Below are 70,141 nucleotides of genomic sequence, written 5' to 3' on the forward strand. Positions count from 1 at the left end.
GCAGGTGTGTGTTTATTAAAGGGCAGTTGGTTATCAGAAGCCCCACGCCGGAGGACAGATGACCATGATGCGGATCAGCCCACGGAGGCACATGGCCCTTGCTGGACCCTGAGGGGGGTTTCTAAGCCCCCAGCTGATGCTGAGGGAGGAGGAGGAGCTGATTCCCTCCCCTATTGCTGAACTCCTGGTTGGAGGCACTTGGGGCAGCTGGGTGACCTGCACGGCCTCCCTGTGTGACCCCAGGCCACAGCCTTCCCTTCTCATTTACCTGGAGGGGACAGTCAGCCTTGGCCTAATGATGTAGCTACCAGTGCAGCCCAAGGACACTTCAGAGGAGAGAGTCTGCTTTGGAGGCAGCTGTCTCCACAGTCTATTCAATCCCATCAGGGCCAGAGCAGGTCCCCCAGCATGCCTGTAGGCATGATGGTGACAAAACCCAAGTGACTCCCATCTGCAGATTATCTGGAAGCAGCAGGACAACCAGGTAACCCTAAATGGTCACCGACTCATCATAACATCTACACACTCTCTTCTCCATTCCCTAGCAGGGACTTCTAGCTCATTTAACAGATAAGGAAACTGAGGTCCAAGGTCCCACAGCTAGGTAATGACTTGGCCAGGCCTAGCAACCAAGGCCATGTCTCTGGCTACTCCCTGGACTCTAAGACTGACCCCTCTTGTTCTCAGCTGCTCGGTTTCTGCCTGGGCGGCGGTCAGAAGCCAGGAGGGGTGAGGGTCGTGCTGGAGGGGAGAGGGGGGCAGACCCACTTCCTGCCTGGTTCTGACTGCTACATGCCAGACCCTGAATCTGTCTGCTCTGCATAGATGTCTCTTCGGAATCGGAAGTTCATTATATGTTAAGAAAATAAAGGAAAATGACTTAAAAGGTTATCTAGGCTTCCTGTAGTTTTTCCTCTTTGGCTACTGTGTTCCTATGAAGGATCTTGGGGTCGAAGAGGAGATTGGTGCCCACACTGCAGACCCAGTCTGAGGGGGAGCTGTTGCCTGCCCTCCTGCCCCGACGATCCCTGGTCTCAGTGGGCGGACACAGCCTCACCCCAGAACTCCACCTGAGTAACACAGGGTCCTGCCCCCAATAGGGGCCATTATTGGTGATGGAGTGTGAAAGACATAGGGGAAAGCAGGACTGAAGTGTGACAGCCCCATCAACCCCTCTGCCCTCCTCAGAGCATGGCTCAGGGAGCACCAGGGGCTGCCCGGGTGTCCGTCCCTCTGTCCCTCCACTCCCATTTCCGGCCCCACCCACATCTGTGTTGGGTAGTGGGACCCAAGGTTTTGCCAGGAGCTCACGCATCGGAACTGAGTGAAGTGCTGGGCACGGGTGATGCTTAGCTGGCTGGGAAGGTGACTAGCTAAGGGGGGAAGAGCAACTTAGCCCCTTGAGGCCTTGTGGGCCGCTCCTCTCCTGGAGGTAGGTACCACACCTGGTGAGGATGTGTATTTTCCTGTGGAGGCGCCTGTGGCTTTAGTCAGATTCCTAGCATGTCTGCCCAGGGCCGAAGAGAAGAGAGGTCAGAGTGGGCTGGTGGGGTGACAGCCATGAAAAGACCACTCTGTCTGCTCCCATCTGACAGATGCTTTTCCATCTGTCCTCATGTAGTCCGGAGGCTGGGGTGGGCTGAACAGGGCTCTGTCCAGCCCTCCTAACTCACAAAGCGCCTTCCCACTCAGGGCCTCTCTCAGAGTTGGGGGCACAGCAGGTGCGGTTGTCCTTATTTGACAGAAAGGGAGATGGACACGCACACTTATGGGACAAGTCTGTGTCAGGCTGAGACTTGGACACAGGCCCCAGACACCCCCCTCCCTGCCCACCACACACACACTTAGGGCTGCTTTCTCAAAGTGGAGACAACGATACTAGGAAACTGAGTGTCCGGTGAGCAGGCTTGTACCTTCCATAGAGGCCTAGAATCTGGGAGGCTCTGAGAACCACCAACCTTCTAGAAATCTCATCAGGCCACAGGTGCAGCTATCATCCCAGGTGTGGGCTGATCAGGGAGGGGTGTCTGGGAAGGACCTGGTGTCCCATCATTGCTCCTGGGAGACACATGCGTCCTGCCTCCCTCTGGTGGAGGCCTGGCTGATGGTAATGCAAGGGCACCTAGGGCAGGGCCAGGGGCTGGGTCACCCCAATGAAGGCTGAGTCAGTGCTGTTGGAACAGGCTTTCTTCTTCCAGTGTCCCCTGGGTCCCTGTGAGGGGCAGCTGTGCTGTGTCAGCCCATGCAAACCTCCCAGGCTGAGGACAGGCTGGTGTGAGTAGAGAATGATGGCTACGCTATGGGGAGAGTATACGGGCCAGCCCACTGCCACCCAGCCCACCTGTGAGGGTGTGCCAAGGCTATCTCTCACAGCCCTTCTTGGCTTATCGCCTTATCTTGACCCATCCTAAGCTGTGAAGCCCTCTCAGTCCCCACTATGAGCCCTGGCCACCCTGACCTCAATCCCAGCTCTTCCTTCGCCACCCCTGGCCATCTAGGACAGAGCCTTTCTTACAGACTATTTAGTTATAACTTCTAGAATCCTAGTGCCAAGAGGCAGGACTGAAAGAAGAGGTCAGATCAGGGAACTGCTATTTCTTGAGCACTTACTTTGTGTGAGAAACTTCCCCGGGTTGTCACATACAGTCCTTCTAATCTTTACAACACCCTTGGAAGGGAGAGATGACTGTCCCCATTTACAGAGGACACTGAGGCCCCTGAAGACAAAATGATTGGCCCAAGGCCACACAGCAGGCTGGTGGCAGAATTGGGATTTGAACCTGCTCTGCCTGGCTTCAAGGATTGGGCTCCTCCCACGATGTGGTGCTAGCCTGTTTTGTCATGACCTCCACGAAGTTTAGCTCTGGGCCAGCCAGGCAGCCTGTCCTCCTCTGCCTGTGGGGTGTTGAGAGGCAGGAACAAGAAGGAGAATGGCAGGCTGAAGGGACTCCAGCTCCAGGAGGAATGCATCCCATTCTGGGGCCAGCTGGACTTGGTGTCTGCTTCAGACACATGGGCACCACCGGACCCAGGGCAGCTCCCCTGGCATTGGCCCCACCCCAGCCTCCCCAGAGCTCTCTAGGGCTGACTGGCCCTCTCTCTGGAGGAAAGTGTCTGATAAACCTGCTTAGCCCGAGGTTGCCCCCTCCCATCAGAGTATATGGGAAGGGGAAGGGCAATGCTGCACCCTGAGGGAAAATGATGCACGATGAAGGAGCCTCAGATGCCCTTTCAGGCCTGGGGACAAAAATTTCAGGGTGAGGCTTCCCCAGACATCCTCTCATCTTCTGGCCCATGGCTTCAGTGCTTCAGGCACCCCTACTCCCAAGGGTCAGCCCCACTCTGCTCTGCTCGTGTTTTGTCCAGCCCAGCACAGAGAAGAGGTTTTGGGGGGAAATACTGGAACTGGAGCGAGGCTGGTAGAGCCACCAGAGCCCTTCTGTTTTTTTCATCAAACTTTAACGGAGAGAGTAAATTTCCTGGAAGATTCCATGACTCAGGCTTTGTCCCCTGGCTGCAGAGCATTCAGATGACTACACACATGAAGTGCTCTGGTGGGGAGCATCTATCACACCCCTTCAGCTGGGTGCCTGCTGGGTCTCCCCCATGGTCCAATGGAGACTTGGAGGTGGCTCAGCGGGCCTGGAAGGCTGTGCCCTCTGCACTCGGCCCAGGAGGAAGCAGGATCTAATCTAGTAGCCATTGAATCCTAGAATATTTGTCCCTTCATTAGACTCACAAGAGCAAAACATTGTGGTTCCACAATTGCCCCACTGATTCTGAGACCAAGGATCCCTGGCCCGGATTGCATGATTTTCCAAAGCCCTTTGGAGGGAAGACTTTCCCTCCTCTTTCCAAAGAGGTCTGTGATGAATGCTCAGATCAACCTGAGGTTGCCTTTACACCATATATATATATATATATATATATATATATGACTGGGTCAATCTGTTCTGGGTTTCTAAATATCTAGGAATCTGGGATCCTTGTAGACCCATAGTTCCCTTTTGTTAGTTCCCTTTCTCCTCCAGGATCAAAGGGATTCCTCTTCCCAGACCCTGGAGGGGTGCTGAGCAGTCCAAGGGAGAAGAACTGATCTTTGATGCTACCCTGGTTTGGGGTCAGTAGCAAGTGGCTGGACATACGTGCCACAAAGCCTCAATGGGGCTGGTGGCCTGTAACTCTGGCTTTGATCCCAGTGTCAGTATCCATCTCAAAAGCTCACATGGGCTCAAAGAGGGCCCAAATGAAAGCGTGTGGATGTCTCAAGGCAGCCATTTGCCACTGGGCCCCAAGGACCATGGTGCCTTTTGGGGAATTGGTAGATGCAGGGAGGGTTCTCTCTCTTTGGGGGTTCCCAGGCTGGTCCTCAGCATCCTGCAAACCAAAGCCAGGAACTGGTCTGGAAAAGCACTGGAGGAACAGAGGCCCCCGTCCTTGATGTGGCCCAGCCATGTGCTGACCCATTAGGATTTTTCCATCACTCCTGGAGGTCACACCTTCACCAGTCAGGAGCCTCTCAAGGAGGGGGGGATAGTGATTAATGTTTTATGGACGAGCTGCTGGGCATGACACCTTGTTTTCTTTAGGTTTAGAATACAATGAAGACGATGAATGGAATTTGCTGTGAGCTGGGGGCCAGGGTGGGGCGATTCTTAGGGGACCCACAGGCAGTGATGTTTACCGTCCTTCCCTCAGTGCTGAAAAGCAGGCAATTCTGGAGGTAGGAAAGGCTGGAGATGATGCAGGTGAGGCTTTTGCCTGCGGGGCCATCATCCCCAGCCCTCAAGTGACAGCTTGCTCCCATCAACACCTTGGGTTCCAGTGTTCGGAGAGCCACTGGTGAAATGTCCCCAGAAATGCTAATGAGCTCGTTCTGCTCAGGTGACTCTACTTCATTCCACTAAAATCACATTCTCTGCATATAGAATTCTGCTCATTTTTCTGTTCTTTCCAGTGTATTGATGGGGAACGAGGTGAGGACACAACTGATCTTCAGCTGTATGGGTCAGTAGTGCCTCGGCACTTCTTAAATATGAAAATACTTTCATCTGTTCTGAGCTCCTCAAGTACCCCTCCCCACGGCTGCCCTCCTTGACTACTCTGGTCCTTCTCTTGTCTCTAGTCTCCCGTGGACCTCTCCATTACCCAGCACTTAAAAGGTTAAGTCTGTCATCAGCAGAAGGCCTCAAGGATCTTATTCTGCACTGAAGACCCGGGGGAGTGCGGGAGGATTGTCACACGCAGTTGTCATCTACTTTGCATATTACCTCCAGTTGGGAGAGAAACCTTGCAGTTCTTACACATATAGGTCCAAGGTCTAAGTTAGAAAGTGTATCTGTGTGTGTGTGTGTGTGTGTGTGTGTGTGAGTATGTGTGTGAGAGAGAGAGAGAGAGGACTCAGTCCTGTAATGCTACTATATTTGGAGTCGTCCTCTGATCTGCCCCGAGAACCTTCGCAGCAATTCTCACTCACGGGAGAGGCACGGCTCGGCTTTGTGTAAGTACACAGCACTCCGCCAGGCCTTGCAGCCTAGCCCACGATCCATCTCACAACGTAGCCAAGCGCTGGAGGAATGTCTTCTGCCCACAGTCATGTTGTTGCTAAGAGATGTCATGGCCAGCTGCTGTACTTGGTTTGCCTAGAGCCAGCCTGCCCCCATGCAGAATATGAGCTCGAAAAGCCTGGCCTGGCTTGTGTTCATAAAGGGGGAACCAGCATGCATTTTTCTATAAGTTACTGAGTAAGCAAATAGATCTATAATTTGGAAGGAGAAAAGTTTTGTCTTTGGGGAAAAAAATTAAAGGGATGGAGGGAGGAAGGGAGGGGAGAGAGAGACTCTCAAAGAATTCAATAAAAAAGTCCAACTCCCCCAAAAACAAACCCAAAGAATTCAAAAAGATGCAAAAGTTCTCAAGGATGGGAGCTCTACCATTCAGAGCAATCTTGAACATTCTAAAAACGGCCAATATGTCCCTGGTACCTCATTTAACACAAGCTTTATTTTTAAACTTACCTTATGTTTTTCATATAATGCAATATAAATAGTTATAAGTGACTTATGTCTTTAAGAAACTCAAACAGAAAACCCCAACACACTAAACCTATAATACCAAGAAACTTAATTTTAATCACCTAAGATTAAAGTGCCAGCTGAGGAGGATGGTGTCAGGCAAGGTGTTAACAATTTTGAGTATCACTTTGGTGTGCGTGTGCGTGGTGGGGGGATGGTGAGGCAAAGCCCATAAAGTAGGAATCAGTAAGGTCTGAGTTGCCTGAGGAACTTGCCGCAGGGTCTTCTGGATTGTGCAGGCTACAACTCACAACTTTTTGTTCCTTGTTTGAACTCCAAGGAAACCTCCCTTAAATGGAGCTTGAGTGTTTGAACAATACGAGGGCAGTTTGTGCAGGTCAGCAGAGTGGCCCGGGCACCTGCTGGATTCCGGGCAGTGGCTGCCGCACGGCCTGCCGGGAGGGTGGTGGAGGCCAGGCCCCCTTCCTCTCCCTCCCCAAATCAGGGAGGTTGCTTGGATAGACGACACAGGAGGTACTGTGGTGGGTTTTTCTTTGTTTTTGTTTTTTTTGTTTTTGTTCAGTGAGAATTTTTTTCTCAGTGAGAAATGCATAAGAAATGAGACATTTGATAAAAACCCTAGCCCCCTCTATTTGCACGTATTGTTCTCTCCCAGCTGGGCATTCCTGCGGAAGCCAGGCACTGGGAGGGGAGGTCCATGCTGAAGAAGGTGCGGGGCGGGTGGAGCTGGGTTCGTGGCTCGCGGGCTCAGGTCACTGACCCCGGCTGGCTTGGGAGGCAGCTTCTCCCGCGGTCATATGTCACACGGCATCGCACGGCTCCTTAGTCTCAGCTGGCCACCTGGGATAAGCACTCGTGGCTTCCCGCCGCGGTCGGTGCGTTCGCCCTCACTTCTGGGTCTCAGCAAAGACATGAACATGCAGGCGTTTCCTGGTCCCCTGATACCTGGATCTTTGTTTCCTACCTTCCTTTCCTCCTCTCTCCTGGTGGCTTCTTGCAGACCTGAGGAGGTGCCTCTGCTCCACACCCCTCGAGAAGATTCCTGGGCTCTAGGGAGAGAACGGCTCTGTTCAACTGTTCGTGAAGTTCCGGGAGTCACTGATGCGCCTGGATCGTGACGGATGGGCCAGTAGCATCTTCCATCCGAGACGAACTCCAAGAATTTCCGCTGCTGGCAGTGACCTCCTGGGCTGGGAGGAGGTGCTGCATCTGCCTCCAGGAATGTGGGGCCTCGAGACTCCAAGCCTCGGAATGCCTCCGTGGGGGTCCGAAGCTTTAGTTCTAGAAAATTCCGAGGGCTCCCAGCTCCCTGTCCATTTCCTTCCTTCTCCCTAAGTCACCTCAGGCTGCCCTTGAGATGTTCTGGAAATGGAAAATGAAAAATCCTAGAGAGTTAGATTTGAAACAGAATTCAGCGGCCACGGGGATTTCAACAGCTGGAGCCACCCACGTGCCTGGCCAAGGCCTTGAGTGAATGGCTTAGGTAGGTCACCTGAGCTCGGGTGAGTCACCTGCTCCCTGTGGTCCTCACAGAGAACCCCAGCTCTTGGAGTTGTTGACTGGTTTTCACAGGTGATGAGGTTAAGTTTGGAAACCATATCACCCTCTGGGAAACTCATCAGAGTAATTATAGTAGAGGCTCTGACAAGTCCTGCAATTAAAAATTCACTTATCTAAGCCAGTGTTCACCAAACTTATTGGTTCACAGAGCTCTCTTTTGGCAGTAATTGGTATTATTGTCTTGGGGGACTGGTTTTCTATAGAACACATGGTAACTGTTAGCCCGGGCATTATTTCTGAGGGCCCCGCAGCTTTCAAATTTTCCTATTTAAATCCTCCTGATGGCTTAGTTTATCAAAACCTCTCCTGAGGGCAGGTGTGAGGGACGAAGGAGGAGAGAGAAGTTCTGAGTTCAGAGCCAGGGTGCTGCGGGCGTGGGGAGGAAGAAGAGGCAGGCAAGAGTGTGCGCATGTCTGTGTACACGGTGGGGGTGGGGAGGAGGTGAGAGATAGAGATGGCCAGTTATCAAGAGAGACAGAAAGGTCACAACGGTTAAGAGTCACAAAAAGAGCAAGGGAGGGAGAGGAGTGGGGACTGGGGGTGGGCTGCGTACTGTCTGGGTGATGGCTGGGGAGGACCTTCCTTCCCAGAGTGACTCTTCCTCTGGCCCATCACTGATTAATCCCCACCTGCCTTGTCCTGCCTCCCTGGGGAGCTTGTATGGGAGCCAGGGGCAAATGCCTGGGTATAGCCAGAGAAGGCCTCCAGGAAAGGAGCCTCCATAAATTATTGACTGGCCTTCCATTGTGCTGGAACCAGCTGGTGCTTGTTGTCAGGCCAAGCTCCTGGAGCTGTGGGCAAAGGTGGCACGGGCTGGGGGTGAGCCCAAGCTGAGCCAAATCTCATCCAGAGCCTCTAGAAACCGGCCAATCTAGGGCCGTCAGGGTGGGCTTGGGCACACTGGGGCAGGGCAGCAGTACCTCAGATGAGTTCCTTTCCCACTCTGTGCCTCAGTTTCCCCACCCATACCATGGGGATTGCATTTGAGAGTCCTGAAAAGCCCTCCCAGGTCTAGGCTTTTGCTCAAAAACTTTTAAAGCCTTGCACCTGGAAACCTCTCCCCACGTGTTGGCTTTGGGGTTGTATTCATACCCCAGCTCTTATCTCGGCTACCTTGCCCTAATGTGCTTGCTTAACTCTACTGTGGGGACACCCCTAGGGACAGAGGCCTTGCACCTGTCCTCGGAAGCTCCAGGACGCTTGGGGAGACTCATCCCCTGCGGCTGGCCAGGATTGGGTCTGTCTGCTTCTGGGAGCTGCTGAATGTGGGGAACCTCCTGCACCTGCTCCCCATCTGCCTGTGTCCCTGCGGTGCCATGGGACTCCGGGCTCCCCTCCCTCCACGCGTTCCCATAGCACAGCACGGGGAGGACGGCCCTCGGTGGGGGGTCACTGCAGGAGCTCACTGAGGCCACCATTCCCAGCCATCCATGCCCTGCTTACACTTGCCAAGATGCAGTCCCAGCCCCCTGCCTGGGGGAAGGGGGAGGCCTGTGGCAGCTCTCACAGGCCTGGCCCTCATTCCACGCACCCTGGGGCTTATCTAGGTGGAAACACCAGGTGTGATGGTGCTAGGAAGCCAGAGAATGGCCAGGGGTGATAGGGAATTGACCCAATCCCCCACACCTACATTATACTATACTATACTATACTATAGGCATCCCCATTAAAGAGCTGGGAAAACTGAGGCCAGAGAGAGGGAGCCTTCCCCAAGTCCCCTGGGGGTGCCTTCTTAGCTGGGGCTAGAGCTCTCCTGCTACTCCGAGCCTGCTCTGGCCCTCATCTCTGGTTGCCTTTTACTGGGGCCATTTCTTATTTTGGCCTTTTCCTGTCCCTGTGGGGCAGTCCTAACCCATCTCTGCGAAGGCCTGTGCAGCCCCCAGAGTTGACCTGAGCAGAGTAGGTGCCTAAGGCATGGCTGCCAGGCTCCCTGCGCTGATCCCAGCCCCCTCAGCTTGCCCGCCTCTGTACCTCCACTGGTTACGGGGGGGAGGAAAACATTCCCTGAACAAAGGAGAGGAGTGGAATGGGGTATCCAGGGAATGAGACCTTGCAGGCCGGACCCCAAGGGGGCAGCCAGGGGCACTGTTCCCCCAGGCAGCAAGCAGAGGGACCACAGGGCGGGCAGAGGATTGGGGAGAATGGGCTGGAGGGTCTGCTGGAGAGGAGGCTGGCCTTGGGTGCTGAGCAGACTCCCCGGCCTGGGGCTCTCGGTGCCAGAGAATTTCAGGATGGATCTGGGCTTTGGAGATTGGGATCCTGGGCTGGAGTCAGAAGGGAGGCTGGAGCCCTCAGAGTGATCAGTGAAGAGGCAAAGGGAACCCCATTTGTAATGTCCTGCTGTGTGTTTGGCACTGTATGGGGACTTTACATATACTGCTTTGTTTGATACGCATAAATGAGCGGAGAGGTAGGGGTTCACTTGTTCATTCACCTGAGAAATATTTCCTGTGTTCCTACCAGGTGCCAAGCACTATTCTGGGTACCGACTGTTGAACAAAACAGACAACGCTTACATTTTATGAATGAAGAAACTAAATCAGAGAAGTTATGCAGTCAGTTCAAAGTTGCATAGCTAGCAAGGGCAGAGCCAGGATTCAGGGCCATGCTCCAGGCCCAAGTTCTTTCCCTTTCTCCGTACTGTCTGGGTGGAAAGGCAGGGTGGTGAAGTAGTGCCTTGCTGTGTGAGTGCGGGCAAGTGCCCTCCCCATTCTGGGCTTAAATGTCCTCAGTGATGTTGAGGGCTTTGGCCAAGCAGTCTGAAATTGTTCCTGGGGGGCAACAATGGAAATTAAATTTTTAAATGGGGGACAGCTACCAATTTTTGGACAAGTTATAGACATCAAGCCCTGAAACGTCCATGGGGGCCCCCGAAATTTCCTGAACAGAGGGAGGGGCCCAACTGAGCATCTCTGAACTCTGCTTGCCCTGGGCTCCTCCCAGTTCCCCAGGACCTCTGGTCCTCGGGTTATCAGGGGAAGCAGCTGAAGCCTTGGACAAACAGGGGCAGGCAGGGACACAGGGACATATGGTTTATAAATAAGGGGTCTGGGTGGGGCCAAGCTGGTTGGGGTGGGGAGGGTGAGGATCGAGTTGCAGAGAGGCCAGTAGAAGGTCTTGGGGGACATCTGGGCCCTCCTTGCCTTCCCCACCCTCTCTTCCCGCAGGGGCAGGCCCGCTCAGATCCTAGCTGAGCATCAGCACCCCCGTACCAGCCCACGGCTCAGCAACTCTGAAGGAGGCCCGACGAGCAGGGGACCAGAGCGGCTTCCTCTGTGTGTCTTCCAGGCTCGGCCCTGCTGCGAGCAGGTCACATTCATTTGCACACCAGGTCACCGGGAACCCAGCGGCAGCCTCCCTTCCTACCTCTCCCGGGACACTTTAAACTTTTAATTACAGAAAAAATAACATAGTTACACAATAATATATGCAGCTTGGTGGAGTAGTTTAGACCCTGGGCTTTGAAATCCGACGGTCTGGGTTAGAATCCCGGGTCTCGTATCTCCAACAAATCACTGGGGCCTGTTTCCTCACTGTGAAAAGGAGACACACCCCATAGAGCTGTTGTGAGCGTTAGCTGAGCTCACGTACGTGATACGCTTTATTAAAGGGTCTGCACATAGTAAGCTCTAGGGAAATAGTAATTATTACAGAGGTAATTTCATAATATAATAGACACCGATGAGCCCATCATTCACCCCAAGAACTAGAATGGCATATACGCCTTATTAATCTATTATTTAAAGCTTCTCTTTTTGAGCTTTAGTACAATGGTAGGTAGCATATCGTAGAGAATTTTCTGGGGTGTTCCCTTGTCTTAGCTTCTGAGGCTCGTCCCTGCTGCTGCATGTGGCAGGAGTTCATCAACTGTGGGGAATGTGCCACCATCGGTTCTCCCAGCCACCCTTGCCTCCTCCTGACCGCCGGCCACACTGCAGCCAGGCCGACCTCTGTGCGGCTCGGAGCCCAAGCGCCAGCCTCCGACCCCCATCCCTCACCCCTCCTCAGCCCCCAGCCCTGGCATCCCGGCTTTGTCCCCGCCAGCTCCAGAACTGCAGTTCACACGCTCTGCCCCTTCTCCCGTTGCTTTGGGAGGAGGGAGTGGCCGGCCAGGGAGCACCCCAGTTTGCTTCTGAGTGGCTGTGCCTCCCTGAGTAGGTCTCCTGCCCTCTTGGGGCCTCAGTCTCCCCACCTGGGGGGAGATCCTTCCTCTGCCTGGAGGTGGTGCTTTGCCTGGTCCAGGAAGTCCGGGGAGTGGGTGCAAGGCCCGGTAGTGTGTGTGTGTGTGTGTGTGCTCCGTCACCGGGGAGAGTGCTGGATGGACACCCTTCCCCAGGATGCTCTCACAGAGATAGGGGGCCCTGCTCCCAGCACCTTCATGTGCACCATGACCTCTTCAACCCCCAAATAAGCCACCAAAAATTTGAATCAGAATCTTATGGTGAGTTATAGTATGCAACTCGGGGCACGGACAGCACCTGGGGCTGGAAACCGGGGGACCTAAACCCCAGTCCCAGCTCAGAGAACATCTTCCCAGGCAACCTGGGGCACCTCAGTTTCCCCTTCTGCAAAACAAGGACAATGATCCATGCTGGGTGCGTGCCAGGGACAGCTGGGTCTATATCCCTACCAGGCAGGTCCTCCCATCAAGCCTGGCTAGAGAGAGCCTGTCTGAGGAGAAGGAGGGCAAAGTCTGTGGTGAAGTTTAAAATTTACAAAGAAATGAGTTATCCATGCACAAATCAAAGCACCTTCTTTAGTTGGAGGAAAACAAAGTGTCACATTGTTCTCATGATGCCTGGCTGAAGGCCAGAGCTCCTCCCACACCCCTGCCGGTCCACACCTCGCCCTGCCCCACTCCACCCTGCCCCCATTTAGTAGGTGCTCCTGTGGGGCCATAATTTCTGTTCGGCAGAAAAATCACTTTGGGATTGTGAGACTGACCTAAAAGCCTTATAACAGAAACTGATTTACCATTCAGAGCCCAAAGAATCTAAGCATCATTGTTAGTGGTCCCCCAAGAATTCTCAACCCTGGTTTTCTTCCTGACATGACTAGAGATTGAGCCCTGACCCATCCCCCAAACTCCGCTCTGACCTTGATCCCCGATCTGAGCCTCACCCTTGGTCTAACCCAGACCCCAAACAGATCACAGGCTGAGCTCTGACCCCGGCCCCATGCAGAGCTGGGTCACGGGCCTGTGTGAGAGCAGCTGATGGCCCCAGGCAGCCAGAGTCCCTGCAGAGCTCCAGTTAGGTGAAGTCCCTTCTCAGAGGGCTGAGGATGGGGGCTTCTGTCTATAGGGATCCACTCTGAGGCCCCAGGACCCCAGCTCCTGTGCTCGATTGTTTCTGTCCCTGAGGGAAGGGCAGAGTCAGGGAACAGGAAAAGGGGCTAAAACTCAGACAGGAATAGGGCTTGCTCTGGCCTTGCTCTGATACCGTCCACCCCAGCCCACCCCAGAAAGGAGATCAGGGCCAACTATCCAAAAATAGCTGGTCCCTGAGGCCCATCCACCAGCGACAAGACCCCAGCCTCAGCTATGGACATGTCCAGAGCCACCCTGAGACTTTCCAGCCTGGAACAGAAGAGGCCCTGGTTGCTCAGCATCACCACCAGAGGGCACCAGACGGGAGCGATGGAGAAGCCTCTGCGGCTGTCTGGGCCTTGTGCTGTGGTGTGGGTCAGAGGGGCTCTCCAAGAAGACTGCGTCCGCCCCTGCCCTCAAGGAGCCCACCTGCTTGTGGGCCAGACAGACCCACTAAGTGACAGAAAAAAAAAACCCTAAACACTAGCTACTGTGACCTTCTAAATTTATAGTTTTGATTGTATAAGTAGTGTCCCCCCCCAATTTTCGTAAATACTAGGATATTGGAGTTAATGCAAATGTTCCCTTTGATCACTCCCCACATTCCATCCCTATGAACTTATGAACATTTGGGTTCAAGTCTTTGTGTGAACATATGTTTTTGTTTCTCTTGGATAAATAATAGAAGTAAGATTATTGGGTCATATAAGTGTATGTTTAACTTTATATGCAACTGCCAAATTCTTTTCTAGAGAGGCTGTACCATTTTACATTCCTGCCTGCGATGTTTGGGAGCCCCAGGTGCTCCATATCCTTGCCCAAACTCATACTGTCAGTTTCCTTACTTGTTATTCTAGTGGGTGTGTAGTGGAGCCCGCGGTGAAATGTGCATTTCTATAACGGCTAATGTTGTTGAGCATCTTTAAAGATGCTTGCTTGTCATTCACGTGACTGTTCAAATCCTAACCATTCTTTGAAAATCAGGTTGTTTTCTATTAAGTGGTGAGAATTCTTTGTACACCCTAGGTGCGAGTTCTTTATAAGATATATATTTTAGAAATATTTTCTCTCCTTTAGTGCCTTGCCTTTGCATTTTCTTTCTTTTTTTTATTTAAGATTTTATTTATTTGAGAGAGCGAGAGAGAGCACAAGCAGGGGGAAGGGACAGAGGGAGAGGGAGAAGCAGACTTCCCGCTGAGCAGGGAGCCGGATGTGGGGCTCAATCCCAGGACCCTGGGATCATGACTGAGCTGAAGGCAGACGCTTAACTGACTGAGCCACCCAGGTGCCCTACCTTTGTATTTTCTTGATTTAACTATGTCTCTTTTTAACTTTATATTAAAAAAATAATTTTAGGCATACAGGATAATTGCAAAGGTAGTGCAGAGAGTTCCTCTAATTTTAACATATAACCGTGGTGCAATTATTGATAATAAGAAATTAACATTAATACAATACAATCACTAAACTACAGACTTTATTCAGATTCTACTGATGTCCTTTTTCTGTTCCAGGATCCAATACAGGATGACACTTGGCCCTGTCATTGGACAGAGCTAGAAAATGTATAAACATATACTCACCCATGTATGTGCATATGTACACGTATGTATGTATCTACCCATCTACATACCTACCTTTGTTCCTATCTCTGTATATCTATCTCTTCAAGGAAAACATGATTTTATCCTAATACCTGTGACTCCAGGTCTGTGGAGCACTATGTATTCATTCTGGCATTTTTTTCTTTACTTGTTTATAACTTCTCTGGCTTTCATTAACTACAGTATCTTTATTTAGATTTTATTATCTACAATATATTTGCTTATTTGTTCCACCCTACTATGCATGCAATATATTTTCAGGATTGTTAGCTCATACCTTTGTGAAAAACAAATTTACCAAATACAAGTACAGAATTTGTGTACAGTTCTTTTTATCTTTATTTTTATCCAGGCAAAACACTTAGGTCAACCCTGTTCTTTCCCACTCCCTAGAGTGTGGTTATGTCGTATATTTGTAATATTTGTATATGTCATATATTTGTAATACAGTCAGATTCATTTGTCACAGTCTGCATGACATCTTGAACACCCCCGATATCCTGGTTGATTTTTTAAGTAGGCTCCATTTCTACATGGGGCTCGAACTCACGATGCTGAGATCAAGAGTCAGATGCTTAACCAACTAAACCACCCAGGTGCCCCCATCCTGGTTGATTTAAAAAAAATATTTGCATATAGTAAAATTTACTCCTTGGGATGTACAGTTCTATGGGTTCTGAGATGCCTGGAATCATATATCCCACATTATTACACTGGACAGTTCCTTGATCCCTCCCCCCAGATTCCCTCCTGCTGTCCTTCTGTAATCAGACTCTTCTCTAACCCCTAACCCTTGAGAATTACAGATCTGCTTTCTGGCTTTATAGTTTCTCTTCCCTAGTATGTCATGTAAATGGAATAATAGAGTGTGTAGCCTTTTAGGTTTGGTTTCTTTCTTTTACCCATTAAAGTAGATTTGAGATTCATCCATATTGTTGCATGAACCAATAGGCTGTCCCATTTTATTGATGAGTAATGTCCTATTGTGTGAATATACTATAGTTTGTTTACCAACATCTGTTGAAGGACATCTGGGTCTTTTCCAGTTTTGGGTGATTATGAACAAAGTGCTATCCACATTTGTGTTCAGGTGGGCAGAAGTGTTCAATTCACTTGGTTAAATACCTAGAGTAGGATTGATGCTAAGTATATACTTAACTTTAAAAGAAACTGCTAAGCTGTTTTTCAAAGTGATTGTACTATTTTACATTCTCACTGGCAACATGCAAAAGTTCCAGTTGTTCTGTATCTTTGTCTACACTTAGTTTTGTCAGTTTTTAAATTTTAACAATCCTAATATATGTGTAGTTTGTGGTTTTCATTGTTTACCTTTTAACCTATCTGGGCTTTATATTTAAAATGAGTTTCTTTTCTTTTTCTTTTCTAGATTTTATTTATTTATTTATTTGTTAGAGAGCAAGAGAGAGAGAGAGAAAGCGAGAGAGCATAACCAGGGGGAGCGGCAGGCAGAGGGAGAAGCAGGCTCCCCACTGAGAAGGGAACCCAATGTGGGACTTGATCCCAGGACTCTGGGATCATGACCTGAGCTGAAGGCAGATGCTTAACCGACTGAGCCACCCAGGTGTCCCTAAAATGAGTTTTTTGGGGTGCCTGGATGGCTCAGTTGGTTGAACGTCCAACTCTTGATTTCAGGATCCTGAGTTCAGGCTTCGCATTGGGTTTCATGCTGGGCATGGAGCCTACTTAAAAATAAAATACAATGAGTTTCTTGCAGGTAGTATGTAGCTGGGTCTTCATTTTTCTTTCAATCTGATGATCTCTTTAATCGGGGTGATCAGTCCATTTACATTTAATTTACTTATTCATGTTGTTGTATTTACCTCTACAGTTCTGTTATGTTCTCTTTATTTGTCCTATCTGCTCTTTGTTTCAGTTTTCTTCCTTTCCTTTTCTTCTTTTTTTTTTGATTAAGCAGTTTTCATATGATCGATTTTATCTCTGATATTGGCTGATGAACCATCTCTTCATTTTATTGTTTGATGTGGGAGCTCAAGGATTTCCAATATATGTCTTTAATTTACTACAATTTACCCTCAAACTATATTACACTGCCTCACAGCAGAGAAACTGTACAAACATACACTTCTGTTTTCTTCTATTTTCATTTTTGCTCTTGTTTTCATACTTTTTACTTCTCTATATGCCATAGATCTCACAATATATTACTATTGCTTTTGCTTTAACTAATCAACTTTTTTCATTTTAAAACTTGTGGTAAAATATGCATAACTAAATGGTGTACAAATCAGTGGCTTACGCACTGAAGTATTAGGTATTCACAATGTTGTGCAACCAGCATTATTATTTATTTCCAGAATTTTTCATCATCCCAAACAGAAACTCTGCGCCCTTTTTTTTTTTTAAAGATTTTATTTATTTATTTGAGAGAGAGAATGAGATAGAGATAGAGAGCCTGAGAGGGGGGAGGGTCAGAGGGAGAAGCAGACTCCCTGCTGAGCAGGGAGCTCGATGCGGGACTCGATCCCTGGACTCCAGGATCATGACCTGAGCCGAAGGCAGTCGCTTAACCAACTGAGGCACCCAGGTGCCCCAACTCTGTGCCCTTTAAGTAACAACTCCCCATTCCTCCATTGTCCCAAACCCTGATAATGTCTACTTTCTGTGTCTACGCATTTGACTACTCTAGATCTCTCATCTAACTGGAACTATGTGGTCTTTGTCTTCTTGTGTCTGGCTTCTTTCACTTAGCAGAATATGTTCAAAGATCCTCCACGTTGGAGCATATATCACAACTTCATTCCTTCATATGGCTGAGTAATATTCCATTGTAGGTATGTGCCACATTGTGCTTATCTATTCACCTGTTGATGGACACTTGGGTTGTTTCCACCTTTGGCTATGGTGAATAATGCTCCTATGAACCTTGGTCTACAAGTATTGTTGAAGTCCCTGCTTTCAGTTCTTCTGTATACATGCCTAGGAGTAGAATTGTTTAACCCCCCCCTTTTTTTTTTAAGATATTTTTTATTTATCTATTTGACAGAGAGATAGCACAAGTAGGCAGAGTGGCAGGCAGAGGGAGAGGGAGAAGCAGGCTCTCCGCTGAGCAGGGAGCCCGATGCGGGGCTCGATCCCAGGACCCTGGGATCATGACCTGAGCTGAAGGCAGCTGCTTAACCAACTGAGCCACCCAGGTGCCCCTAACCCCCCCCCCCTTTTATAAATTGTTTAACCTTTTGAGAAACTGCCGAACTGTCTCCCACAGCAGATGGACCATTTTGCGTTCCCACCAGTAGTGCATGAAGGCTCCACATCCTCATCAACAGGTGTTATTTTCTGTTATTTAAAATAATAGCCATCCTGGTGGGTGTGAAGTTATAAGTCACCGTGGTTTGGATTTGTATTTCCTGAATGATTAATGATGCTGAGCTTCTTTTTATGTGTCTACCATCTTTGAACATGTCTATTCAAATCCCTTGCCCATTTTCGAAATGGGTTGTTTATTTTTTTTGTTGTTGAGTTGTAAGAGCTTTTATATTTTTTGAATATTAATTCTTTATCAGATATTGGACTTGGAGATAATTTTTCCCATTCTGTGAGGTTTTTTTCATTCTTTTGATGGTGCCCTTTGCTGCACAAAAGTGTTTACTTTTAGTGACATCCAATTTATCTACTTTTCTTTTATTCCCGGTGCTTTTAGTGTCGTATTTAAGAAATCATTGTGAAATCCAGGGTAATGAAGATTTTCCCTTCTCTCTTCCACTAAGAGTTTTATACTCTTCACTCTTGAATTTAGGTCTTTATCTATTTGAGTTAATTTTTGCATATGGTGTGGATAAGGGTCCAACTTCATGTTTTGCATGTGGATATCTAGTTTTCCCAGCAGCATTTGTAGAAAAGATTGTCCTTTCCCCATTGAACGGTCTTGGCAACATTGCCAAAATTAATAGACCATACATGGGAGGGGTTATTCCTGGGCTTTCTCTTCTAACCAATTTTTTTTTTTTTTTAAAGATTTTATTTATTTATTTGAGACAGAGAGAATGAGAGAGAGAGCACATGAGAAGGGGGAGGGTCAGAGGGAGAAGCAGGCTCCTTGCAGAGCAGGGAGCCCGATGCGGGACTCGATCCAGGGACTCCAGGATCATGACCTGAGCCGAAGGCAGTCGCTTAACCAACTGAGCCACCCAGGCGCCCCCTGGGCTTTCTCTTCTATTCCATTGGTTTATCTGTGTATATTTTTGCCAGCACCACACTGTTTTGATTACTGTAGCTTTGCAGTAAGTTTTGAAGTTAGGAAGTCTGAGGTCTCTAATATCCCCCCCACACAAATATTGTTTTGACTTTTCAGGATCCCCTGAAATTCCATATGAATTTTAATATAGATTTTTCAATTTCTGAAAAAAATGCCATTGGTATTTTTATAAGGATTTCATTGACTCTGTGTATTACTTTGGACAGTATTGTCATCTTAACAAATTAAGTCTTCCAATCCATGAACTGAGACATATTTTCCTTCTTTAGATCTTTAATTTCTTTCAGTCATGTTTGGTAGGTTTTTTTTTTTTTAAGTCACCTCCTTGGTTAAATTTATTCCAAAACATTTTATTCTTTTTGATGCTATTGTAAATGGATGGAATGGTTTTCTTAATTTTCTTTTCAGATTGTTTAATTTTTAGTGTATAAAAAGAACAACAGATAGATTTTTGCATGTCAGTTTTGTATCCTGCAATTTTGTTGAGTCTGTTTATTAACCTTAATAGTGTGTGTGTGTGTGTGTGTGTGTGTGTATTCTTTAGCGTTTTCTACAAATAAGATCATCTGTGAACAGATAATTTTATTTTTTCCTTTCCAGTTTGGGTGCCTTTTATTTCTTTTCTTGCCTCATTATTCTGGCTAGAACTTCTAGTACTACATTGAATTGAAGTGGCGAAAGCAGACATCTGTCTTGTTCCTCATCTTAGGGAGAAAGCTCTCCATCTTCATCACTGAGCATGGTGTTCACTGTGGGTTTTTCATTTATGGTCTTTATCATGTTCAGGAAGTGCCCTACTACTCTTAGCATGTTAAGTATTTCTGTCTTGAAAGGGTGTTCAAATCTGTCACATGCTTTTTCTGCATCAATTGAGATGATCATGTGTGCTTATTTTCTTCACCTATTAAAACCCACAATTTTGTATATTTTGTTTGGATTTCCTGTCGTTAAGCCATGAAGAGGGTAAATCAGTCTCTGCTACTGGTACAGAGCGGATTGGAACCAGAAAAGCTATTGAACAACCTACAGTGCACAGGATGGCCCCTGCCACTGTATAAAGAATCATCTGGTTTTAAAGGTCAATGGAACTAAGGTTGAGAAACCCTGATCCAAGGATTCTCCAGGCCCATGGTCTTCCTGAATAGACCAAGGTCGCTGAACGCCCCTCTCAACTACCTCTATATCTATTCAAGTTCAAATTCTGCCTCCACCACTGGCCAGCTGTGTGACCTTGGGTGTTAGGTAAATTTTTTGAGCCTTAGGTTTTCCGCTTGCCAGGGTAAGTTGACAAGAAAAGGCATATAAATTACCTCACAGAGAGCCCAGCTCACAGTGGACAATCACGAATGGTAGCATGTAATAAGGAGGGACTATCAGCGGGACTCTCTTGGCTGGAAGCAGAAGTTCCTCAAATACATTAAAAAAAAAAAAAATCTCTCTATGTTAATACAAATAGATTTAGTTCATCCTTTCAATAGTATTTTAATAGTATTTAATGTTACACTCTATAGTATTCTACTGTATCATATCACATTTTATTTAGCTATTTCATGATCATTGGACTTTTGTGTGGGTTTCTGGTTTTTTACTACATAATACTTTTCTCTGGGGCAAATATTCAGAAATGGAGCTTCTGGCTTTGGGAGTATGTTCATGTATATACATTGAAGAGCTCATATCAAATTGCTTTTCAAAGTGGGTGTACCAATGTTCACTCCCATCTGCAAAGTAGAAAAGTACCATTTCCCCACATTATTTTCCAAGTGTCATATTTTTAGATATCAAAATTTTAGGCAATGTGATAGGTGAAAAAGGGTAGCTCATTATTATTTTCATTCTCTTGAGCATTAGTGATATTAAGCACCCCCTGATCTGTTTATTGGCCCTACATTTTAGTTATTTTCTAACTTCCTGGTTATATCTTTGCTCACTTTTCTTTTAGGTTGTTTTTCTCTCTATTGTTGATTTGTAGGTATTTAAAAAAAAACAGTTTTGATATTTTAAAAAAACATTAATGATATTATTTGTCATTATTGGTCACAAATCTTTCTTTAGGTCTGTAGCTTGCTTGTAGTTTTATCTGTGGTGTCCTTTCTTGAACATATTTTTTTAAAAATGTGGATGTGGTCAAACTTATTCATCTTTTCTTCATGACTTTTATTTTTTATATAAAGAAGTTTCCATTCTTCTGAGGTGATAAAAACAAATTCCCCTTCTGAAAAAAAACTTACTTTCTTTTTTTTTTGTAGTGAGGGCTTTAAACCTTGTAGAACCTATATTGCATAAATGTGAGCTAGAGAGCTAACCTTATTTTTTTCCATACAAAAATTGATTGTTCTAACCTTATTTGCTGATAGTCCCTCCTTATTACATGCTACCATTCGTGATTGTCCACTGTGAGCTAGGCTCTCTGTGAGGTAATTTATATGCCTTTTCTTGTCAACTTACCCTGGCAAGCGGAAAACCTAAGGCTCAAAAAATTTACCTAACACCCAAGGTCACACAGCTGGCCAGTGGTGGAGGCAGAATTTGAACTTGAATAGATATAGAGGTAGTTGAGAGGGGCGTTCAGCGGCCTTGGTCTATTCAGGAAGACCATGGGCCTGGAGAATCCTTGGATCAGGGTTTCTCAACCTTAGTTCCATTGACCTTTAAAACCAGATGATTCTTTATGCAGTGGCAGGGGCCATCCTGTGCACTGTAGGTTGTTCAATAGCTTTTCTGGTTTCAATCCAGTAGCACCTTGTCGCTGCTCCTTGCCGCCCTTGACCTCTGACTGAGATACTGAAAACTGTCTCTAGGCATCGCCAAATAGTCCCTGGAGGATGAAATTGCTCCCTGTGAAGAGCCACTAATTTAGATAATAATTATTCGTAAGTGTCAATATCAATTATTAACCATCATTCATGCTAATGACATTGACACTAATTACCAACAGTGATTAATTGTAGTATGTATCCTTGTGCTGTTGCTTATTTGTAGCTGATGGATGGAAGGTTCTAGCTTTCCCTTTAAATTACACCTTCTCAGTGTTCCGCTCTCCCACCTGTGACTCCTCACTTGGGCTGCCCCTCCGGGAGCTCTGCTTCATCCTGAAGACGAGCTGGGCTGTGTGTGCCACCTGTCTGCGCTGTTTTTATGGGCAAAGCACAGGAAAACCTTTGGGCGAGGGAAGGGGGTCTGGGGCTTCGGGTGGTTCATGTTTTCTTTTCAAAATATTTTTCTTCAACACTGTTGGTGATGAATACAAATGGAAAAACAAAGCCCTGCTGATGTAAAATGATTCCTCACTCCACGAGGCGGGGGTGAGGAGCCTTCATCATTCATGATTCGGGTCAGGCTGTAAATATGCCTGTTGTCACCAGCATCCAGCTGGGCAAGCTCTGGGGATGCGGACCTGCGCACAAACGTCAGGACCGAGCAGGGACAAGTGGCATCCAGGGCCCTGGAAGATACCACGTGCTTCCAAATCCCTAAAGGCTGTGAGAGATCCAGTGGGACTTAGAACACTGTCTTTAGCTGGGCCAATTGGGATTCCGTATTTTAAAGTCTAAAACTATAATAAAAATGACCAAGTATCAGATGTTCAAAATCATTTGAGCAGCTATGGTAAGTCCTCTAGTTTTTGCTATTGGTAACAGTTGTCTTGCTTTATTCAGGGCAGTCTAGCTCCGTGAATCCCCTTGCAAACCTCCCTTTCAGGCTCATTTCCCTCTATTACCATGAAGACTTCTGGAGACTCTGACAAGCTCCTATGTCAAGTCCAGGGCCTTGATGTCTGCAGACCCCACCTTGCCTTCCAGGCTGCCGTCCCTGCGGGGAAAGAAGCGAGGTCCTGCTGATAGGACGCCTTCTTGGCCAGCCCATGCAGGGGCTTCATGATCTCGCTTCTTTTTCTCAGGTCATCCCTACTCTGCAACCCCCACTGACACCCCCCAGCCCCGCTGCGTCCCCATAGCCCTGAGCCCACCCTGCAGCCCTGTGGATGAGGCTCAGGTCACCACCCAAACTGGTGGGCCCAGGTCTTCTTCTCTGAGTCTCCTTCATGGCGGGGGGAGGGGGAGGGCTCTCTCCACTGTGGGCCAGCAGAAGGCTGGGTTCAGAGAAGGAAATGGTAAAGAATAATGACCTGCCAGGGCAAGAAGTGTCCTGTGACTGTCACCTCTCTGGGCCCTTGCTGTCAGGACAGGCACGCAGGCAGATTTAGACACAGTGGAAGGGGGCGGGGTGCTCAGCCCCTCCCTGCTGGGGACATGGAGGCCCACTTCAGGGCCGGGGCTGAGTTGGGCACGGTGTCCTGCAATCCTGTGAATATTTAGCTGGTTCTGTCCCCTTTGCTGGCTCCTGCCTATGTAAACAGCCACCAGAGTTGGGGAGGCAGAAGCCGGTGGCAGCGGCGGGGACAGGAGACCGTGGGGAGGGAGGAGGGCCGAGGCTCACAGCGAGGATAGGACGGAAGGACGCTGACTGAGGGAGCCACCTCTGAGCCCCACCATGGACAGCAGGGCGTGGGGTGCCCTCATCCTCTGCTTGCTGAGCCCGTTGCCAGTTGTGAGTAGCAGACACAGACCGTCCTACCTCCCCTGCTGGGCTCCAGATCTGGGAGCCACAGGGCTAGATGGGGGGTCTAGCTGGAGCCTGGTGGGGTCCCCACTGCTCTTCCCCAGCACAGGAGTTTCTTCCTATTAAGCAGGTTACTGGCCATGGCTCAGAGACCCCCTGCCCCCTCTCCCCGCTTTCCGTCCTCCCCTCCCCTTCCTCCCTCCCCTTCCCCTTGCAGCTGCTTGGCTCTGGGTGGCTCTGACTAGGAAAACCTGGCTAAGCTGAGCTACCTCCCCGTTGCTTCCCTCCAGGCCCTGTCTGGGCCCTCCGGGGGAGGCTGTTAGGGCCTCTCCGGCTCTGCTCGTGTCTCCCAAGTCTTCCCTGAGCTACAGGTCCCTAATTCTTCCACAAAGTCTCCAGACCCCTCCCCATCCCCAGCATCCCAGGAGCCACATTTGGTTGCGGCCCCTTAAGAGGGTGTGGCCGGGGACCCGGTAGGTCTGCGCGGTAAGTGGAGAACAGCTGCTCCCTTCCCGCATTTGGGGGACTGTTCCTCTCTTGATAGCCCGGGGCTGGAGGGGCTCTGGCAAACTGATGTGCTGGAGAGTGGGGTGTCGGTCGGGGCCCTCCCTGAATGTGCTGCGATTTCCCAGCATATTCCAGGTATACCGCATAGTGATTTGGCAAGTTTCTCTGTTCTGCTGTGCTCTCCGCAAGTGTAGCTCGCATCTGTCACCCCACAACGCTAGTACCCTACCCTCGACTTTATTCCCTGTGCTGTACCTTTCCTCCCTGCGCCTCTCCTTCACCTGTTTTGCCCTCCCCCGCCTTTTTTTTTTTTTTTTTTTTTTTGCCATACAGGTAACTTCTTTTGCCTTCCCTTCTGCAGTGAAGGAGTCTTCTTCATCTCCTCTGTGTGCACCCCACCATAACCACGCGTGCTCTCTCTCACCTCCCCACCAACCCCCAGCCTCCCCCCGCCTCCCCTCTGCCTCCTTCACATCTCCTTATCTGGCTCTGACATTCCTGCCTCCCTCTTATAAGGACCTCCTGTCCACCCAGATAAGCCAGGATAATCTCCCCATCAGAAGATCTTTAACTTAATAATCCCCAGCTACAAAATCCCTTTGGCCCTGCCAGAGAGCATATTCAGTTTTCAGGGATTAGGATGTAGACATTGCGTGTACGAGGGGCATTGTTCCACCTACCAAGGTACTTTGTGCAGAATTGCATCCAGAGAGCAGGAGTGCAGAATGGGGGGAGGAGAGCAGGGATGGAGGAAAGGCCCCGCACAGATGAGTTGTGGGCTCAGCCAGCTCCAGGAGATCTTTGGAAGACTTGTGTTTAATGTGTCTCAGAACTTACTCCCATGAAATGAAATTGGGAGGCATCTGTCCAAATGTCCATCTTTCTTTCCTTCCTCCCTCCCCCACTTCCTTCCTTCCTTTCTTCCTTTCTTCCTTCCTCCTTTCCTTCCTTCCTTCTTTCCCTCTTCCTTTCCCTCCTCCACCAAGTGCCTTTGCCAGTGCCATGAGCCAGGCCCTGTGCTTAGGAGCAGGGGCGCAGAAATGCACCAGGCTTTGTCTCTGTCCTAAGGTCACTGGGACCAGAGAGCCCCGAAGGAGCAGCCGATCAGCTTGGCCTACCCCCTTACCTCCTTCCCGCAGGTATCCAGCCATGTGCACCCAGAGTGCGACTTCATCACCCAACTGAGAGAGGATGAGAGGTCGTGTCTGCAAGCAGCAGAAGGGAAGCCCAACACCACCCTGGGTACGCCGCTTGGGAGGGAGGGGGTGGCTTCTCGATTCCTTTATCTCCTCCAGCCTCCTCACTCTGAATGCCGGAGGGGCCCGTCCCCCCGAGTCTGCTCTGCTCCCATCTCTCTCTGCAGGCTGCCCGAGCACGTGGGATGGGCTGCTGTGCTGGCCGATGGCAGGCCCCGGCGAGTGGGTGACTCTCTCTTGCCCCGATTTCTTCTCCCACTTCAGCTCAGAGCCAGGTGAGGGTTCCGGGTGTGGTGGTAAGTGGGGGAGATGAGGTGGTTTCATCTGGTGATGCCAGAATATGGCAGGCACATCCCTGGCTTTGGGCGCAGTAGATCTGGATTTGAACACCAACTTCCCATCTTCCCATGTGACCTTGGGCAAGTCACTCAGCCTCCTGACCCTCAGCTTCCTGACCTGTGACCTGGGGAAAACAAGAACATTAACCTTAAAGGGGGTGAGGATTGGTGAGCAGAGCATGGAAGTGCCGGACCCAGGCCCTGACCCCAAGTGAATGTTCTGTGGGTGTTAGCGGGAGGGCTGTCTATGGGGTGGAGCGGGCAGAAGCTATCTGACTGTTCAGGTGTTACCAGCTGCCTAGGGGGAGGGAGGAGGGGCTGCACCTGGAACCCAGGACCCTGGGGGGAGGAACACCCCCTCTCTGCCAGTGGGAGGAGCTGTCTGCAGACCCTGCCAGTGTCACTGGATGGTCCACAACTCCCCCACCCGTCCTGGAGAGAGAGAAGGAGCGATAACCAGTTCTCTGTTCCCACCTCTGCATGCCTCCCAGGGGCTGTGAAGCGGGATTGCACTATCATGGGCTGGTCTGAGCCCTTCCCACCTTACCCTGTGGCCTGCCCTGTGCCCCTAGAGCTGCTGACGGAGGAGGTAAGAGGCTTCTGGCATCTTGGAGGAAAGGTCATCGTGGATGTTTGTAAGGATGGTGGCCTGCACAACTGGAGGGGTTACCATTTCCATTGTAGCTAGCAGGTTGGAATATTAATTGCAGAAGTTTCCAGAAGATGGTAGTGTCTGGAAAAAGAGGGCCCAGGTCTTTTGCTAATTGCCCAAGGGTGACACGTGGGCCATGTGGGCCATGGTGCTGGGAAAGAGGGGAGGCAGAGGGCAGGGTGGGAGTTGTGCTGGCTGCCTTCTCCTTGGCATGCCCTCTCTGTGCCCAGGTCTCCAGGGCAGGAGTTTTGAGTAGTTCCAGGGAAACAGAGGCTCCTAGTGGTCCTGGGCACGTTCCTTCCCTTCTCTGGTCCTCGGTCCGTGGAGTGGTGTGCACGCCCTGCACTTCCAAATTGAGCAGGGCCTTTGCAACGTGCTTCTGTGCCCCCAGTCCCGTATCTCCTTCCCCTCAGCCCTGCAAGGCAAGGCATGAGTCTGACCATTTTTCAGATGAAAAAACAGACACAGTTTGGTGATTGCCTGCACCCCTCAGGGGTCCACGATCCCCTCCCTCAGGCTGCACCCTCCATCTCCATTTCAGGGTGGGGGTAGGGTGCCCAGGCTGGACTTTGATGGATCCAAATACCTGTGGCTACTGCTGGCTGCCCCCTTTCTTTGGGGGACATTGTGTGCCCAAGATGGTGAGGCAGTAGGATGTCAGTAAACAAGCCCCATTTCCTTGTGAGCTTTTCTCATTCCTCAATGAATGAAGAATATACCAATGAATGAAGCTGTAATTTCTCTGCTGTCTGTCCTGCCCCAGGAACAGTGAGAGTCAATCGTCTCCCTGTCCCCTCCCTCACCACCCCCCCACCGCCACCGCCCACCAGCGGGTCAGGTGCAAGACAGGCTGTAAACAAACACTTCTGTTCCTGAGGGAGCTTGCCACGGTTCCCACGGGTGCCCCTGCCCCCAGATGGGGAGTTCTGGGGTAGAACTGCGAGCCTTCGCCTGCTCCGTCATCAAGCCTCCCCTTCCCCAAAGTGCAGCCACTGAGACTTTCTCTGTCTCTACCCTCCCAGAAATCCTACTTCTCCACGGTGAAGATCATCTACACCCTGGGCCATAGTATCTCCGTCGTGACCCTCTCCGTGGCCATTGCCATCCTGGTTGCTCTCAGGTTTGCCGTCCTCTTCACCTGCTCAAGAACCTTCGCTGCCTCCTTATTGCCCACAGCACTAAGCCTGATTCCTTGCCTGGATGTTCCGGAGGTTCCCGGATCTAGGCACCATGGCCATTCCTGGCTTTTCCTTTCCTTTCCCCAGCATGTCCTCTTTCCACCCCTTGCAATCCAGGACTCCCTGCCATCTCTACACCTTTGCTCATGTGGAACTTACTCAATTGGCTTGGAATGCCCAGTTCCTTTGTTCTTGATATACTGATGTCTGTCAAAATTCGAAGCCCAAGTCCCATTTGCTTTAAGAATCCTCTTTGCCTCTCCCCATGATACCCTTCTTGACAATTCCAACCCTTTGACCATTGCCCCTCTTGAGACCCCCCAACTTCAGAGTCTGAGCCCCACAACATGGCTTGTGCTGTTGTCTGTCTCATGGGGCTGTGTCTCATCTCTCTGAGCACATAGGAGGCTCCCCTGGGCAGCACCCTGCCCTTTCTGCCTCTGTCCCCCGCCTCTGAGCTCCCCAAAGGCAGGGGCTGGTCCTCTCTGTCTTCTCGCCCATGCTGAGCCTGGGGCAGTGGCTGGTCAGCTGTCCTGCATGGCTACACCTGAAGCTCCAAGTGCAGCCCGGTCTGACTTGAGTCAGTTCAGTTTGCCTTCCACCGTGCTTACCGTCCTCCCTCCCCGCTCCTCCAGGAGGCTGCACTGTCCCCGGAACTACATCCACACCCAGCTGTTTGTCACCTTCATCCTCAAGGCGGGTGCTGTGTTCCTGAAGGACGCCACCCTCTTCCACGGGGAGAACACAGATCACTGCAGCTTCTCCACGGTAACAGCTGTGGCTGGAGGGCCCCGGGGTGGGTTGGGGGGAAGGAAGGCTGCATTAGAGACAGAGATGGGCCCGTCCAGTCCTGGGGGCTGACCCTGGGGCCCTGCAATTGTCAGTTACAGGACAGGAAACACCCTCTCCCTTCCCGCTCCTCCCCAGAGTCAGTCCTAAATCCCCATGCCAGTTCTTGGATCCTGGGGCCGATCCATGTCATTTCCATATCCCACGTTCCCCTTCCCGTTCCTTATTCTGTACTCCAACTTAGCCCACACTTCGCCCCAGCAGTCTTTGCATTCCCTACCTCCCTGAACATGCCAGCCTGTCTGTGGCTGGATGTGGGTGTGTGCGGGGGTGAGGCAGAGCTGGGTCCCTCCCTCAAGAGCACCCAAAGGGCCTAGGGGACAGAATGTACCAGGTTATGGGACCACTGAGTGGGGGAGGGAGTGTTGAGAACTGGGCTTCAGGGAGCAGGTGGCTTTGGAGCTGGGAGGGGGTGAGAGGGAGGGAGGACACGTTAAATGGAGGGACCAGGGTGAACAGACTCTCACAGACAGGAAAACATGAAGCATGTCCAAGAACCAGAGAAGGCATAGGGGGACAGGAAGGTGGGAGAAGCAGAGGAGAATGAAAATAAAAGACAGTTGGGGGCAACGTGGAGGCCCTGCACTCTCCAGGCACACTAAAACTGTGCTGGATATGGACAGATACACAGGCGGACAAACCAACAATGACCTTAATGAACGAATGAAAGAAACAATAATAATGATACATATTGAGCATTTACATGGCGGCATTGCACTAAACGCTTTGCATATATCACCACCTTTTATTTCCTACGTATATTTTCATTTTAGTCCCGTTTGTACGTGAGTGGGCCTGGGGCCAAGCTCAGGCCACCTGAGCTCAGAGGTGGTGCTCCTCACCCCCGACTGATGAGCAAGTCTTGCGGTGAATGAGCGAATGCAGGGTGAGGGCCCGTATGTTTGCAGAAATGAATGGGGATCCATATCCACAGCTCTGGGGATGGACATGGGGTCAGGAAGGACTGAATGCAAGTGAAAATAGTAGCAATTCATATGCAGAGTTTCCATCCAATCCTCATGATGAGGCCATGTGAAAGGTATTGGAAGTATTTCCTTTGACAGAAGAAAAGGTGAAGTCTGGGGAGGTTACCCAGCTAATACCTGCTAAATGTGAACGCAGATCCCAAATCTGCGCTCTTAACCACCACATTATTCTACCACGGCCCCTCTGGGGCAGCCCAGGGTGGAGGGGCCTGGGTGGGGTAGGGGCCCCAGTGGGTGTCCAGCTCTAAAGAAGCCAGGCCCCCGGCCCACAGGTTCTGTGCAAGGTCTCTGTGGCCTCCTCCCATTTCGCCACCATGACCAACTTCAGCTGGCTGTTGGTGGAAGCCGTGTACCTGACCTGCCTCTTGGCCTCCAAGTCGCCCAGCACAAGGCGAGCCTTCTGGTGGCTGGTTCTTGCCGGCTGGGGTGAGCACCGAGGCTGGGTAGGGCACCAGGGGCTAGGGGAGGGCTGGGAATGCACAGGGAGCTCACCCAAAGGTCCCTTCAGCTCACTGATGATGACACAAGGCCCAGGGGGGGAAGGGACAGCAGCCTGTAGTCCTACAGCTTCCGGGTCCCACCTTCCCGGTGCCCCATGTGGCTGGCAGTGGCGGTGGCAGGTAGGGACAGATCTCTGAGCCGAGGATGCAGACCCCTTACTTGTGTCTCCTCTGTACCCCCACAGGGCTTCCTCTGCTCTTCACTGGCCTGTGGGTGTGTTGCAAGGTGGCCTTTGAGGATGTGGTGTGAGTCTGGGGGGCTACCTCATCCCATGGTGCTGGGTCCCCCTGGGGTGTGGGCTGGACAATCAGGCAGTGTGGCGGTCCTCCAAGCTGGGGAGAGGAGGAGACCCCAGTCCTGCCTTCAGGGAACTCCCAGGCTCGGGCGCAAGATGGGAAGGCCACTGTGGACAGCATGGAAGGGGCAGGACCTGGGGTGGGAGGGGCCCTCAGATTCTCAGGGTGCTGGGTTCAGGGAGAGGTGAGGGTTGGGGACACAGTAAATAGGGGCCTCCTGGAAGAGGGGAGGTTTTGGGGTCAGCAAGAAGCAGCTAGGTGGAGAGAGAGAGAGAGGGTAAGCCTAGCATGGATTGACGCACCCCTTTGGAAGGGGGTCCCACTGGCTGAGAGAGGAGATAAGGCTGGGTGGGCATTTTTGGTGCCCCCATCAGTCCCGGCCTGTCCTCTCCTTAGGTGCTGGGACCTGGATGACAGCTCCCCTTACTGGTGGATCATCAAAGGGCCCATCGTCCTCTCTGTTGGGGTCAGTCCCTGGGGCAAGCGCCCTCTGCTTTATTCTCCCTGGGTCGGCCGAGGGGGCTGTAGGGCAGGAAACATGACTCCTGGCTGGGAGTCAGGATACCAGGGTTCTTCAGCCTGGCTCTGCCAGCTTTTCTGTGAGGCCCTCTCTGGCCCTCAGTGTTGGTAAAACACGGGGGGTGGTCTCCATAGTACTTGGGCGCCTTCCAGCTCAGAGTTGTGATGTGTCCGGTGCCTGACTGTAGATCATGTGCCACCGCAGTGAGGCTGGTGTGGGGGCAGTGGGAGGGGGGCGGTAGCTGAACCCACCCCCGGCTGCCATGCTGAAAACAGGGCAGCCGGGACTGGTTTGCGTGGCCTTGGGGAATGTGCGCTTGCCCCCGATTTTACCAAAAGTGGGGGACACCTACTTTGTGTCAGAGTAGACCCTGGGAGGTGCTAGAGGCAGCATGACAAGGCCTGACCCCCTCACCCTTTATTCCAGGGGCTGGAGAGGGAGGGGGACCCTGAGCCCCTGAGCCCCTGCGTTCCACATGGGACCCCCCAGTCTCCAGGATACAAGTTCTAGAGCAATGACCTACACAGCCCTCTACCTGCACATCCCCTCTGTCTCAAGGATTTGGGGTTTCTAATTCCCAAAGAGGCCCGACCCAGGCCACCAGCCACTCCTGACTCTTGCCTTTTACCTTCCCCCACCTCTATTTCCAGGTGAATTTTGGGCTTTTTCTCAATATTATCCGCATCCTGCTGAGGAAACTGGAGCCGGCTCAGGGCAGCCTCCACACCAAGTCTCAGTACTGGTAATGTGTGTGCACACGTGTGTGCATTCGGGGACACTGGGGACATAACCGGAGTGGGAGTCGGTGTGGTTCTGTTTCATTCACTCTCCTGAACCGTGCTCCTCCCTAAGCTTCCAGGGAGAGAGTAGATCTGGTCCCTGCCCTCTAGGAGATTCCCCCCAACCCCCAAGTGGGGACGATGGAGGCTCCAAATATCCAGTTACCAGGCCAAACAGACTGATGAGTGCTGGGGTCCACTTCTGTGGGATCCTGCGGAAGGAGAACTTTTCTAGATGAGGGGATGGGAGTGAGGTTTGGTTAGGGAAGACTTCCTGGGGGAGGTGGTCTTTGAACCAGACTTTGCTGCATGGATGTTGACTGGAAAAAATTGAGCATTTGGCAGTGAGAACAGCAAGATCCATGGCCCCGAAGTAAAGAAGCCCTGCATTGTACCACACTGTGTTTGGGGAGGCTGGTGTTCTCCAGGGTCCCTGGTGCAGAGAGTCTGTATGGGGAACTGATGGAAAGTGGGAGTGAGCAGGGGACATGTTCTAATTCCAGCCTTGGGTGCCTAGGGCTTGTCTTCCCCTGCAGGCGTCTCTCTAAATCAACGCTTCTCCTCATCCCGCTGTTTGGAATTCACTATGTCATCTTCAACTTTCTGCCTGACAGTGCTGGCCTGGGCATCCGCCTCCCCCTGGAGTTGGGACTGGGCTCCTTCCAGGTGAGGGCCCCCACAGGGACTCTTCCCACCAAGTCCTTGGGCAGGAGGGAGGCAGTGCTGCCCTCAGGTTTGGTTGAGTTCATGGTAGGTTGAGGGTTACTAGGCTGGTTATTCTTTCTTTCATCCATCTATCTTTCTATTCATTCAACTTTCCCTGAACCCATCTACTCATCCATTTACCCATCCATCCACTGATCATCCATCCATCCTCCATCTATCTATCCATCTATCCATCCACCTACCTATTTACCCATGCATCTATCATCCACTCATCTGTCCATCCCACATTTACTGAGCATCTATTATGTGCCAGGATCTGTGCTCAATACTGGGAGCTGCAGAAATAAAGAAAATCAGAGAAACAGGATCAACAGTACAGCCTTAGCAGGCTTGTTGTGATGATTACATGGAACAATGTTCCTGGTACCTCCTTCCCTTTCCCCAAAGACGTGGCCCAGGCCACAGCCTGCGGGTAGGTGGAGGAAAAGATAGTAGAAAGATTGTGGACATCTTATGGCCAGGCCATTGTATTCTGATGTGGTCCTTTCTCTTTGGCCCCACAGGGCTTCATCGTTGCCATCCTGTATTGCTTCCTCAACCAAGAGGTATATAACTCTCCAGGCTATCCTTAGTCATTGAGTCTTCCCTCCCACCAGACCTAAGGCCACTTCTCTTCTTCCCAGGCCCTGTAAATTCCAGCTCAAACTGAACCTTGACTCCTATGATCCTTTGGGAAGCTTGGTCTGCCCTGAGCTTCTAGATCAAGCTGAACCTGATTGCTTCCTGTTAATGTCCTTTATCCATCCCTCTTCTGGGCTGGACTAAATATACTATCCATTCAGGACCAGGGATGGTCTAAAAGGATCCCCCAGTTCTGTGCTCCTAAAACTGAACAAAAGTGAGAGTGGAGGAGGGAATAAGCCAGCTCTAGGAGAGACAGAGGAACTGAAAAAATCAGGGGCAGACATAAAGGGGGCTAGGAAAACAGAGTCAGGTGCAGCAGCAGAGACTACGATGGAGAACAGAGCCAGGGATCCGGAGAGAAAGCACCTGGAAGAGAGGGCCTTATGAAAAGAACAGACCAAACAGAGGAGGACACACCCATGACTAGACAGATAGTGCCGATACGCTTGTAGAAATATGGAAAGATGGCAGGGAGAGGAAAATGAAAACATTCCACCCAGGAGGCACCTTACACCTGTCCCTTGGGACAGACTAGCTTTGCGGGAGAGGTGGGAGAATTTAGCTTAGTGCCCTAGACCCCAGGCCCTGCTGCTGTGTGCACGGCAGAGTGATGGGCTCCCTCTTGTGGCATGGATTTGCCGTGGGCTCTGATCCGCCGAAGACCTGGGTGCACGTGCCATCTGTCAGCTGTGAAATGGTGCTCGCCCCTCTCCTGCCACCTCTGTCCCTGACTGGCTCCCACTCTGCTGACTCTTCACTCCCACCCCAGCCACCCTGAGTCTCACACAGCCTTACCAGGTGTCTGGGTGCACACACAGGATTGCAGTATCTGTTTGTAGTGGCTGTTGGGTCCTGTAGGCATTGACAGGGGTGAGGAACAGCCCTGGCTGAGGCTGCGGGGACCTGGGAAAGAAGCTTCCATGGAGAGCTGTGAAGGGATCCGTCCCGGGAAATCATATTGGGGACCAGATAGTTGTATAACTCTGGTGATGGGGAGTTTACTACTCATAAATAGCTCTTCTGTTGTTAAGCACCTGTGGAGAAGCTCACCTTTACGTTGAACAGAAATCTGTCTCCCTTTTGTCTTTCACTATAGCCCAAGTTCAGCTGTCGGGAGTGGGGTGGTCACAGCCTCTCAGCTCCCTCTGACCCCAACAGCCCCTTGGAGATGTGACAATTCAGATTCCCCTGTCCTCCCCCACCCCCACCTAGGTGCTTTTCTTTCAGGAATCCCAGTCCCCTCACCTGCGGCTCCTTAGACAGGGTTCCGTCTTCTCTCCCTTTAGGTCATATCCTCTGGACAGGTTCCCAGTGGCCATAGTTCAGTTCAGTGGGCAGGGAAGGACTGAATCCCAGAGCAGGGGATGGGAAGTACTCAGGGAGGACAGTGTGGTTAGGTGGCCAGAAATGGAAGAAAGCACCCATAGAAAATGTCTTTAACCGGACTCACATAAAGGCAGTGCTAAAAGTTAGAGAAAAGAGCTAAAGGGAATGGCCAGGAATACTCACAGGAAGGAGGAAGTAGTATCTTCCAGAGATAATACTTAGCGGTAGCTACGGCCAATCATGGCTTCTCCTCTCCCAGGAGTCCATGTCTATGTTTCTCCCGCGTGGGCTCTCCCTATACCCCGGAGTGGAGCACAGAAGTAGAAGTGGGACCTTCCTAACATCTTCTCCCTTGCCCCTGGAGGTGAGGACCGAGATCTCGCGGAGGTGGCACGGCCATGACCCTGAGCTGCTGCCCGCCCGGAGGGCCCGCACCAAGTGGACAATGCCTTCCCCCTCTGGGGTGAAGGTGTTGACGTCTGCCTGCTAGGCTGGCCACATCACGTGACTGGAGCCCACACCTGAACTTGGGCAGCTCCAGTGGGCCCACCACCCTCTGCAGGAGCAAGAGGGACCAGCGCCCTGGAGAGCCCTCAGGCCACACCTCCGCCGCAGCTGCTGCCCCACCCTGGGCAGGGGCAACCCTTTCACCCTGTCCTGCACCTGTCCCGCACCTGACCCTGGGTCCCTGAGTGTCTACCTCTGACCTCCTCGGTTGCTCAGCCTCCATTCTCCTGTTCCTCCTCCTGGACTCTGGGCCATAGCCCAAGGCCAGAGGAGCCAATAAAATTGTAAACAAATAGATACGGAGTTTGAGTGAATACACGTGCCCCAAGGGGAGGGACCTACAGCCTTGATTTGATCTCTGGTGCACAAATGCCTTTATCATTCCTCTGCTGTGTTCCATCCCCATTATTAATCTGCGCAAGAATCCTCCTGCTTAATTTATTCTTAAGACGTATTCTTTTTTTTTTTTTTTAAGATTTTATTTATTTATTTGACAGAGACACAGCAAGAGAGGGAACACAAGCAGGGGGAGTGGGAGAGGAGAAGCAGGCTTCCCGCGGAGCAGGGAGCCCGATGTGGGACTCGATCCCAGGACACTGGGACCATGACCTGAGCAGAAGGCAGACGCTTGACGACTGAGCCACCCAGGCGCCCCTCTTAAGACGTGTTCTCTCTTGTCTCTATCTCCAATCCCATCCCTCTCCTCCCATAGGCAAACATCCCAATGTGTTTAATGTGAATATTTGTGTTTCTGTGTGTTCTTGCAAAATAGGTAGTATTTCGTGTGTGTCTGTACTTTCGATTTACATAAATTTTGTTGGTTATATGCTCCATCCTGCTTCTAACATTTTCCCCTCAGCATTCTGCTTTGAAGACATCCACCCGTGTTGCCGTGTGCTCATCTGGTCTCTTGTTTTGACTGCCATATGGTGCCACATGGTGTCATCGCCCACGTCTGACCCGTCCTGTCTCCCCCTCTCCCCCGCAGGTGAATATTCACGCACTTGTCCCCTCATGCACCTGTCCAAGTGAGCCTTTCTCCAGGACACAGACTCAGGAGCAAAAGTGCCGGGTCATCTCATATGCCTTTTCTTCTGTGATGAGGCCTGCCAGATTGCGCTCCAGAATGCTTGCAAAATCTGCACTCCCACCAGCAGCTCCACCAACACTTGGCATTACCCAGCTTTTTAATGTTTGCAAGTCAAATGGGGGTAAAGTGACATCTCATTGTTTCAGTTTGCATTTCTCTGATAACTAATGAGTGTGAGCATCTCTTCCAGTGCCTATTAGCCTTTTGGGTTTGTTCTTCTGGAAATCGCTTGGGTCCCTTACCCTATTTTTCTCTGGCATGGAGATTTCCCAATTCTAGGTCTTTCCCTTATGTTCTCTCCATTGTGTGCCTTCCTGTGTCCTTACTGCCTGCTGCCCCCAACTCGGGTGAGCGCCCCTGATGTAATGCATCATCACGGTCAGTCCTTCCCCCACCCTAATCCTTGGCGGCAGGGAGGAGAATGAGAACTGGGTGCTGTCCCTGGGAATGTGTTTGTAGACTGATGGGAGATTTGAGTGCAGAGAACAGGCAGAAATGGACGCTGCAGATCAGGATGAAATCGTTCCCATTCTTGGTCAGCCCACAGCAGATCTGTGGTGTGAAACTTAGCTCCATTCCCTGGCCTCCAGGAAGCCTTCCAGTCCTCTCTGCCATTCTTGCTCTGATGCACACACCCCAACCCTCAAAGTCATGAGGGTTCCAGTGAAAGGAGACTCAGCCAGATGAAACCCAAGGTCACATTGGTGGCCATGATGCCCAACTACCCAGCACCTTCTTGGTCAGACAAATGTCAAGGTGTGATTCCAGTCTAAGAACCTTCCTTTAGCCTCAGATCATAAAAGTAATTCATATTCATTGCAGGGCATTGAGAGATGTAGACAGGATTTAAAAAGAAAATAAAAAATCAGCCATAATCTTATTACCCAAAGATAGTCACTGTTGATATTTTGGTATGTTTCCTGAAAATTTTTTTTTCCTCTGCATTTCTGAACCATCTTGAGATCATACTGTATTTATAAATTTGTATTTTTTATACTTAAAACAAACATACACTGTATAAAAATGGCCAATAAGCACATAAAAAGATGCTGACTGTCATTAGTCTTTGGGGAAACTGCAAATCAAAACCACAATGAGATATTGATTCAGCCCACTAGGACGGCTGGAAGGAAAAAATAGATAGCAACAAGCATTGGCCAGGTTGTGGAGAAATTGGAATTCTTCTACATTGCTGGTGGGAATGTAAAGTGGTGCAGTTGGCTTGGCAGACAGTCTGATGGTCCCTCAAAAAGTCCAGCATTGGGTTGCCATACAACCCAGCAAATCCACTCCAAGGCACATAGGCAAGAACATGGAAAACCTCCATCTGTACAAAAACTGGTATATGAGTACTCCCAGCAGTGGTATGCCTCATTGCCAAAAGATGGAAACCCAAATGTTCACCATTTGGCGAATGGATAAACAAAATGACATAGATCCATACAGTGGAATATTATTCTGTAATAAAAGGGAATGAAGTACGGACACGTGCTACATGGATGAACCCTAAAACATGGTGCTCAGTGAAAGAAGCCAGGCACAAAGGGCCACCTATCATAGGATTCCATTTCTGTGAATTTATGTCCAGAATAGACAAATCTGTAGTGACAGAAAGTAGGTTTGAGGTTTTCAGGGGCTGGGGGAGGGGAAAATGGGAACTGACTGCTGGTGGCTGTGGGGGTTTCTTTCAGGGGTGACAAAATGTTCTAGAATTTGCTAGTGATGAGAGTTTTACCCTCTGTGCCTGAAACCCCTGAATTGTACAGCTGAAAAGGGTGACATTTATGACATGTGAATTACCATCTCTCGATAAAGTTACTTAAAAAGAGTCAACAGATTGTTGCTACAGAACACTGTAAGACTTTTTTCCTGCCACATAATTTGGGAGGCCTATCGAATATTCTTTGTTTAGCCAAAAATTACTTGACAAGTCTTCTATTGGTGCAAGTTTTAAAAAATCCATAGTTGCAATGGCAAACTTCCTTATAGACAATTCTTCATGTACATCTCAAAAAGAGAAAAGCTTCAGAACAAACTCCTAGACCTAGCATGTTTGACCCCATGCAATGCACACGAGAAGCCTTTTAATTCCTACTGGCAAGCTGTCTCCCCAAAGAGGTGGCCTGTGCATTCTTGCACAGGAGGGGTGAGTGTGACCGTTTCTCTGCCTCGTCATTATCCTCAACAGCTTTGTCAGCCCGAGAGTCAAATGGTGGGCTCTCGGAGCTTCGCTGGTGTTAGCAGTTAGTGTTAACGGTTAGTTCATGGTTAGTGTGAGTGGTTAGTTAGCAGTTAGCCTTCGCAGTTATTTCGTGGGGGTAGCAGTGGTGGAAGTGGAAGCTCGTTCCCTGAATTGCCCATCCCTTTGCTAGAAGCTTCACTCGTAGCTTGAAGTCTACGCCTTGCTCCCTTCCGGTTTCAACTGGAACCTCAAATTCCTGCTACTTTTCTAGTCTCTTCCACCATGGGACCTGGACTGGGACTACGGTGATGGTTCCGATGGTGACTGGGCCCATTCCTTGACTGGCCAACCCTTCCCTTCTCCCGGCTCAGCATGCACATCTGCAGCAGGAGGGAGGGGGTTATCAGGCGACTTCCGAGGGCTCAGAAGGGACCTTGAACGAGGGGAGTTGAGAAGAGCAATGCTCAACTTGGCCACCAGGTGGCGGAATAACCGCGGCCGAGAACCCTGGCTGGGCTGAGGCAGTGCGGTAGGAGGACCGACCACGGGAACAGGGCGCTTGCCTCCCAGGGCCTAGCCTGGGGCACAGTGGGCCCAGGGGGCTGCTGGAAGAAGGCGCTTCTGCTCTGGCCAGCATAGGACGGTTCCAGTTTTGAGGTGGACGAAACTGGGAATTGGAGGGAGCGCCGGAGAGAGAGAACTGGTGTTCATTGGAGTCTGTGCAGAGTTCCGATGCGAAGGGGGTTGCCTTGGGCCCCTGGTTTTGTACGGGATGGCAGGGCAGGATTTGCCATCACCCACATTGATCTCCCTTCCAGCAAGCTGCTCCCTCAGGCCCTGAAAGGAGTTTCCGAAATGGAAGGAAGAAATTTAACTTCTCTCGTGTTGTGGTCAGCCCGTGTTCCTTTACACTGTGCGGCAGAAGCAGGGATAAAAATGAGTGGCCCCCCTCACCCCAGGAGTGTTGGGGTGATCCCCAGAGGTGAGCCCTAACCTGGATGTAAGAACAGGCATGTGAGACTCAGACTCTCTGGACCGTGGGAGCTCAGAGGACAGAGTGTGGGTGAGGGTAGGAACAGTCGGGGAAGGCCTCCTGGGGGAGGGGACTTGTGTCGGTTGTATAGACCTTAGAACCTCACCAGGCCAAGTGCCACCATCTGCTGGGCAGGAAGCAAGAATGTGGCTGGTTTCAGCTCGGAGAACAATGCTTGGAGGAAAGGTCCGGCAGGATGGGAATGTGAGCATTAGATCCAGGTTTGGCTTCCCCCAGGGACGTTCATGGGCATTCCTGTTAGGGCTCTGGGCCCTGCTGGGCTGCCCATTCTTTCACCTGGTAAGGATTTCCAAAGTACTTGCTTAGGCAGCAGGCACTCTGCTAGAGCCTAGAAATAGGGGCAAACCACTCCAGAACATTCCTACACAGGAGGCTTCTGGTCTGGTTAGAGCAGATAAGACTGAGGACTCTACTGGAAACAACAGGACCCCTCAGGCTGGGTTAAACAGAAACATGGTGTATTCGGGGACATGAGGGACCTCGCTTGTCTCCAGGAGTGCGGCCAATAGCAGTGCGCAGCGCCACCAGGGGATCACTGTGACGAATTCCCCACTGCACCACTTTTGCTAGCAGACACAGCTGCTCACACCAGTAATACCGTGGACAGAATGCCAGACACACTCATGGCTGTCCTGAGAAGCCGAACTCCTCCACTGCCATGCTTGCTAAAAACTTGATTCCACCTGGCACTGGCTTCCTCTTGTTTTTCTCTTCCAAACCTAAGTCTACAGACTAGGTCCTGACCCTGCCCACCAGGGGCGCGGTGGGGAGGCTGGGACAGCCAGTTCTGACTTCTGCCTTTGGAGAGAGGGTCTGCAGACCGTGGCAAGCTCCTCAGACGTAGGAAGGGCATTCAGAATATGCTGGCTGGCCACAAACATGACAGATGTCCAGTGCTGGGAGGCGATCGTGCCACTCAAACAATTGCATAATAATGGCGGCAGGTAATGCCAGGAGAAATAGAGGACCATAAGAACAAATATCTGAAGGACCAAATCTAGTCTGAGAATGTTAAAAAAAAATGCTTTCTGGGGAACGGACATCTAAGCTGAGAGTGAGAATTTGGGGTGATACCACTTTCCCTGGGGGGCACCATCTGGCAGAGAGAGTCTTCTGGGGTTTTGCCCAGAAGACTTCACTGTATTTGCAAACAAGGGTCTGTGCTGGGGACCTGTGGGTCAGGGCGCGGAAGCGGCAGCAGTTTAGGTGAGGTGTTGAGAGAGAGATCTGGCAGGACGGGCGGGTACGTCGGAGGGGAAGTGTGGGGCTGCTCGTGGGGTCTTTAGCCATGGACAGGCCCCCACTGGAGCGGAAGGCAACGCTGTTGGGAGTCTGGGAGAAGGGCCCTGGAGGGAACGACAGGAGGGGCTGCATCCCCCAGGCACGGGGGTTCCCCAGCATGAAGGCTGGTGATGTCAGAGGGGGCCCAGCCAGGGGTGGGTGACGTGGAATGGGGAGCACAGGGCAAACTGGATAGACATCCAAGACAAGGCCGCAGATGCAGAGGCCCGCCCAGCAGGTGGCAGGGGTCACGAAAGACCCAGGCACTTGCCCCCACCCTCTGGAAGCCTAATATGTCCAGCCCGGCAGTCCCACGATGGCCTCATCCTCCCAACTTCGGGGCTGTCAGGTGCCCAGGCCCTGGAACCATTAGGAACAAGCCTGCCTACAGAGGTAGAGCCAGACTCTGGAGAACAAGAAATCACAAACCACAGGTGATGTCTGGGACTTTTGTTTTTGAGAGTCCGTTCTGTCTCTGTGTGCTGTGTGCATCTCTTGTGTGGCTACTTCTCTTCCAGAGAGCTCCCACTCTGGGGCTCTGTGCCTCCGCCCCCTACCCCCCTTCCTTTCTCTCTGTCTGTCTCTATCTCTCTGGCTCTCCCTCTCTCTGGCTCTCTCTCTGTCCCTGTTGGTCTGTTTCTCTCTGTTTCCATCTCCCTCTGTCTTTCTTTCTCTTACGGGGCCCCAGCTTCCCGCCGTGGGAAGCGGTGGGACAGCGCATGGGGTAGCTGGCCTGTCTCTATGATCCTGGCTGTCTGGGCGCCGGGGCTGGCCGGAGGCGGCTGGAGCTTTCTCTTGCATCCAGATGGCCAGCTGCCTGCATCTGTCAGAATTCTTCTCGGCTTCCCTCCACCCAGCCCCCACAACTGCTTTTCTCTTTCCTCCCTGTCTTCCCTCCAGACTGTTCTAACCCCTGCATGCCTTCCAGAGCCGGAGTGCTGTGTGTGTGTGTGTGTGTGTGTGTGTGTGTGTACTGGGTACCGGGGAGGACAGGTGGGATGACACAAGCCAAGTTCACGGACCCTCCCTGTGGGCGTCCCCGGGAGCAGGTCAGGCTGCTGGGGCTGCCGGGCAGCCGGTCCCCTGCCTCAGAAGCACCGTGTAAGCGGTGCAGCCTGGGGCACATTCCCATGGTTACGGGGCTGGGAAAGGCCAGCAGCTGGGTGGCCCCCAGCTCCACTGGGCGCGGTGCTGGCACGGAGCAGCTCTGGGCTCCCGCTGGGCAGGTCTCTCCCCCCCCCCCCCCCCCCCCCGCCCCACAACAGCCCATGGCCTGTGGAGTCAGGTGGAAGGCAAACAGCCCCCGGAGCAGCCTCTGGGAAGGCCAAAGGCTCTGTGGGGGGTGGATGGCCGTGGGAATGAAAGCCTTGCGCACCAGCTGGCTCAGCACAGACCTGACACCGAGTCCTGGCCTTGCCCCCAGGCCAACCCCTGACTGTCTGCAACCCAGATTCCTTCTGCAGCCCCTTCCTCAGTCCGAACCAGGCCGACCTGGAGCCCTCACCAAACACAGCCTCAGCCCTCCACCTGGGCCCTGCCGAAATCTTGATCTTGACCCTGACCCCAGCTTTAGTCTTCTGGTCTTCTGCATACTCCCACTGGAGCTGTGCCCTGGGGATCAAACAGAAAGGAGGGAAGGATCTGGAGACCTAAGTCCTGCTTTTGGGGGCAGGTATGCATGCTGAGAACAGATGTGGGAGGGACTCGGGCCGGCCGCACTGGGGGTTCAAAGGTCAGAGGTCAGTTGGGGGGTCAGAGCAATCCGAGGAGTCCTCCTGGGAGAGGCAGTGGCATGTTGGGCCCAAAAGGATGAATAGGATTAGAAGAGGGGAAAGATCCTGGCAGGGGGAGCAGCTGACACGAAGGTGGGGAGACCCAGAGCACACGACCCGTTTGATCAAATTAGGTCTTTCAGAAAGGGATAGTGCTGTGTGTGTAGAGGTTTCTCTGGGTTTAGTTGTGCATGGCTGGAGCACAGGAAGTGTCCTGGAGGCCGCGGAGTGGAGAGTGGAGGGCAGCCTCTTGCACTTGTCCTGCACCTACGAAGTGCACAGCCTCGGTGGGAAGATCTTCATGCCGGGTGCCCGTGAGCCTCGACAGCTGGGGCATCTCCCACTTGGCAGGGGCAGGACGGCTCCTCCTGCTGGTGTCCCAATTCTGGAAGCGTCAACCTCCTCTGCCTGGAATTCCCCCCCCCCCCCCCCAGATCCCAGGAGTAATTCCTGACTCTCCATTGGGAGGTTCTGAAGCCTCTTCCCGACGTGACGAGGAAGTTCCTTTCCACAGCCTAGGCTGGACCAGCACAGCTCCCCAGCCTCATCCTCTTTCACCCCCTCCTCCGCTGCTCTGCCCTGGCCATGCCCACTTTCTCTAGGTCCCCAGAACCCCTGGGGCTGTGCTCCTATCAGCTCAACTGTCACTTTCCCTGGCACCGCCCACAGCTGCTGCCTTCCACTTAATCCCTATTCAGCGTCAATGTTACCTCCTCAGAGAGGCCTGGCCTGACCGCCTGGTGACATCACTCACTGTCACATTGCATGTGCTTGTTTTTATTTTCTTCATGGCACTCAGTGCTAATCACAGTTGATTCTCCATATTCGCGGTAGTTATGTTCCATAACGTGGCTGGGAACACTGAATTAGCAAATACAGAACCGTCGTTCCCAGGAGAGATGCAGGGCGAGGCAAAGCCTCTGTTCACCACGTTTTCGTCCTCCGGTCTATGTGTAACCTTGTTTTCTGTGTGCTTCTGTTTGCAGACACCTTATTTAATATGCATTATTGACTCATTAACATTGAGCTCAAGGCCAACAGCGCTGTAACTCCTGAGTGAAAGAAGCTTGCCTAGCACACGTTATTTTCTCCGTAAGGCGCATCACCGCCCCCTGGCACCGAGGACCCCTGGCCAGCACATCTGCACTGGGCTTGAGGGCCATTTTAAAGAGCAGGATCACCAACAAACAGCACAAAAATGTGACAAACGTGCCAGTACACAGACCATGAAAAAGATGGCTTGTTTACAGTGTGTGAGCTGAGAAAAGAAGATAGGGAGTCTCCTTGCTGGACCTCGGCCAGGAACAGGTGCTTTGGGCCCCTCAAGTTCTCCACTGCTCTGTTCGGGTCTGAGGTGACTGACAACAGGTGAGTATTGACTTGGGCTACAAACAACCTTAGCTGGCAGGCAAATGCGCGCACACGGAATCTGCAAATAACCTGGGTCGACTGTATGTTATTTATGTTTTCATGTTTATGGCCAGGCCTCCCTATGTCGTCTTCATTGCCCCATTCCCAGCACCAGAGTCAAGGTCAAGATTCAGAGTAGGCACCTGATAAAGATACACTCACACCCACACCCTCACACATTCATTTACACACACGCATACGCCCAGAGTCATTAGGAGTTCTCAAAGTAGAAAAGATGGGACATCTCTCTTCCTGCTGCCCCTCCCTTGGGCACCCCAAGCAAGGGAGAAAAGGAAGATTCTGGAAAAGGGCGGTAGGTGAGAGTCCTTGCCCTAAAACTTCCCCTCTCGCTGGCCTCCCGTCCTCACGGCCATGCCTGCCATCCACCGGAGGGAAAGCGGTGTGTGGGCACGTGTGCTGTTTAAACTCCCTCCCGTAGGAATCCGTGCGGGTCCACGCAGCGTGTATGCAGCCTGGCTGAGGTGCTCTGGGTCCCGGCCGAGCAAGAGCAGGTCGTGCGTGCGTGCGCGCGTGCGTGCGTGCGCGCTCGTGTGGAGGCGTGTGCGCGGGCACGTGCGCCAGCCCTGCCCTGCCGAGGCCTGCTGGCTTCCCAGCCCCTGGCAGGGCCTGTAATCATGGGAAATTTCCCAGCCCGGAACTAAAATGAAGGCTGCCCCTGCCGCCACAAGAGCTGTTGGGGCAGCCAAGCAGCCGGGAGGAGGCTCTGCTAGGAGCTGGGACTTCTGGGGAGGCTGGGGTGGGGACCGGGCAGAGAGGCCGCGGAGTGGAGAGTGGAGGGCAGCCTCTTGCACTTGTCCTGCACCTACGAAGTGTCAAGCCCCGGGGCCAGTGAGTTCTGCGCTTCGGCCGGCTTCAACCTCACAGCAGCCGTGCGACGTAGGGACTGTCCCAGTCGTACCGATGCTAGACTTGGCCTCCCAGAGGTTGTTCAGGCCATGACGCTCCTAACTAGCAGAGCTGGGGTTTGAACGCAGCGCTGGGCAGGGAAAGGGGTGCCCTATGGGCCAAGGAGGAACGGGTCCCCTTGGGGGAGGTTTGATTCTCTGGTTTTTAGTATTTGGTGTTTGGCGTAAGGAACGCCCAAAAGAGGCCCTTGCGCGCCCCACGGTCCCCCGCAGGCGGCTCTGCTGGGCGGGAGGGCCCTCCTTGAGAGGGTCTGAAGCAGCCTCTCAGGAGCCTCTGGCTCTTGGGTGTGTCTGCCGGGCCTCTTGATAGCCCCGCGGGGACCTAGTGAGGATGCTCACGTGGCCGTGGACACGTGCACCACCAGTCCACACAACCCCGAACCAGGCTGGTGGCGAGCCCGACTGCTTCACACCAGCCCCTCAATCCTTTCCGTGTTTGGGTTCCGACCAGCATTTCATGTTCTTAATGAAATGGAAGAAAATAGAGCACATCACACCTAGTGGGGGTAAGTACAGTGTCTCGAAATGTATTTTACATATAGATGCATGTTAATGCTGAATCACAATGAAAACTGTATTTTGCACTGAGGGTGAGGTAAAAACAAGTCTGGGAAACAGTCCTCTAGGTTTTGGGTCCTATTTAGGTTCCTGCAGCCGCTGCAGCAGCCTCGGATCTCCGACGGGGCTGAGCCCGGAGGCCGCCAGCTCCCCCGACTGCTGAACCCAGCCTGGCTGGGGTAGGGGCACGCAGGGAGAGAAGCCGCCTGATTTATTGATGGGTCCTAGCTAAAAGGGACCACTGTGCAATCATGCTCACTTTAGTTGTAACATCTCTTCAGCCTTGTGGAAGTCAGTAGCATATCCTCTCCGTTCCACAGATAAGGAAACTGAGGCTCAGACAGCTTCATCCGCTGCCCAAAGTCATGCAGCTCATGCACATCCTAAGTGGGTTCAAATCCAGGTCTGAATGACCCTCTTCACGTGTGATTGCAGCACTTCCTCTGGGCCCCTCTGGGACTCAGGTAGGCAGTGACCAGAATGTACCCTGAGCCTCGCACCCCACCTCCGTGGTGGTCACCCCCTCCTCCCTCCTGTACCCCCAGTGGTGGCTCCAGCCAAGTTCCTCTGAGGCTGCCTCCCCTGAGGGCCTGAGGGATTCGGGGGGGTCTAATGAGAAGCAGCTTATTAATCCTGTGACCCTGAGGCAGGGCGGCTCCCGGGAGGCATGCTGGGGGCGTGGGGAGGGTCCAGCCTCCTGCTGAGCCTATTGAGCAATCCTGGGGCCTGCAGCCCAGCCCAGCCCAGCCCTGGGTTCATTTCTCCCTTCTCCTTTCCCCAGGCAATTGGGCAATTCACAGCAGGCCGCCTAAGGGCCAAGGCCACATTGCTGGTGCCCTGGAGGGCGAATTCTCCCGCGGGCGCCCCACCTTCACAGAGCTTCCTGGAGCCCCACGAGGCTGCCCCTTGGGCCTCTGGCTTCCCTCCCTCTGCCCTGCCCAAGGCCCAAGCCCAGGCCTCCGCCCTCAAAGCTGATATGTTCCTCTGGGGTACCAGAGTGAGCATGAATCTGGAGTTAGTTGGACCTGGGTTCATGCCGGGGCTGGATTCAAAGAACAGGGTGGCTATTGCCACCCCCAAACACTGTGATTCAAAATAAGCCCCATTATCTGCCAGCCCCTCCAGTAGCTCTCCCGTGTCCTCAAAGTCAAATGCCAAAAGTCTTCGGATGGCCCACACAGGGCTACCAAGGCTTCCAGGTTCTGCCTCTTTGGACTCATCTCCTTTTTTCTTTCCTTCCTTCGCCTGGCTCCAGCCGTGCTGGCCTCCTTGCTGTTCCTGCCCCAGGGCCTTTGCACTTGTTATTCCTTCTGCATGGAGCAGTTTCCCCTCAGACGCCCACACAGCTACTCCTTTAGCTCAGACCAAATGGCACTCTGCAGTCCCAGCGGCAGCTCACGGCGTGCCTTCTGCCACTTCCTTGCTTTACAGTCTTCTCTATGGCACCTAGGACTAAAATACGGTATGACTTACATACCTTGTTTATCATCTATCTCTCTCCATTAGAATGTAAGCTCCCTGAGGGTGGGGTTTTTTTGTTTCATTTGTTCAACAGTGCCTAACACAGAGCAGGCATTAGAAAGATGTTTGTAGAAATGAATTGAAATAGAATTAACATGTGTCAAGAGGTCCAGAATTCTGATTTCTCCCATGACTTCCCTCAAGCTTCCAAATCAAATTCTTTGAAACCAAAGTCATTAAAGAACTCTTTCTTTGATGTCCCTGCTTTGCTCTAGACCTTTCCTTGGGCAGGATCCGGCTCTGATTTGGGGCCTGGCTCCACCACGGCCTTCCTGGGGGCCAGGCCCCGTGCTAGGCACTGTAAATACAGATGCCCTCCTGCAGCTCACAGACTAAGGGAGGAACAGGCAACAATGACAGCAGTGTGACGGGGAGGCTGCGAGCACCCACAGGAGGGGACAGTGGTGCAGACAGAACAGCCTGCAGAGAACTGCCTGGGTCCCAGAGCGGTGGGTGTAGGGGGGTCACTTAACATCTTAGAGCCTATTTTCTCATGGTGGGTCAACTTGCAGATCAAATGGCATGGGATCAGTACTGAGAAGTGACATGCCTCCAGAAGGGCAGGGCAGAGATTAGTAAACCCATTATACGGATTTTGCCATGTTGATCTTTTCCCATGTGTCGCTTCCTCCTTCTTCCCTACATTTCAGTCACATTGAGGGCTCCTGCAGCCTGGGACCCTGTCTGCTTCTCTTGCCTCCTTCTTGCCCCCATCTCGGCAAAGCCCAGACTTATCCTTGGCCTATTAGGACATTGGGACTCAGAGAGGGAGAGTGACTTGCCCATGGTCACACAGCAAATCAGAGTTTGGGCAGGGGCTAGGACCCAGCCCAAGGCCTTCCCCCCACCAGATCTGTGTTCTTGGGATCCCCTGGCTCTAGTCTGGGTTTCCCCGGAGGATGCCATGGCCCCTGACCCTGCTGAGCCTTCACTGATTTCTCCAGCACCCTTGGGGCCACCAAACTCGGGCCTGTTGGGGCAGGCTGGAGGCGTGGGAGTCAGGGCAAAGCCAGTTCTCACTGAGGCCTTTGCGTGCCTCCTCCAGGGCTCCCCACTGCCCTCTTTCCCTACCCCCTCCTCTCTCTGGAGAGCATTCTTTTGGGGCAGACTCTCCCGAGGCTCAAGAATACTGATCTTCAAGGCTCGAGGAGCTGTCATGAAATTCAAGATTGCACCTCTTCCTGCCATACTACAGAGAAGGAAACTGAGGCCCAGGGAAGGGGAGAGGACCGCCCAGGTTCCAGTCTGAGAATATCTGCTCTCTCGGGGCCTCAGGTGTATTACCTCTGGGCAGCATCCTGCACTTCTGATGTCTAGCTAACCTTGCATGCCTCGAATGACAGGGGGCTCACTACTACTGTGCGCTTTGTCTTGGTCTTTCTCCCTTTTTGTTCTTCTGACTTCTGGACCCAGACTTTAGAGGTCAAGTTTCCTGCTTCTGACCCTCCCTGTCTTCCCAGCGGGTGCTCCTAAGGACCTTCACGTGCTTCTTAACCATGTTTATAGAGGGGACTTCCTGCTGCTATGACTTGTCTACTCTACACTGCATACCAGCCGCCTGAGACCAGGTTTGCTCATCCTTGTCACTCCTTTATGGAAAAATCTTCCTTGAACATATGTCCTAATATGTACCAGGTGCTGTTCCAGGCACTGAGGATACACTAATGAAAACAAGCAAAAATATCAGTCCAAAAAGAGAGAGAGAGAGAGAGAGACCTGAACAGTCCCTGACTTAGACCCCTCTCCCCACTACAGAGCCTCATGCAGCCGTGAGACTGATGGACAGAAGGGCAGACTATTAGGGCAATAAAGAGACAGAGGTACAGAAAAAGTGCTCAACACGGAGGTGCAACGAGGCACGTGGAAACGACACGATCATGGCCCCTGTGGCTGGCTGTGGTTCCTCTGCCAGGAAATTGCAAGGCTGCCCTTTGACTCTCTTCTGGACTTGGAGGCTGAAGATCCCTTGGGGACATCTGGAACATCTGGAACATCTGCTAGCTGTCCTCTCCCACTGAGGGAGCCTGGGCCAGGGTTGGGGGGGCGGGGAAGGACAAGTAGGTCCAGCGAGAGGCCTCGCAGGCCTCCTTCTGCATCCAAATCCCCAACAGCTCTTCCAGAGCCGGGGCGGCCTGGCGCCTCCCCAACCTCATCACAAGACCCTTCTCATCCTGCCTGCCGCCTCTGGCCTCTCGGAGTGGGCCAAGTCCTCTCCTTGCACGGCCTGTGCAGGGCCCCGGGGCGATGTCCGCTCTCCTGCGGGGGCCCCAGGCCGAGGGGCAGGGGCAGGGCTGCAGGTTGGGCCCGTGGGAGCTCAGGCTCTCGGCACAGTCGGGGAGCAGGGCTGTGGGAGATTAGAGGCTGCATCCGGGAGGGGGCCTCTGACAAGAGCGGTCAGAGAGTCGGGGCGGTTGAGGTGCTGTTGACAGAATGGGTAACCGGTGCCGCAGCCTGTGCTGGGTCCCAGCGTCCCCCACGCCTGCTATGGGGGGTAAACTGGAGGAGGTGTTACGGGAATTAGGGAATTGTGTGCCCCCCCAAATTCACATGTCGAAGTCCTAACACCCAGTACCTCAGAACGTGACTGTATTTGGAGACAGGGCTTTTAAAGAGGTGATTACATTAAAATGAGGTCCTTAGGGTGGCCCCTAATCCAACTGACTAGTGTCCCTGTAAGAAGAGGGACTTAGGACACAGACAGGTTCTGAGGGAAGACCACGTGAAGACACAGGGAGGCGACGGCCATCGGCAAGCCAAGGAGAGAGGCCTCAGGAGAAACCAGTCCTGCCCACATCTTGGTCTTGGATTTCCAGCCTCCAGGACTGTGAGGAAATAACTTCTGCTGTTGAAGCCTTCCCCCGGTCTGTGGTATTTGTGATGCAGCCCCAGCAACCTAATGCAGGTGGGAAGCTCTTAGAATATGGCACTGCCTTTGTCTTAAGCCAGGGCATTTTCAGTTCCTATGGAGGTCCCGTTGTCCAGATGCTCTGCCAGGGAAGAGACACGTACGCATTTGGGTCATACTCCTGGTTTGTTTTCCTGTGGATTAGGGTCACACCTGGGGCAGCTGGAGAAGCTGGTGTTCTTCATAGAGAATAGACATAGAGGCTAATGGGGAGTTGTAATTGCCTTTAAGAATGTAGGAGAAGACCAGGCACTGCTCTTGACTCCCTCCAGCCCCAGGTCAGCACGGGACTGGCCCTGGAGTGGGCCGACGGGCAGGGAGCACGCATGCTTTTCACTCACTGGTCTTGGGGTCAGGGACTCTTGAGACAGCCTTATTCCATATCTCATTCTCCGGTGGCCTTTTTCCTTCCTGAGGCCTCAGTTTTACCCCCTGCGATGGGGAGAACAGGCTGAGACCCCCAATTCACGCTCAGGGCTGTGCGATTGAGGAGTCTGGGGGAGAAGGATGGGCGTTCTCTCATACTCACCGGCTGATTTCTGTCTTCCCTTGAAAGAATGCCAGCACACTTGGCCTCTTCCCAGAGAGACTTGAGGAAAGAGGAAGGAAGAACTTGCTGTTAGCGAGAACGGAGCAAGGCGGCCGGAAGAGACCCAGCTGGCTGTGGAGTCTTTCTTGCTGGAGGCCGGCACAAACAGGACAGGGCTGGGGGGCGCGTCTCTGGGGGTCCTGTTTGGAATAGGAGACACGACGCCCACCTCCAGGGGGCTGTCGGGAAGAACCTGCCCTAATTTTCAGCCAAGGATTTGGGCTCTCTCTGTCAGGGCGGCAGCGGTGGCCCCGCAAAGGTAGGCGGAGGCCAGAAATGTGATTATCCCTAGGCTGTGCCAGGATTTGCCACCAAATCAACACCTAGCAAAACTAGGGTGCATTCATGCATTTCACATTTAATAAATAGAAAGAAAGCAACTCAGTGTGAAATTGGAAAATCAAAAGGGAAAGGGACAATGATTTGACTAGCATCTTTGCTGTGCGCTCAACAGCCTTCACCTGGGGACGTGTATGGGCCTGGCTCCCTTGGCTGCACTTCGGGGAAGGAAGCTGGCTCAGGGCGGACTGATCGGTGTGTGTTTACAGGTCGGACTGGAGGGGAAGGAAGAGGCGGTGGGGTGGCTGCAGCGGCTCCAGGGAAGTGAGGCGTGGGCTTGAACTAGGCAAGGAGCGGGTGATGGCAGGAAAGGGAGGGGATGAGTAGGGGACACCGGTGAGGCTAATTCTCGGGAGGGGGTGTGGTGGCTGGCTGGCTGTGCAGACCCCTGTTTCCCCTCATCTACCACACCTGGCCAAGGGCTTCATCTTCATGGAGCCTTCTGGGAAACGTCCCTCCTGGTCTTCGGTCCTGTGGGTTGGCGGGGGTGGGGGGGTCAGGCGGGTCTGAGGAACCCATGCTTCCTGCTGCCCCCACCAAGGAAGGCCCTGTCACCAGGAGAGGGATGACCCTCCCGTGTCCGAGTCCTCATTTCACTTGCAGCTGGGCGCTAATCCAATTGCTGGCTCTAACCTAATTCTCCATTGATGCTTGAGTCCTTTGCCTGCCGATATTAAAACTCTTTTCATTTAATTGTGCAGAAGATAGATCCTCCTCAGCCGTCAGGTGGTAAATATAGAATAGCTGATGTGTAGCTCTCGTTTCTTCTCTGGCAGGCTTCCCGCAGCTCTGAGTAATTGGGGACCAAGATGTTCTGGAAGGAGGGGGCCAGGAAGGAGGGAAAAGGGAGGCAGGCTGAGGGGCTGGGACTTTGCCATGCTCAGGAGGTTACAGATCCAAGGGAGCCGGCTCTGTGTTCCTGACCTGGTCCATTTCTACAGGGCCAGTCACTTCTTTGAGTCTATCATGTTGCCTAGTAACTGGCGTCCTGAGATGTTGTGTGAGGAGCTAGTGTTTCTGAACCAAGGGTAACCAAGGGGGAAGGGTGCTGTCCCATTGTAAAGAGTGAGGGAGGTCATGGGATCCCCCAGAGTTGGGGGTGTGGAGGAGTGGTCCGGATAATTCCCCTTGACCTTGCTCATGACAGAGGGATGCTTCAGGCTTGAGAATCACCAACAAGCCCCACAGAGTCATGGCTTATGATGTACCACTTTGAGATGATTGTCTGTAGCCCCCTTGTTTGTTGACTGTACCTGGTGTCCCAGCAAGGCAATGAAGGGTTGGTGACAGAGTGCAGGCCTCTTGATTTCCAGTCCAGCGTGGAACATGGTGTGTTCCCATGGTGGGGAAGGGTGGTGGCATCCCAGTGAGACCCCAGGAGCCATTAGAGTCACTTGGGCTCAAGGTCCTCTTCCATCCACAAAGAAGAGGCCACCTGAAGTCAGTCCTGCCCATCTGTGCCACGCCCCCACCCTCAACACACACAGGGAAAAGCAGGATAGACGTAGAGACCACATGGCCTAGACAGTGGGTCAAGGGCAGGACCCCGGCCTGTTACTGACCTTGCACTTGGCCACAAGGAGGCAGGGAGAGCGTTCTAGGAAGAACCACTAGTCACCAGACACTGCCTCTTGCAGCCCAGCCCCAATTGTGTTTTCCCACAGCTTCTGAGGTTCCCTTGGGCTCTGGAGGACACGATACCCAGTCCATTTCCTGGGGGGAGGGCTACTTCTTCCTCTTGGCCACCTGCTTGCCTCCTCGCACCTCTGAGCTCCTGTGCCCGACCACTGGTTCGTCTAAGCTCTGTAGACTGGCCCTGCTTCCCTGTAAGAAGCTCTGCTGTGCCTTAGCTCCCTGAACCACGCCTCTCCACCCTTGCCACTGGCTGGTGGGGACCTCAGAGGGCTCTTCTCTCCTCTCTTTTCCTTCCTGCCTTAGAGCAAGGCACACCTCCAGCATTTTCCGAGGGCTCCTCACTCCTGAACCCATAGGAGATGCTTGGAGCGCCATCCCTTCCTGGCTCAGCCACCCCAGACACTCTGTCTGAGTCCATCCCAGCCACTCCCCAAGACCTGCTCCTCCTCTTCTCCCCAGCCTCTAACCCTGCTGAGCCAGGAGATCCTTGGGCAAGGGGAGGGCAATCTTGGGGCTTGGGACAGCTGCTAAATCCCCTGACCAGGAGGTCCTGAGGAAGGTGACAGGGTAGCTTCCAAGACCCCAGCCCAGAACCCCATCACTATCCTTTCCTTCAGAATTTGGAGCCACCCCTGCTGACCTGCTGAACTGCAAGTTACTCTCCTCCATGGCACTGTCAGAGCAAACACCCACAGGATGTGTGACTGCTGGGAACATGGGCCCAGAGGGTCCAGCCACAGGATCCCTGAGTATCAGGGCCCGAACAGCCAGCACAGCTGCCTTACTCCTCTGCTCAGAGGAGGAAATCGAGGCCCAGAGACAGCAGGTGTGTGCTCAGCCTCATGCTCTGACTCCATCCTGAGACCCTGGCTTCCGGGCTCCAGACTGGGCTCTATAGACATTTCTGCTAGGACAGTCCGAGTGACAGGGTGCTTCCACACATGGAGGTCAGGATGACAGGGTGTCAATTCCGGCTCCACCCTCTCCCAGCTGTGTGACCTCCAGGCAGTCACCGGACCTCCCTGGGCATCAGTTTCCTTATCTGTAAAACGGGGATGACAAGGGTATCGGCTCATGCGAGGGCAGGAGCGTGCACTGAGATAAGCCACCCAAAGCCCCAGCATGGCATCTGACACATGGTGAGTGATAATCAGCTCTCACGCAACATTCAGTTCCACCAAACCACGAATGTCCCTAAAGCCAGAATGAACCATAATGAGCATTAGCTATTCAAGCAGTGAACAGGCATTTGACTTACTCCCTCAGAAAATTGAAGGGTCCTGTGTCAGGGGACTGTTTGGATGGCTTTTCCAGAAAGAGAAGGTTTCATGGATGTCATTTTTCCCTTCACAGAAGTTTCCCAGCACACAGTAGGGGTACCAGAGTCATTCCACTCATCCTGAGGCTGCCCCCAGGAAGCGGAGGGAGCCAGCAAAGTCAGGTTGCTGCTGGGTCTTTTCTGGAAGCTCTCCGGATGCCCAGGACTGCCCTGGGCTACAGCCCACCCTCACCTGAGCAGTGTGTCTCGCGCTGTGCCTATGTGCAGTGATGATGCTCCACAGTTCAGGCCCTGGTGGGGCAGAAGGAGCAATGCTGACCCTCACCAGGGCCAGAACTAGGGCGAGGAGAATGAGGCACTCACCCGGAGTGCATAATTTAAGAGGCACCCCAAACTCAGTAAACGAGATCAATCAGGTTTTAATTTCTTACCTCCTATACCTCCATTCTCAGGAAGCTACTTGGAGGTTGCACACCACCAATACAGGGGAACAAGCCCAGGAAGAGAAAGAAAGAAAGAAGGAAAGAAGATTCCAGAAATGAGGACTTGAACATAGGAAGTAGAGTGAAGGCATGTCTCAGCGTGAAGAGGAGGAGTGCCCTAAGAGGACAGTTGAGTCTCAGGCCCAGCAAGCAACATGCCCAGATTCAAGCAAGAGGATGGAGGGAAAATGAACCTGAGGTGTTTGATTGAACAGAAACTACTATTGATAGGTGAGTGGTGGAGATGTTGAACACTTAGCACAAATTAACAATAGATACTAGACATCAGGCAAATAAAAAAGGTGGTTGTTAACTCCAGGAAAAAAGGGTCGTACAAAAAGAATGCAGTTATAATGTGCAACTGGGCTCAGCGGTGCTTTTGTTCAATGAAAAATTGGAAATAACCCTGTTGGGAGAATGGAAGGAAAGGAAGCAGGGGACGGATGGGAGATTTAAGTCCTTATTTACCATGGCAGGAAGTCAGGAGCTAATGCCCCAAATTGAAATATCAAGAAATGCTGTGTATGCATATATTTTTAAAAAATGGAGCTAAATACTGGACGATATACTCAAAAGGATTTTATTTATTTATTTTTTTTTTTATTTTTTATTTTTTTTAAAGATTTTATTTATTTATTTGACAGAGAGAGACACAGCAAGAGAGGGAACACAAGCAGGGGGAGTGGGAGAGGGAGAAGCAGGCCTCCCGCCGAGCAGGGAGCCCGATGCGGGGCTCGATCCCAGGACCCTGGGATCATGACCTGAGCCGAAGGCAGACGCTTAACAACTGAGCCACCCAGGCGCCCCTCAAAAGGATTTTAAAGGTGATTAGAACCTAGAGGTGATGCTGAACTTGGAGAAGGCAGAGCAGAGATTGTGCCGTTCCTTCTAACCTTCAAGCACAATTTCACTTTAATTATGTGCTAGTATTATTTTCGAGTTCCCCAAGCATAATAATAAAAAAAATTCAGTCCTTGTTATCTCTACAACCCAGCCTATCACATAGTAGGTTCTCAAGCATGTGCTTGTGGAATAAATAGAGGGAGAGAGCCCAGAACTGAAGGGGTTTCAAGGGCTGCCTGGAAGGGGAAGGAGGGCCAAACTGGGGCTGGAGTCAGCAGAGGATTTAGAGAAGCAGAGAGCCAGGGACCCCAATCACCTGGAGAGGAGCACAGGGTCCTGAAAGACTGAGCAAGCTAATTTCTTGCATTGCTTAATCATTCTGAGTTTTTGAATTCTAAAGGAAACCCCACAGAGAAAGCCCCAAAGGGATGAGGTGGGGGGAAGCAGAATCTCAGTGCCCCTGGCAGATGGGGGCACGGTCTGTGTGCATATAACTCTTCCACAGCAGCAGGCATCCCTTCCCTCCCCCTCTGCAGCCCTCAGACTTACCCTTGTTACTTCTTTCAGAGCAGGAGTGCTCTACCCCTGCACGGCACCTGCAGCACCCCAAAGAGCACCTCTGTCTGGACCCGCTTCCTGGAGAGTCTGACCCTAGGGGACTAGGCAGGGAGCCTCGCTTCCACACTGGGACTAGGGTGAGGTCAGTGAGGCACTCACTCTCAGGGGCCTGCAAGGCCAGGAGCGGATCCTGCAGGATTTAAAAGTGTGATGTTTTGTTCATCATGGATTTTTTTTTTAATGAAGAGAATGTATTAAGGTATAACTGACATATAACATTGTATTAGTTTTAGGTGTACAACACAATGATTTGATATAAGTAGACATTGTGAAATGGTTATAACAAGCTTAGTTAAAATTATTTTTAATATTTCCAAATATTTTGGAATCTAGGAGTAGAGGGGAAACAGCTGAGAGATATTTCAGAAATGGGATCCATAGGAGGAATAGTTTTCCTGAAGTTATTATTTTTTGTTTGTTTGTTGCTTACTGAGTTTTCATGTATCTGCCGTGATTCTTCCCAAACTCTCCAAGAAAACCTAAAACTGCTCTCAATTTGACCAACCTCCTCAGATAACCTGTACATTCAAATCACGTCTCTTCCCCAGCTGTCATTCTAGAACTGACCTTCCCCAACTGCCTGAGGAGTTCCCTCTCTTTCTCCTTAGTTGACCCCACTGTGTCCTGGACCCAGAGCCTTCCTATTTCTTGGCTAACTTCCTTGTTTTGGTGTAGCACATTCTCCAGGAATTTCCTGAGAATTGTACAAAGGAGGTAAATTTTGTGAATCCTTGCATGTCTGAATATGTATTTATTTTACATATCCTGAATATGTATTTTTTTAAAGAACCTATATTTTACTTACACGATGGATAGTTTGGCAAGGTATGGAATTCTAGCCTGGAAATAAATTTCTCTCAAAGATTTTGAAATCTCAAAAGATTTTTGATTGCTCAGTTGTTTTCTATTTTCCAGTTTTGTTTTGAGAAGTCTGAAGCCATTTTATGTTTTTATATTTTATATGTGACCTATCCTCCCAACTTCTCCTTTTCAGGTTTTTTCTTTGTCTCTGATGATCTGGATTTCATGATAATGTGCTTTGGTATGGATCATCTATGATCCATTGCTGCTGGGTGCTTATGAGGGCTTTCCAAATAGAGACTCACATCCTTCAGTTCTAGAAAATCTTTCTTCATCTCTTTGAAAAATTTCTCTCCTCTATTCTCTCTGTTTGCACTTGCCAGAACTCCTATTAGCAGGACATTAGACCCTACAATTTGAACCTCCAATTTCTTATCTTTTCTCTCCTATTTTCTGACTTGCCATTTTGTTCTATTTTCCAAAAGATGTTTTCAACTTAATCTTTCAGCCCTTCAATTGATTTTTAAATTTCAGCTATAATATTTTTCTTTTTACTTTCCAAGTTCTTTTGCTTATTCTTTGAATATTTTTTTCACTTACATACAATACCCAGTGCTCATCATAACACGTGCCCTCCTTAATACCCATCACCTAGTTAACCCATCTCCACCCCTCTGCCCACCTCCCCTCCAGTAATCCTCAGTTTGTTCTCTACAGTTAAGAGTCTATTTTCTGGTTTGCCTCTCTCCCCCCACCCCATGTTCATCTGTTCTGTTTCTTAAATTCCACATATGAGTGAAATCATTTGGTATTTGTCTTTCTCTGACTTTTTCACTTAGCATAATACTCTGTAGCTCCATCCATGTTGCAAATGGCAAGATTTCATTCCTTTTTATGGCTGAGTAATATTCCATTATATATATATATATATATATATATATATATATATATATATACCACATCTTCTTTATCCATTCATTAGTTGATGGACATTTGGGCTCTTTCCAAATCATTTTGCTATTGTTGATAATGCTGCACTAAATATCAAATATACCCCCTTCGAATCAGTATTTTTGTATTCTTTGGGTAAATACCTAGTAGTGCAATTGCTGGAGTGTAGGGTAGCTCTATTTTTAACTTTTTGAGGAACCTCCATAGTGTTTTCCGGAGTGGCTGCACCAGTTGGCATTCCCACCAACAGCATAAGACGGTTCCCTTTTCTCTGTATTCTCACCAACACCTGTTGTTTCCTGTGTTGTTAATTTTAGCCATTCTGACAAGTGTGAGGTGGTATCTCATCATGGTTTTGATTTCTATTTCTCTGATGATGAGTGATGTTGAGCATCTTTTCATGTGTCTGTTGGTCATCTGGATGTCTTCTTTGGAAAAATGTCTATTCACGTTTTCTGCCCTTTTCCTAACTAGATTATTTGCTTTTTGGGTGTTGAGTTTGATAAGTTCTTTATAGGTTTTGGATACTAACCCTTTATCAGATATGTCATAATATCCTCTCCCATTCTGAAGATTGCCTTTTATTTTTTTTTTAAGGCTTTATTTATTTATTCATGAGAGACAGAGAGAGAGAGAGAGAGAGAGGCAGAAGGAGAAGCAGGCTCCCCAAGGAGCAGGGAGCCCGATGCAAGACTCGATCCCAGGATCCTGGGATCATGACCTGAACCGAAGGCAGACGCTTAACCATCTGAGCCACCCAGACACCCCTGAAGATTGCCTTTTAGTTTTGTTGATTGTTTCCTTCTGTGCAGAAGCTTTTTATCTTGATGAAGTCCCAATAGTTCATTTTTGCTTTTGTTTCCCTTGCCTCTGGAGACACATCTAGTAAGAAGTTGCTGTGGCCGAGGTCAAAGAGGTTTCTGCTTGTGCCCTTTTCTAGGATTTTCTGTCTCACATTTAGGTCTTTCATCCATTTTGAGTTTATTTTTGTGTATGGTGAAAGAAAATGGTTCAGTTTCATTCTTTTGCCTGTTGCTGTCCAGTTTTTCCAACACCACTTGTTGAAAAGACTGTTTTTTTTCCATTGGATATTATTTCCTGCTTTGTTGAAGATTAGTTGTCCATATAGTTGTGGTTCTATTTCTGGGTTTTCTATTCTGTTCCATTGATCTATGTGTCTGTTTTTGTGCCAGTACCATGTTATTTTGATTACTATAGCTTTGTAATATAACTGAGCCACCCATACACCCCTCTACCAAATATTTAAAGAAGAGTTACTACCTATTCTTCTCAAACTATTCCAAAAACTAGAAATGGAAGGAAAACTTCCAAACCCCTTCTATGAAGCCAGCATAACCCTGATACCAAAACCAGACAAAGACTCCACTAAAAAAGAGAACTACAGGTCAATATCCCTGACGAACATGGATACAAACATTCTCAACAAAATACTAGCTAATCAAAACCAAGAGTACATTAAGAGAATCATTCACCACGATCCTGTGGGATTTATTCCTGAGTTGCAAGGGTGGTTCAATATTCACAAATCAATCAACGTGAAACACCACATTAATAAAAGAAAAGATAACAACCATGTGATCCTCTCAATAGATGCAGAAAAAGCACTTGACAAAGTACAAAGTATAACATCCATTCATGATATTCTTTGAATATTTCTTTAAAAACTAGCATTCTGTTCATTTTCCCCTTCCTCAGGTATGCAGTACCTTTTATTAATTTTCTGAGGATATTTTTTAGCAATATTTTTAGTTTTTCCCTCCCTACTTGTCTCTGTTTCATCTAAGTTTCTTTCTCTGTCTGCCAAACCCCTCTCTTGCTTCCCCCTCCCTGTCTCATGGCTTTCATGTCGGAGGCCTTTCTAAAATGTCCAGGGACCCTTGGCAGCAGTTCTTACTTAAGACAGAAGCACCAATAGTCTGACAGCAAGCTCTGTGCGCATAGACACGGCTTGTCCTTGGAGAGGCTTCCCTGGAGGTGACCGGGTGGCAAGCCCAAATGCCACCATCTCCAGGTCTTTCCTCTTGAGCTGGGTAGATCCCCCCCCCCCCCACCAAGAGGAGATCTCTAATTTCTCCTGGGGGTCTTCAGCCCACTCTGCAGGTGGAACAGCAGGCAGAGGTCCATGATTCTGTATTCCGTCCCCACTTACGTATGGTGCCTTGTCCCCACCCTCCACTGCATAGTCCCAGTGTCACCAAAGTTTAGTTTCTCTGGAGAGGAAGCTTTCCCTTCTCAGCGACGCGGGAAGGGAACTTGCAGGGGGATGGGGACGGTGGCTCTAACCGCTTTCACGCTGCTGCTCCTTCCGTTTCCAGCCTCACTCCTGCTCTCAGAGGGATCTGGCAGCTCTCCTTCCAGAGTCTTTCCAGGCATCGAGGCCAATCAGGCTAGCTCCTTGCTGCCTCCCCCTCCAGGGGCACTTAGGTTTCTGCTTTCTCAACTCTGCCAAAGCACTTACCGCTCCTCTGTTCACTTTCCCTTTTGCAGAATTTCGTTGTGTCCTCTTGTCTCTTCTCTGGCTGGCTCTCTTTTTCTGTCATTTCAGTTGGGCTTTGCGGGAGTGGGGGCAACCCACGGGGCTTACTTGTGCGGGCGCCGTGACAGGGCTGCGTCACATCCTGGCACATCTGCATGCTGGCAGTCCCTGCTTCTGCTCTTCAGCCCAGCTCTCTCCCCGGAGCCCAGACCCCTGCACTCAGCCATGTCCTGACACTGTCCTTCTGGGGGTTCCCAGGCCGCTCAAACGCAGCACACCTCCAGCTGAACTCATCATGGCTCCCTCCACACCTCTTCTTCCTCCCGTGTCCTGCAGGAGTGAATGCCCCCACCGTTCACCTGCGCTCCCAGGACTGGGTCCTTCCACTTGCCACCAAGAGAGTCAGCCATTACGCACGGTCAGTTCCACTTCCTGATCACCTCGTGAGCCCATCCCCATCTCTCCATCCCCACCGTGACCAGTCTAGGCCATGCATCATTTCTCACCTGGATGGCAACAGCTGCTGGCTGCTCTCCTTTTCACTACTGGGGCTCAGAGACACCTCTCTCAATCTGATCACGCCCAGGGGGTTCTCCTTGCCCTTCAGATAACCTAACCCTGTCACTTGGCCTGTGAGTTTTGCTGTCTGTCCCCAGCCAACTTCTGCAGCCCCATCCCCTGCTTCTAACCCTGAGGATTCTATACTTCACATATGGCATGACGTGTTTTCTCCCTGCCGGGCCTTGGAGTTCGGCCTATCTGTTCCCCTTGCTCCTTCCCCTGTCTTCTGGCTTCTGTCTTCTCCCTGCCTCTTTCCTGTTCTCCGATCTCTTATTTATCAAGCGTCAGCTTAAATGTTACTGCCTCTAGGAAGCCTTCCATGACTGCACCCCACCCCACCTCACCAAGATTGATGAGGCGCCCCCTAATCTTGTACTTGTTACATTATTAATGAATCAATCCATGAACCAGTGAAGTCTGCCATGGTTGGAGCAGGGGTCAGTCTTTGGTGTGAGGAGGAGACCCGTGTCAGGTATTTTCAGGAGCTTAGTGAGACACCCCTGGAGGGGTGCATGTAAATCACTCTGTGCTTGCCTCAGTGGCACCCAGGTTGGGGGGGGTTCGCTTGAGAGAAGGTGGGTCAGGAAGCCCTCACCTCTCCTTGGTGAGTGGGGGCTTTCCCTCCTCTGCAGTTTCCCTGGACTGCAGTGCTGCCTTCACGGCAGCTGGGATAGAGACCCGAGGCCGGGCTGGAAGCAGATCCAAGCCTGGGTGCTCTGGGGGGCTGAGTCACTGTGTGCTAGCTCCTCCTCGGGGAGCAGCTCCAGAGGCAGGATGGCAGCTGGGGAGAGGCGGGGCCACTACAGGGGGATCAGAGTCCCTGGCCAGTGTCCCAACCCCATCCGCATCCCACCCCAGTCACCACTTCCTGCCTCCTTCCTCCTCCCTCTCACCGCCTTTAAACTAAACATCACCCTCCTCCCCCGGTGTCTCCCAGCCTGCTTTCCTTTCTCTATCCCCATCACCCTGCCTGCCCTAGATCAGGCTTCCTCTTCTCTGGGCTGGTGTCTTGTGGGGACCAGATTTTATTTGTCCCCAACACCTGGCACACCAGAGCAGGCGGGCATGATGCAGGAGCCTGGGGTGGTCAAGGGCAGAGACTCTGGAGCTGGGCTGCCCGGGGATGGAAACCCTCAGAGACCTTCATGGCTCCGGGTCTCACTTCTCTCATCTGTAGATTGTGTGTGAAAACAAGCCTAGCTCATCGGACTGTTGTAAGATGAAAGCGGGGGACGTGTGTAAAGTACTTGGAACGGTGCCTGGTGCGCATAAGCCTTGCGAAAGTGGTGCTCATTATCGCTAAGTAGGTGTTCGGGGAAGTCTGCGGTGTAGAACTCCGTCAGGGATGCTGGAGAGTGGGCTGTCCTCTGCTCTCTGGACAGCCGTCGCCTCCTTAGTGCTCTCCCTGCCTCCGGCTGACCCCTTCCCCTCTGCCCTTGCACTGTGGGACGGCCCCGGCTGGCTTCTGCCTACTTCTCGGCCTCTGCCAGCTACACGCATGCGCATGTGCGTGCACGTGCGCACACCTTCCTTGGGGGTTCCACACTATGCACCCCCAGGCTCTTGCTCACAGGCTCTCTGCCTCCAAGCTGCTGCTCCTCCTGCCCCAGGAAGTCCTCACATGGCCTTAGGCTGTTATCACCTTCTCTGGGAAACCTTTTCTGCTCAGCTACCTCAAACTCAGGTATAAGTGTGCCCACCCTTCCCTACCTTGTTCCTCCCACTGGCAGCTTCCTAAGGAGCCTCCATCCTCACAGAGGGTGCGTGGAATTGTAATTGCTTGCCTGGTGCCAGGGATGGGCGTCAACCCCCAGGGTATAGGGGCTGTCGGATCCCACAGGTAGAAGCTCCTTTGCCTGCCCCGGGGGGGCAGGGGTGTTGGCTGTCTTCGGGGAGCAGAGGGCAGGACCGTGTCTGCCTCTGCTCACCCCTCCACAGCCACCATCCTTCTAGCCCTTTCTTCCTTCCACACCCCAATATTGAGTGCCTGGCGGTCAGAAGTGAAGGGGAGCTGTCTGGCCCTGTCAAGCTCCCAGGCTTATGGAACATCACGAAACTGTGCTGTCCATGGCAGTCCCGTCCAAGCCCCCTCGGCACCAGGAGGCCAAGGCCCAGGGAGGGGAAGAGTTTGCTAAAGGACACATTGTGAGCTGAGGGTAGGGCTCCTACCAGACGGTGCATCTCTTGCGCTCATATGTACAAATATCAAGTCTGTAAGGCTGGCCTCTGTCTACCTCCCATTCCTCGTCGTTCCCTGCCCTTCCTCCCTCTGCAGATCTTCAGGGCCCCTTCTGTGGCCAACCACTGCTTCCTAGCCTGGTGTCTTAGAGGGATGGCACGGAGGGCAAGATATCCTTAAGCTCCAGTGGTGACCATTCCCATGGCCCCACGTGCGGGGGTGGGAGAGTGCTGTTGGGTTAACGTGGCTGCTAGAAGACGCTCCCCAATGCCCAGCCTGGACTTACAGCCATTATCATCAGTCACATATACCTCAGGATGAATGAGATCCTGACTCCTTTCCCAAGTTGGCTTTTAAATAATGGGAGTTAAGGATGGATTCAGGGCACCAGAGAGGGAAATGCCTTTGTCTGAAGTCACACAGCGTGGACCAGGCAGAGATAGGGAGCCTGGGCTCGTTCGGAATGTACATCCCAGAGCTACAGCTGGTCCTCTGGGTGCCCGCACTGGCCCCTCTGTCCTCTGCCCCAGAATGGAGGCAGACCACATGGGTACTGTGGAGAAGCTGCTGGGACAGATGGAGGCGGTGAGCGGGTGTGTGGAAGATGAAGGAAGATGAAACATCCCTTCAGACCATTACCCCCCCCACCTCTGGCCAGCTGTGGGTTCCCCAATTCCCACCTATGCACTTATTTCGGGGGGCTGTGGGAGAAGAGTGGGGCATCAACCACGCGCCTTCCCGTTTCGCCGACGCCCGGCCATTACCTCCTTTCCTTCTAGTGGAGGGCGGAGCTTTTGTTGTTGTTTTTGTGGTGTTTTTGGCATAGAGGGTGAACTCTGGTTGTCATGGCAACTCCAGCAGAGGGAAGCAGGGAGAGGGCCTGAGTGGGGTGCATTTATCCCACTGTCAGCTGCTTCTCTAAGTGGGGATGTGCAGAGGACAAAGACTAAGGGTCCAGAGAAAGGCCCTGGCCTAGAAGGCCCTGTGAGCTGCCCCCCGCGCCCCGGCCTTCTCCCTGCCTGACCTGGCTGCAAGCTGGCTTCGGCACCACGCAAGCCTTTTTCCTACTGAGGGAGACATGGGCCTCCCCCTGCTGCCACGTGAAGTTCTGGGTCTAGAGAAGGATGTCTTAGTGTGGGTGAAGAAAGGTGAGGGAGAGCGCCCCAGAGAAATGTCCGGTGGCTGGGGGGCACTTATGCTGACTCCTTGGTCCTACTGGGGCAGCGGGCAGGGAGTGATGCAGGGCCAGGGTGTCCGCTGGGTGGCCTGAGATACAAATGCAACCACTCTAAGCCTCGGGCTGGGTGGCCACATAAGAGCATGGGGCCAGGCCTCTGATGGTTTCAACATTTTTCCAAGGCAGTGGTCTCCTTTTGCTCTTGGTTCTTACAACACGTCCCTCCAGTTCCATTTTCCACTTCGACAGTGACAAAGAAATAGTTTTCTACTAAAACAACAGCACATGGCCAGTGCTCAATGGCAGCTGGGATTGGGCATGGGGGCGATGGGGAGTGGTAGGGACTGTGGCCAAATGGAGAGCTTTGTTTCTGCATGACGGGCACTGTGCCTACTCACTCCAGTTGACTGTTGCCATGTGGACATGCTGGCTCAGTTGCTCAGGAGAAGCCAGAAATCCTAATTCGGGGAAATTGACTTAACAGCCCCTTTCCCTTGCCTGGCTTGGGGCTGCAGTGGGAAGGGGACACGTGACAGGCTTCCTTGTGCTTCTTCCCTCCTCTAGTCCATGTCCAGCTTGCTAGCCAGTTTCCGACCCCACCTGGGTGCACGAGGGGCAGAGGGAGGTGGCACCATCATGAGCTGGCTTCGTGTTTTGAGCCTGGCATGTGGGTAAAGCTGGCTCTTCCTCTGCAATACCTGGGTGGAAGGAAATGGCACTCATCATGGGTGGCAGTGCCCACCCCGTGGCCCACCACCCAGCCACAGGGGCCTCTCATCAACGGGACCATCCCAAGGCACTGGATCTGTGTTGGATGCCTCATACCAGCCACTTGCCTGCTATGTGACCTTGTTAAAGACCTTGTTCAAGACTCTCTTGGTCTTAGTTGTCCTCCTCTGTAGAATAGAGGTTACATACTTTTGCATAAGGCTGTCTTCCTGCTGACCAGGAGTAGGCAGGCCCTCTTTTCGCCTGACTCCCATCTGGGCCCCAAGCAGAAGAGCAAAGCCACTCCCCAGCTGCTCGAGGATTCTGAGTTCATGTCCCCATCAGAGCCTTTAGGGCCATTGCTGCCTGCTGGGGATGCCTTCCAGTCTCTGAAGTCCCCCCTGCCCCTCTGTGTACCGGGAGAGAGGTCAGAATGTCCCCCTCCTGCCCTTATGATCCTCCTCCTTCTCCAGCACCATGTGAGGGTGGGGACGGCCTGGGGGGATGTGACCAACAGGGAGGATTTGACACCTGGTGGGTCCCCAGACTTTCTCCTCCTCCCTGTCCTCCATCTCCTGACCCCACTCTCACTCAGCACAAGGCCCTGTGGATGGGGAACTAGCCGTGGAGGAAGGTGAGGACCCCAGAGGGCCAAGTCAGTGTGCTGCTGCTCTTGGGTAGAAGGAGAATTTGCTATGAGACAAGGGGAGTGGGTGCAGGCCTCCCACCTGGGAAGGGGCTCAAGTTCTGGGGACCCTGTGCTTCCTTTCCTCCCTAATCAAAGTGCTGGGGAGGCAGACCCCTGACCTCCGGCTGGCTGGGGGACAGGGCTGTGGGGAGGGCCGAGACTGCCTAAGGGGAGGGGCTCATTACCCGGAGTCCCTGCTCCTCCTTCAGGCCTCGGCGCCTATGTCCTTCACGTTGGGAAGTCACTCTGATTTTCAGATGAGATGGGGCAGGTCAGGTTAACCAAGAAATGTCTAGGCATTGGCCCCTAACATCTTTGTCCTGACTCCCAGAAAACAGCCCCAATGCCTAGGCTCCCACAGGCCACCTTGCTAATGCCCCGGGCATAGCCCTTCACATACTGTGGGGAAATGATCACTGTGCCCATCCCCTTCTTGGAGGCCAGGGCTTGGGCTCTGTTCTGCTCACCTCTGGACCTCTGTCCTGGGCCTCATACCCTGTACAGAAGAGGCTTCTGACCAGTGTTTGCTGAGTGAATGACTGAGTGTATCCAGGAAGGAGGGGGATGGGAAGAGGGGAGGAGAGAGAGAAGGGGTGGGAGTATCAGAGGAAAGTCTGGGTGTGGGTGCTGGTTCCGGCTGCTGGGTTCATTTTTGCCTCTTTGCAGGAAATGCGGGGGCGCGGTGGAGGGCACTTAAGATAATGACCTTCTGCCCACTTGCTCGTGGGGTGGGAGGTGGCCTGCTGCTGGCCTGCCAGCTCTCAGCCAGGGCGGGCAGTGAGCAGCTTAGCCCCACACCCCTCCCATCCTGCCCTCCCTGGGCCCCGGAGCTGCTTTGGGGGTGGTAGGGGCGGGCAGGCACAGAGATTTGGAGAGAGCCAGAGGCAGGAGCAGGTAGAAGAGGATGAGGGGAAAAAAGTGGGGGTAGAGACACGCAGAAGGAAAGAGGTCAAAGGACAGAAGCAGGGTTGGAGAATCTGAGAGCGTTCTTGGCCTGACAAAGGGAATCCACCTGTTTGTATCCTGGTTCCTGACTCTGGCCCAGCTCCTCTGAAAATGGGTGGAGCTCCCCTGGGGGACTCCAGCCCAACTCCCGGGGCATGGCTGACCAGAGCCAACCAGGCTCTCTCCTGCAGTCCTTCGAGTCAGGGGACTTGGTAGTGAAGGAGAGCGACACTGTGCCAGCTGCTCACTAAATATCTGTATGGGCCAGTTGCTTAAATGCTGTCTGCCTCAGTTTGCCCATCTGTAAACTGGGGATAATAATGGGACCATTTCATGGAGGTGTTATGAGCTTTGAATGAGATAATCCAAGAGGAGGCCTGAGCCTGGGATGTCACACTGTCTCCAGAAATATGTGGTTATTATTACTTGGGGTTCTGTGAATGGATGCTGCAATAGGCCAACATTGAACTTCTGCGCACCTGTGGTTTTACCCACTGAAAGGGCGAGAAGTGATCCTGGCTCGGACAACCTGCAAGGATGGAAAGAGAATCCAAGCTGATATTAGACAAGGACAGCAACAGTTTACAATGATGGGCCTCTGCCTTGGCTTTTGACAACATTTCTAATCTCTGTCTAATCCTTTGAAGAAGACATTAATGCCCGTTGTGAAGGGATGGAAGCAGAAGGAGGATCGGTGTTTTGTCCAGGGTCACTTGGCCAGCTGGGGAAGCTGGGAGCCCCTGTGCCAGGGAAGGCTTCTCCTGATTTGGGCTCTGGGGACGGGGTTAGAGGTGTCGAGGGGTGGGGACAGGAGGGGGAAGTGCTCCTCCTTCGTCCCTGTCATTATTTGTCCCACGTACTGCTTCTTGCTGATTCTGAACAACAGACACCAAATCTTAATGCCTCAATACCTGTCTACTTGAGGAGAAAATTGGACTAAAATGGCCTAGAGCTTTCAGCCTACAGTTCAGGAGAAGGGAGGGCAATGAGCTGCACAATGGGCAGACAGGAAGAGGGTGGCTTCTGCCTCTGAGGGTGTTCTCACTGCCAGGACCTCAGGAAGTGGCCACCCCAGGCCCGATGGATGCCTGGGGAGGGGGTAAATGTCAGGTGTCAGGGTCCTAGAGCCCCACCTCCCTGCTGCGAGACGGAGGCTCCTACACCCATCTCCCACAAAAAGACAGGGCACAAAACTCACCCAGGACCACTAGGCCCCAAGGACTTTCCCTGAGAAAAATAAAAATAAAAGTAAGATTGGTCCTTCCAGATACTGAAGGAGGCCTTGCTTTGCACTCCCTCCCCTGCATCCTGGTCTTCATGTGGTTGGCCTACTGGAAAGACTGGGATAGAAGACCTACCTCCTGCCCTCAGGAAGCCCCTGACTGGTGGGGGTACAAAACTCAGCCCAGGTCAGCCACAGAAGAGCCCAGGTTGAGGTGAGAACTCTGGCTGGAGGGTAGGGCTCAGTTGGCTGGGGCAGGGAAGTTCAGAAAAGGGAGGTCGGTGGGGGTTGAGGCAGCTGGGGAGGGTCCTGTCAGGGGGTGGATTGGGCTGGTTCTTCAGGATTTGGACCTGGGGATTGAGGAAGAAGAGCCCTCAGGTGAAGGTATTGTCTTACTCTAGCTAGGGCAGAGTTAGCAGTGAAAGATGATGAGATGGGTGAGGTGAAGGAAAACTCCACCTAGTTGGATCAGGGAAGTGTGGTGTGGCCAGTGAGTCAGGAAAAAGCAAACATAGATCTGGAAGCCAGCTGCAGAGAAAGTTGGGCTGGGGGTGTTAGACATGGTGCAGTGGGAAATAGGGAGCCATTGAGGATTCTAGAGCAGGGGAATGGCTTGGTCAGATTAGCAGGTGGCAAAACTCACTCTTCCCCTGCCCGGAGAGTGGGTGAGAGTAGAAGCTTGGTGACCAGTTGGGAGAATATTGTAACTGGTGAAAGGCAGTGGCGCCCCAGTTTGGGCAATTCCCTGTGGTTGGAAAGGAGGAACTAAATACCTTTGCAGTGTAGATGTGGGATAGACTGGGGTGGAGTAGTTGGAGATGGGATTCATCTATGCAGAAAAGGCTAATTTCTACTTAGGTTTCTGGTTTTGGCAGTTAGGGGGGTGGAGCCATTTGCAAAGACTGAAAACACAATGATGAACTTGACTTTGAACTGGCTGACTACCAAGCATCTCTGAGACATCAGTGCAGAGACAGTCCATACTGTGGTTGGTTGGATAGGAAGAGGCAGGGCACAAATGAGAGATGGGGGCCCAAATGGGGGATGGCAGATAGATGGGGGTTAGAGTTTGGTGCTCAGGTGGGTAGCTGTGAATAACAGAGCCCGTGGGGAACTTTTTGACCCCCTCCCACAGACACTGTGCTGTGACCCTGTTCTAAGTGTTGTCTGAGAGTTTCTGCTAAAAATGAGAAGTGGGTTGGAACCCAAGCCTGGGGACCACCATCATTTAAGGGGAGGTAGAGGACGTATGGCAATGGGCGGAGTCGAGGAAGCTGAGGGGCATGGCCATAGGTGTCTGGTGTCGCAGAGGGGAGTGTGGTGAGACAAGAGGCTAGCAGCTCTGGAGTCGCAACATGGGGTCAGCTGATGGAAAAGCTCAGAGCCCAGAAGTCAAGTCAGGTCTGCTGTTGCTGGTACCCATCGGGGAAGCTGGGGTCTGTAAGCTGTCTTGGAAGCAATGTGAGGGTGTACTACTCTGGGCCCCCAAGGCCCCAGGGAGGCCCCCCATCTTGTGCTCACGGGGTGGAGGAGCTGACCATCTGGCATCTCTACCCTTTCCCAGCCCGTTTATCCTATGTCTTGACCATCTGTACTCTTGGCCTTCCTACCCCCTTTCCTGTCTTCCTCCCTATGCTGGAGCCAGAGGCCTAGACCATTACAGGCCTGAGTGTGTTACCAATTCCTGCACCCTGCTCCCAGGACCCAGGACTCCCTTTCCAGAGGTGCAGGAGTGCCGTGCGGACGGAACCCGAATTGTACGCTGCTGTTCAGATCTATTACACGAATAACCCACGGTGGGGTTTGGAGGTTTAGACGTGGGGGGAGGCTTAGGCTAAGACCTGACTTTGAGGTGACAAAGTACACCAGGAAGTTGGCCATAGGAACGCTGCAGGGAGCCCACAGCCATGCCCATGCCTGAGGGAGGCCGTCAGCACCTTGATGTCGGGGAGCTGATAACGCAGGCTCTGAGGTCTACACAGGAGCCACCGGGCGGTCTAGCGGTGGCTGAGTCATTCCCGAAGCTGCTGTGGCTGGAACATCCAGTCCCTGCTGGTGGACAGGAGCTTATCTGGGCCACCTGCCTGCCTGTCTGATGTGATCTCTGCGAGGAGACAGTGTCCTTGGCACTTGCCTGCAGCGTGGAGGTCCTGCAGAGCTGGGCTGAAGAGGGGTCAAGAAGGGTCCTGAAGTCCATGGCCCCTGCACCAACACTGGGTCTTGCCCTGAGGAAGCCCCTGGCTGTGGGGGTGGGGAGTCAAGTCTTGGGTCTTAGAGGCACCAGATAAGCTCCTGTCTAGAGAGATAAGGATCCCTAGCTTGTTTTTAGCACCCCCTGCCAGGCGTGAGCCCCCTACACTATAGCCCCCTGACAACAGGCACCTGTAACTCACCCAGTGGGCTCAAATGTCCCTTGAGATCACGAATGCCCAGCTATGCACAGAACAAGGGCTTGGTTTGAGTAGGGGGCCAGCAACATAGGGGGAGGGGGAGGACTTTAAATACCGAAGGACTTTTAGAGAATGTCTTGTCTGGTGTGGGGTTTCAAACATTTTTATCAGAAGCTCAATGACTAAAATACAGGACAGTAGTCACTCTGATTGCAGTGGGGGTGGTGGGCTGGGGCCCACCTATTGACTCCTTTCCTTGAAGCCCACCCCCAGCAGCCACTGGAGTGTCCTTGATTAAACCCTAGTCGCGCCAGGTAGCACAATTTGAAAAACTGCCGACCAACTTCACTCTCTGCGTGATATACTCGGTCTATCAGTTTTACAGATGGGTACGCTGAGGCTTAAGAAGGAACAGCAACTTACATAAGGTTGTTCGTGGCAGAGCTGGGGACAGGAATCCAGATTCCTGCATCCCAGCCTAGGGCCTCCCAGCTGCCTGATAGAACTCCAGCTTCTCTGACTGCTGATTGGATTCCAACAGCTCTGTTTTAAAGAATAATTGTATTGTCCTAATTGTGCATCTCAATACTCTAAGCCACCTTACATCTGCTTTGGAAGCAGGCAGAGTAAGCCTCGTAAATGCATATGTAAAATCATTATGCTTCCTTATGTTCACCTCTCTTCTCTGCTTCCGGATGGGAAGAAAAAAAAAGAGGGTCAGTCTGGCCCCTGCCCTTGAGGTGCTCACGGTCAGGGTGGGGGATGGGGGAGAGAGGACTCTGGCCCACTGTCAGGAGCTGCAGGCAAGCTGGGGATGAGAGCTGGCACCCCGTCGTGTGCCACATGGTGGTGGTGGGGGGCACACAGCCTCGTAGATTCCCCCAGGGCATCTTCCTGGCTAGCTGCAGGGCAGAGGCACGTGATCCGTATTTCCAATGGCCCCGGCCTGAAGGCTGTTAAGAATATGGACTCTTGTCACTTGATAGCTGTGACCTGAGGCAACTTTGCTAACCTGTCTGTGCCTCAGTTTCCTCATCTGCAATGTGGAGATTATAAATTACAAACCTCAAAGAGCCGTTGTGAAATTTGGCATGCGTCCATTTGTGAAACACTTAGCCCTGCCCCTGACGTAGGGTAAATGCCCCTGAGCAGTTAGCCAGTGATAACGATGATATACATGACTGGTTGAAATGGGCTCTGGTGGAGCGTCTACCCTGGGAGGGGGAGCTGTGGTATGAGCTCTCCC

General features: G+C 51.8%; 2 protein-coding genes across 2 annotated transcripts in view; both read left to right on the forward strand.

Moving 5' to 3' along the window:
- AQP1 (aquaporin 1 (Colton blood group)) overlaps window positions 1-889 on the forward strand; it is a 13,227-nt gene extending 12,338 nt beyond the window's left edge. The window contains exon 4 of the mRNA XM_036118093.2: window positions 1-889. This exon is cut by the window's left edge and continues 1,187 nt beyond it. The gene's annotated coding sequence lies outside the window, so the exon portion shown is untranslated.
- A 4,487-nt stretch (window positions 890-5,376) lies between these two features.
- On the forward strand, window positions 5,377-34,557 carry GHRHR (growth hormone releasing hormone receptor). Its single transcript, XM_078059851.1, has 13 exons — window positions 5,377-5,500; window positions 24,954-25,056; window positions 25,178-25,285; window positions 25,840-25,937; window positions 27,023-27,120; window positions 27,814-27,946; window positions 29,286-29,439; window positions 29,699-29,759; window positions 30,207-30,276; window positions 30,981-31,072; window positions 31,646-31,775; window positions 32,339-32,380; window positions 34,150-34,557. Exons 3-13 carry the CDS (start codon window positions 25,216-25,218, stop codon window positions 34,273-34,275), a joined length of 1,074 nt encoding a protein of 357 aa, XP_077915977.1. The 5' UTR covers window positions 5,377-5,500; window positions 24,954-25,056; window positions 25,178-25,215; the 3' UTR covers window positions 34,276-34,557.
- Window positions 34,558-70,141: the final 35,584 nt, after the last annotated feature.

The sequence above is a fragment of the Halichoerus grypus genome, chromosome 12 (assembly GCF_964656455.1).
Source record: "Halichoerus grypus chromosome 12, mHalGry1.hap1.1, whole genome shotgun sequence".
NCBI classification, from domain to species: domain Eukaryota; kingdom Metazoa; phylum Chordata; class Mammalia; order Carnivora; family Phocidae; genus Halichoerus; species Halichoerus grypus.

What these genes read in the sequence shown, in the direction of transcription:
- GHRHR (XM_078059851.1), top strand. Translation starts at nt 25,216, where the DNA reads ATGGCAGGCCCCGGCGAGTGGGTGACTCTCTCTTGCCCCGATTTCTTC. An exon ending in CCACTTCAGCTCAGAGCCAG is followed by an intron (nt 25,286 to 25,839) that starts GTGAGGGTTCCG and finishes CATGCCTCCCAG; the next exon opens with GGGCTGTGAAGCGGGATTGC. An exon ending in ATTGCTTCCTCAACCAAGAG is followed by an intron (nt 32,381 to 34,149) that starts GTATATAACTCT and finishes TTGCCCCTGGAG; the next exon opens with GTGAGGACCGAGATCTCGCG.